The 72089-nt window shown below is 36.6% G+C and overlaps 4 protein-coding genes across 6 annotated transcripts; 1 reads left to right on the forward strand and 3 right to left on the reverse strand.

Annotated features, from left to right (window-relative positions):
* Positions 1–17098: 17098 nt before the first annotated feature.
* On the reverse strand, positions 17099–29594 carry LOC137744852 (sister chromatid cohesion 1 protein 4-like). Of its 2 annotated transcripts, none has more exons than XM_068484660.1 (14): positions 28869–29594; positions 25513–25774; positions 25313–25410; positions 25131–25180; positions 24310–24359; positions 23425–23536; positions 22046–23171; positions 21735–21879; positions 21139–21275; positions 20071–20993; positions 19454–19487; positions 18954–19059; positions 18419–18548; positions 17099–17616 (listed from the first exon to the last, which is right to left on the reverse strand). In XM_068484660.1, exons 1-14 carry the CDS (start codon positions 28990–28992, stop codon positions 17518–17520), a joined length of 3396 nt encoding a protein of 1131 aa, XP_068340761.1. In that variant the 5' UTR covers positions 28993–29594; the 3' UTR covers positions 17099–17517. The 2 variants fall into 2 exon arrangements, with proteins under 2 accessions (XP_068340761.1, XP_068340760.1); XM_068484659.1 differs by having other exon boundaries at positions 22046–23216.
* An 8219-nt stretch (positions 29595–37813) lies between these two features.
* LOC137744684 (2-alkenal reductase (NADP(+)-dependent)) lies at positions 37814–40690 on the reverse strand. The gene is made up of 5 exons (XM_068484455.1): positions 40154–40690; positions 39856–40036; positions 38936–39102; positions 38730–38812; positions 37814–38418 (listed from the first exon to the last, which is right to left on the reverse strand). The coding sequence occupies exons 1-5, from the start codon at positions 40385–40387 to the stop codon at positions 38040–38042; spliced, it is 1044 nt and encodes a 347-aa protein (XP_068340556.1). The 5' UTR covers positions 40388–40690; the 3' UTR covers positions 37814–38039.
* A 338-nt stretch (positions 40691–41028) lies between these two features.
* On the reverse strand, positions 41029–50314 carry LOC137744683 (type II inositol polyphosphate 5-phosphatase 15-like). Of its 2 annotated transcripts, XM_068484454.1 has the most exons (11): positions 49410–50313; positions 49071–49323; positions 47118–47910; positions 46227–46351; positions 45289–45373; positions 44202–44364; positions 44059–44099; positions 43687–43954; positions 43218–43341; positions 42547–42898; positions 41029–41712 (listed from the first exon to the last, which is right to left on the reverse strand). In XM_068484454.1, the coding sequence occupies exons 1-11, from the start codon at positions 50140–50142 to the stop codon at positions 41356–41358; spliced, it is 3294 nt and encodes a 1097-aa protein (XP_068340555.1). In that variant the 5' UTR covers positions 50143–50313; the 3' UTR covers positions 41029–41355. The 2 variants fall into 2 exon arrangements, with proteins under 2 accessions (XP_068340555.1, XP_068340554.1); XM_068484453.1 differs by having other exon boundaries at positions 44059–44364; positions 49410–50314.
* Positions 50315–64033: 13719 nt separating this feature from the next.
* Positions 64034–67362, forward strand: LOC137745354 (uncharacterized). The gene is made up of 2 exons (XM_068485297.1): positions 64034–64241; positions 66455–67362. The coding sequence occupies exons 1-2, from the start codon at positions 64034–64036 to the stop codon at positions 67360–67362; spliced, it is 1116 nt and encodes a 371-aa protein (XP_068341398.1).
* The last annotated feature ends 4727 nt before the right edge of the window (positions 67363–72089 follow it).

Below are 72089 nucleotides of genomic sequence, written 5' to 3' on the forward strand. Positions count from 1 at the left end.
CACAAAGCTTTCCAAAGTGTTGCCCTTTAACCGTTCAATTCTTTGGCCTAATTCAGCAAGTCTATTTGACATATACTACCTGAAACAAGATAAAACAAGTTTGAATAAAAATCAGAAATCTACTTAAAATGAAAAGAACAAGGTTTAATATCAAAACAAGCAATTATAAGGGACTGAAATCAGTCCCCGGCAACGGCGCCATTTTGATTATTGTCTTCCTTCCTAGTGCTAAAATAGGTTTAGTATAATGGCACAAGTAAGGGTGTCGAATCCACAGGGACTAATTGGACCTATATAATCACTTGTTTTGCAAGAACTCTTTACTAGAGAAATAAAACTAATCAATGTAGGCAGATTTGTTGTTGTAACTTGAAAGCATAAGGAAATGAAGTAAACATAAAATGAATGAATCAACAGCTAATAAAATGAGACAGTACCAATGGAGATGAAGCTAGGGATTCGATTTTACCATTGCTAACCCAAGGCCATGCTTGTTGAATCAGATTATACTCATCCATCTACCTATTTCTTGAGTTTGTTTCACTTAGATATGATCAACCATATGATGTGTGGATTTGATCAAATGTCTCTAATCATGAGCCTAATTGTGATGTGCAACTTTGGTTCCTAATCAAGAATATGTAGTGCACAAGAAACTTTCACAAAACCAAAGGGAACACTCGGCAGGATGTTTGCAAAACATTCCCTTCATTCATTCACATATCCACCAAGATTATGCATGATGTGTGCTTTAATCTTGGCTAAACAACCTGTGGTTAATTCAAATGATGATCAAGCATTAAAATCAACACACTAAGTCACAATTAAATCGGAGAATGAAACAAGAAATAGATAGATTAAATGAGAATTCTGAATTAACTACATGGCAATCTTGCAAGGCTACATCGAATCCCTAGAGAGAGATTAGTTACACTTCATGTTTACAAAAGGTTTGACATAAAAATATATAACATGAGTGAACATAGGATTAAGAAGAAAGAACCCTTGAAGCAAAACTGATGTCGAAATCCCTTAAGAGTTGCTTTCGGTGTTGATGCTCCAAGTGTGTTGTAAATGAAGGTGGAGCGGCTAAGGTTGAATGGTTTCTGCGAATGGGAGAGTGGATGGAATGAAGCCGAGAAGAAGTTGTGTAGAAATGGAAGGGGATTCACGGCAATGAGGGAAGATTGGATATGTTTGTGGTATCTTGTGTATGAAAATGAGATGTGTTTAGGTAATGGGAATGCAAGGGTATTTATAGGAGGAGTGGAGGTGTATATGGCTGTTTGTTTAAGGTGTTTGTGTGGAGGAATGATGGAAAAACAGCTAGGACAACATGTGAAAGCTGGAATTGCATGTGAAGATGCTGGAATTTCAATGTGAAGTGCACGGCATGGGTGTTTTGGTGCATGTGTTGGCTGTTTTGTTTGTTGGTTAAAGCTTGTGTTTGCATGTGAATGTTGTTTGTGTGAAGTGTGTGTGAATGCATGTGGATTAAAGAGTGAATGGTGGCTGAAATAATGATGGAAAACAGCTAGGAGAAGTATGGAATGCATGTGAAATGTAAAGGGAAAAGCTGGAAATGGCTAGGAAGGTCACGGCATAGACTTCTTTGGTGCAGAAATGGGTGTTGTTTGCATGTGAATTGAAGTTAGGGTGAATGATGATGAATGGATGTGGATTAAAGAATGAATGGTGGTGTAATGATGAAGTGTGATGGCTGAAAATGGCAAGGGAAATGCATGTGTTTGCACGGCAAAGAGGGAATGTTGGTGTTTTTGTGTTGGTTTGAATGGTTTAATTAATGGGAGTGCATGTTTGAATGATTAAAGTGCATGTGGGTGAATATGTGGCTGATTTATGAAAGGAATGCATATGTTGATGAAGTGGAATGACAACTAGGTTATGAGGGGAATGCATGTGATGCATGGCAAGGTTTTAGAATGGGCTTAAAATAGGGTTGTTTTTTATGGAATGGATGGTTCTTTGCATGGCTTTAAGGGAGAGAATAAAAGAGAATGGGCTAGGCCCTTTGTTGTATGTCCTAAATTGCATAAATGGCCTTCAATTTCGTCCATCCTTTTGGCTCCATGGATAAGCTATCCAATCCATGCCCAAAAATGCTCCAAATAGCCTCAAAATGCACTTTCTTGCTCCCTAAGCCCTTACAACCTGAAAACACACAAAAGAAGCATAAAGAACTAAAATAACTAAAGAAACATAACGTAAATGTACGAGAACAAGCCATTTAAGTCGCATGAATATGCTCCTATCAGAAGGCCCATAAGAACTTGAAAACGATGAGCGCCAGCGACACGCAAATCGAAGCAACCCTAAACCCTAAACCCTAAATCCTAACCCTAAACCCTAAAACCCTAAACCCTAAAACCCTAAACCCTCAACCCTCAACCCTAAACCCTAAACCCTCAACCCTCAACCCCGAAACCCCTAAACCCTTAACCCTTAACCCTTAAACCCTTAAACCCTTAAACCCTAAAACCCTTAAACCCTAAACCCTTAAACCCTCAACCCTAAAACCCTAAACCCTAGTCATCCAAAAGGGAGGAGCTCGAATGACTTGTTTGACATCTCATTCAAGAGAGAGTGAGTCATCCATCCAATTCCTATGTTCACATTGGGGCCCAAAAAAGAGAGTGAGTGAAAATGATGCACTACACAGACACCATTTGGACCCTATGAAAGCAAGCCCCGAGCTGGTCCGTACCAACCAAGAAGATTGGCTTCATTTGCAATGTTGAGGACTCAAAAAATGCTCATGTTGGAAAGCAAACATGTGCAAGAACCAATCAGGATACAAATCTGGGGTCTTCCTGGATGGATTGACCTGCGACTGATTTACTCAGGCCATTTCCCATTGACTTCTTCCTTCATTCGGAGAAGTTGATAGGATTGAAAGCACACTACAAAGTAGCACACAAATGTCTATTAATTTTCCTTATTAACAATAAGATTTGTCAATTGTAGCATATGAAAATAAGGGTCTTTCCCGCAGAAGATTGTTTTATCTAACTACTTAAAATGTCACAAAAACTGGGCTGTTGTCCCTACTGACCAGCCACAGAAAAATAATTATTAGACTGACTTATACGTATCTAAAGTCTACGAAATTTTATATGCAGATACTAGATACACAGAGCTACACTCACACAAATTTTTGGGATTTTTGGAGTTGATTTGCTATTTAAATTAAATCGAACAAAAACAGAACAGAAACAGATTTTTAAGTAGTTCACAAATTAAGAAAAACGAGTTAGGAGAATTGCTATCCACCACCAAATAATCATGCAAACATGTTATGTTTCATTCAAATTCCTTTCATTTTCGGATGAAGATGCTCAAGTTGGCTCAATGTTAGAACTTAACCTATTACTCTTTCTTATGTAGTATGTTAAGAGAATGGCGTTTTCAACTTAACTTAGTCCCTAACATGCGATCTAGAACGGTGTGTTCATAGATTTAACAAGTAGAAATCATTAAGAACGAAAAGAGTTTGAGTCATCACAAGGCATCGTAAGTACTAGCATTGTCTTACTTACCCTAGAAATTGATTCACATGTTAATCGCAATTAACAAGTACTACTCTAGAACATATGTAGGTCCTCATTCGACAAGGGCAGGCACACACATATTCATAGCATTAGAATCCTAGATATGCTTACTAAGTATGCATCCGTAGAAAACACATAAAGAATTCATCAATGAGACAAGTAGTGAACCAATTTTCATCCATTCATAAAAGTAATTCAAACGAAATGTCATAACAAAATTGCAAGCATATTCGGGGCTTCAAAACAGCCCCTAACTACTAAAAATTAGTTACACATAATTCTCAAACTAAACCAAAAGAAAGACATGAGTTTGAGAAGATAAAACCGAAAGAAGAGAATGCCAAGATTTCCTCCTTCCTTTCCTTCCTTCCCCAACGCAGCAGCCTTCTTTTTTCCTTGCTTTTCTTCTTTTTTTTCTATCTTTTTTTCACACTTTTTTTTTCTTTGCTGCTGCAACCTGTAGCCCTTTTCTTCTTTTCTGCTGCCACAGTTTTTTCTTCATAACTCACCCAACTAACAGCCATTTAGTGATGACAATAAGTGAGAGGAAATGCTAAAACAATTGTAACTGTTTGGGCAGCCTTTATGCCCATTACTCCCACTTAATTTTCCATTTCCTCTAATATTTGAATAGGTGTTAGCTGGCTTGTTCTTGGCTGCATCAGTTTTGGCTTTTAGTTTTATTGGATTTATTGCTTTCAATGCTTTCTAGTCAGTTACGAACTGCTCAGCCTCTTGGAAACCTTTCAGTGTTAAAACAGCCATAACTTCTTCTAGAAAAATGATATTAACAATCCGCAAAATGATCCAGAAAATAGACATCTGTAGCTTTCCAAGAATATAAGGCTCATTCTCTAATTCATTCTGAGCTGTCCGAAACTTGCTTCCAAAGTCAGCTGACCTGCAGAGGCAGTTTTGACGAATTTGTTACTTAAAATTCCACTTGTGTTATTTTTCTTTTCTTTACTTGACAAATCCTACAAAACACAAAAACCAAGTAAATAGCTCAAAAATATAAGGAACTAACTAAGAAAAGACAAGTGAATTTGATGTAAAATATATATAGATATGAGCTTATCAAAAGTCATCAGAAATGGAACCAGTGGAAAATCGTATGCAGAAGAGAAGTGCAAAATGGGCAAAGACAAAGACTTTGGAAGCAAAAAACGCACCGATTGAAGCTCTAGCCTAGCTGCTGTTTATTGAGCTCAAAGTGGATGAGACAGAGGCTTTTCTATGCTATGGTCTTCTCAATTGCCTAGTCTCGGTTCAAAGACAGTGGAATGATCCATCCATCAGCCTTTCTATCTCCACAACGCTGACCTGCACTTTCCCACCTAGTTCACCGACCTCACGAGTATGATTTGGCCTCTATTGTCCACCAAGGAAACTCCAAACAATTCTACTGCAACTGAGCGATCTCATCGATCTGACCTTCCTACTCGGTATGGAAAGGACTTTTGACTAACTCTAAGACTAAGTCTTATGACTTGGATTGGCATACTGGGATCAATTCCATCATATCCTCTTGAAGCACCCTACTTCCTTACTCTTTAAAGTAAGCAACTAAACTACCCTTACGTATGGCTAAGGTTTTTATTCCTAACTCATCAAATCAAGTAGACAGACTTCTAGGTGATGTGGCTTTTTTTGACATCATCACACCCCGAATCCACTTAAAAAACAAAAAGGAAATAGAAGCTGCCTTACTCTCATCTTTTTGTCGAAATCTTTATGAGCTGAATGATGTCACTCTAGTGTTGAGCTCTCAAAGGCTTTTAAAAGACCATCCAAGGCTTTCCATTTTGCAAGGTAGTTTACTTGCTCGACCATAAGGAGAGGTAGCTTGCTTACTTAGTGTGAAACGCTAAGGAATAATTAGCGCTTCAAAGAGGTGGGACTATCCTTCCTCAATGGGGTGGTGAACTAAGGGGGAAGGAACATTCCATGCATGGATTGATAGAATAGAACGACCGACGGCTACTTGGGTTAGGCGACTCAATGAGACAGGGAAGGGCGAACGAAGTGGTAGTCAACTTCTATGTGCTTAGAGCAGGCATGGAACACAAGATTGGCCACCGAGTGTGTAGCGCTAGCTTTATCACAGTGCAGGAGAAATTTATAGCGAAATGGCACCGCTAGATTGCGTAGCAAGTAAGAAAGCCATAACAGTTCAAAAGTAGTAAGGGCGAGTGCCTTGTACTCTGCATCAACACTGGACCTGGAAAGAGTCGGTTGCTTTTTGGAAACCCAAGTTAGTAGGTTTTTTCAAGAAATACGCAGAAGCCAATAGTGGACCGTTTGTTATCGGGGCAGCCAGCCCAATCGACATCGAAGAATGCAAATAAGGTGGTTAACGATCCCGAAGTGATGGTTACACCAAGGCCAAAAATACCATTCTGATACCGTAAGATGCGTTTTACAGCCTAAGGATGAACAGTGGTGAAAACGTGCATAAACTAACAAACTTGATTGACAACATAGCAAATGTCAGGTCTGGTGAGAGTGAGGTACTGAAAGGCAGAAACATACGATATTCTATTGCATCAGAGAGAGGAGCACCGTCGTATGCAGAGAGCTTTGAGCCAAACACAAGGGGTGTGGGACACGGCTTAGAGTCTTGTAGTGCGAGTAAGCGGATCTAAGGTGTATTTAGTCTGAGTCAAGACTAGAACAATCGATGTACGTTTGGCTTCAATTCCCAAGAAGAAATAAAGATCACCAAGATCTTTCATGGCAAAGCACACACCCAGTCGCTGAATGAAAGAAAAGAGACGAAAGGAGACTAAGGCAGGACAGTAGTCCTGAGAAAGATCCTTCTGCAAGCTGCTCTGTGGCTGGACAGGAAAGAGGTCAGCATCGGCAAGGATAGGAGACTGGCCCATATACGTGCGAGTTTGGAACCCAACAAGCGAGAAACTTGACTTAGTTTAAGAACTCGTCCATCCACGGGGCACCTTTCATAGTGAGGGAACTCCTCTATTTTTAGCTTGATGAGTGACTTACTTTAGTTTCCGAAAAACGCATAAACCTCGGGATTTTCGTAAAAAAAGGGACGTGAGTGACTCGCCCTAATCAAAAAGCAAAAGAGGGGCGAAGAAATCGATTGGTTACTAGAGACAAGCAAGAGCCAAGGACGTACTCAACGAGCAGACGAGGGACAAGTGGTAAGAGACGACAAATAGTAGTGTCGGTTAAGTGAAGTCAAGTCTTTACATCTATAAGGGCTCCCCGACGATCCCTAACCTTCAAAAAGTGAGGGGTATGTGTTGTTTCTTGGCACTCTCTTTCTTTGTTATGCCAACCTAAAAAGAGATAAGGATACGGGACTTGACTTGAAAACAAACAAATGGCGCTCCCCCCCCCCCCCCGGCGGATAAAGCACTTTTTGCCCTTAAGTCCAGGATACGCAAAAAATTCCTCCATAACGATTGAGAGTGGATTTCTGGTTCAAGAATGTCGAGAAAGTGGAGGGCCACCGGTGACCGTGCTTTTGTAAAAGCACCATTAGGTGGTGGTTCCTCTTTTTTCTCATGAACCCTGAACAAAAAGAAAGATCTCGCCATCAGCTCGACTAAGAGTTCCGAATCTGAAAAGTAAACTAAACTTGACTTAAGACGAAGGAATCAAGTGCCAAAAAAAAAAAAACCAGTTTCTTAAGGCTTCAAACTACTAGTCATTAAGACTACTATGAAAGAAAAACAAGGAAGTCCTTTTCTTGACTTGGCATGCGTGCATTACACCTACACCATTTTAAAAGAACTTTATTTCAATTTCAACAAAGCAAAGAAACAAAAGCATAACTCTTTGCTTGTTGTCCTCTTACTCTTTTAGCATGCCTTGTGAGGGTCCCCCGGGTGTCTACTGCATATCTGATCGGTTTCGTGATGAAGAGAAATCTTTTCCAATCTTCCACTAAGAAATAAGAAAGGTATCGTCACGACAACTAAATTTGCTAGGTAAACTACTCCGAGCCTCCCCGTGGTTTAGTAAAACGGATGGGAGATTTTATCTGAGTCATTTCATTCATTATGAACTTAAAAGTGTAAGGCCGATTAGTGAGGTCTTAAAAACTTCATACAATGAATTATCGGCAGTTCTATTTGTGCTTTCAGCAAGTAGGCAACGCGAATCTATGGTTTTTATCAATCGGATACCATACCAATTGTTTGGATGCGTTTGAAAGCCTCAAGGTTCGAAGACCAATCCCTATGAATGTCAGGAATGGCAGTGAAGACACTATCGGTCAGATGTGCTCTCACGACTCTGACGAAGCGAGTACGATTAAAGATGGCAGATGAGGCAGCAAGTATCATGAGAATGTTAGGACCACTTATGTCACCCTCCCAATTCCCTACAGCTTGGAGTTTGTAACGGTCGTAGTCCTTGTCTTTGTTAGGCAGATTACTAATCCAGGTCTGATTTCAACATCTGGCATGACAACTCTAATAAAAGTATCTCAGACTTGCAGAAATACTTTTTAGAAGATTCAAAGCCCGGAACTCAGGAAGGCCCAACCCGGCTTCATATATCCTATTCAAACGCTCGAAATCATACATGACCCTATAGTCAGTAGAGGTAAGATTGATTGGGACAAGCTGATAATGGGCCAATACCTCTTTGATGAAGCCAGACTTGGGGAATTGAATACCCAGACTTAAATACCACGGGCCAGGTCACCTTCTTGCCTTCGGGTGGGTTAGTGAACACGTTCACCCTATGGGCCTCCAGTCTTAAGCGACAACCCCCCAACACATCACGGTGCAACTCTACAAACACCTTAAGATCACCCTCGTTGTTTATGGACGAGGGCATACGACGGTTGCACAATGACTTGCTCGAGATAGGTTAATTAGATCTGAGACCTCCCTTGATAAGCATCAAGGACCCGAAGTCTACAACGTACATGGCAGAATGAATAAATGCGAAATAACAAGGGAAGAGATTTAAAAGGAATAAAAGAAGGAAATGATGCAAGGAAAATAAGGATAATGAAATAAGGGTTTTCATCTCTTAAAAGCAAAGTCTTAAATCTCTAAGGAGATGGAAAGAAAAAGAAAACAGATGAATTAAGGGGTATAAATACCCGGAGACGTAGGCCATTCAAAAAGACATACAGCCTCAGGCGAAAAGTCGTATCTCGATACGTGGCATTTCGAAAAGGCGATGGACAATTGTTGAAAACCCATGCAATCTTCACACCTCGCCATCCACATGCGACGACATATCAATGATGGCCATCAAGGAACGAGGTGTCGCTCAACATCTCTCACACGCCAAAATTATCAAAAAGCAAACCTTGAGCGTCGTGCACAGAAAGGCATGACCCTTTGCATTAATTGTTAAGATCATGCATTTTCATCTTTCTTCAACGGTCACTTCGCCAGTTACTCGCAGAGAAAGGCAACATGAACAACAAAAGGCCAGGGGTAAGGCGAAGAACCTACTCCAAGAAAACATCCAAACGCCATTCGCACCACTCTAAAGATAAACAAGCACACACCCTTAGCTCGAGGCAACGCCTTGGCGGAAAGCTCGGCAAAAAGGTTCAAATATCAAATATTACTCCAGAAACAAGTACCTCGAATGGATGTAACTATGCCTCCAATAAACTTGGGAATGATAGTTAAAGGCAATTGTAAGACCCCAAATTATCACTTTTCCAGAGTAGACATAACATAAGCTTCCACTGTTGGGTGCGACCTGGAATAAATTAAAGGCTAAGCCTACCCCCGAAAGGGACCGATCTAACCAGGTGGTTCCAGGTATGACTGAATGCGACTGACTTACCCTTGGAGTGAGCCAAGCCAATCCGAAGTAAAGCCGCTGCTAGCTGTCCAACTACTACGTTGCAGAGGCTAGCTTGTACAGTACCTTCTGGACCACATAATTAGGCCTGGCAATTTCTGACACGACACGAAATTAACAGGTGTTTGGGTCGACACGATAACGAATCGAGTCGTTATCGGGTAACCCGATAAGCACCTGTTAAGATAACGGGTTGGTTCGGGTATACACGTGGGTAACACGATACACGATAAGCAGAATATTATTTTTATAATTTTATAACCCTAAAAAAATACTGTAATAATTATATACATTAATTTTACAATTTTATACCCCTAAAAATTATAATAAATATATATATATATATATATATATTAAATTAACTATAAAATTTATAATAATTATAATAATTATACCCCCAAAATATTAAGTCTATCTATAATAATTATATATATATATATATTAAATTTTATAAAAACTATAATAATTATTAATTAATAATTTAATATGCATGATCATGCATTGCATGATTTTGCATCCATTGAAATTTGATGTGATTTGTTTCCATTCAAATTTCAATAATCAATTTCTTGCCATTGCCAACTTGCCGCCCTTTTTGAAAGAAAAAGAATGGAGGGAAACTGAAAATGTTAAGAAAAGTTGAAAATAAAACAAAAAAGTGAGGGAATTAGGGAAAGATGTTGGAGGGAAAAGTGAAAATGATAAGAAAAAGTTGAAAAGGAAACAAAAAAGAGAGGGAAAAATGAAAATTAATAGAAGTGGTGAGAAATTTTTTTTTTTTTTTAAGTTATTAACTTTTTATCACACACATGACTGTCATGACATATCTCACTATTTTTATAATGACACACGTGACACGTGATGTATGTACTATTCCATGTACCAGTCAATTATAATTTATACGTACAAAATAAATAGATTTAAATCTACTTAATAAATATACACACACACACACACACACACACACACACACACACACACGGAACTTGATTGATGGCATACGAATTCTCCAAAACTAATTTAAACGATCCCAACCATCAAACTTGTTTGTATATGCTTTGAGATCACATCAACAAAAAATCATAAAAAATAAACATTCAGAGATCAAGTAACGGGACAAAACTTTTCAACGGTTATAAACGAAAAATCACGATTTAACGGTTATTTTAACTCCGATTTTGATGATTTTTTATAACTACACTCCTTGACCCTATATGAATACAATGAATGAATTCGATCTTCAATTTAAAATATTTACACAAGTGGATACCACAAAATCTTATGTTATACTTAATGAAAGTATAAATAAACTCTAAGTGTTAGTTAATCTATCGTTTTACGAATTCTCCAAAACTAATTTCAACGATCCAAACCGTCAAAATTGTTTGTATATGCTTGGAGATCACATCAGCAAAAAATCACAAAAAAAAAACATTCAAAGATCAAGTAACGGGACAAAGCTTTTCAACGGTTATAAACGAAAAATCACGATTTAACGGTTATTTTAACTCCGATTTTGATGATTTTTTATAACTACACTCCTTGACCCTATATGAATACAATGAATGAATTCGATCTTCAATTTAAAATATTTACACAAGTGGTTACCACAAAATCTTATGTTATACTTAATAAAAGTATAAATAAACTCTAAGTGTTAGTTAATCTATCGTTTTACGAATTCTCCAAAACTATTTTCAACGATCCAAACCGTCAAAATTGTTTGTATATGCTTGGAGATCACATCAGCAAAAAATCACAAAAAAAAAACATTCAAAGATCAAGTAACGGGACAAAGCTTTTCAACGGTTATAAACGAAAAATCACGATTTAACGGTTATTTTAACTCCGATTTTGATGATTTTTTATAACTACACTCCTTGACCCTATATGAATACAATGAATGAATTCGATCTTCAATTTAAAATATTTACACAAGTGGATACCACAAAATCTTATGTTATACTTAATGAAAGTATAAATAAACTCTAAGTGTTAGTCAATCTGTCGTTTTACGAATTCTTCAAAACTAATTTCAACGATCCAAACCGTCAAAATTGTTTGTATATGCTTGGAGATCACATCAGCAAAAAATCACAAAAAAAAAAAACATTCAGAGATCAAGTAACGGGACAAAGCTTTTCGACGGTTATAAACAAAAAATCAAGATTTAACGGTTATTTTAACTCTGATTTTGATGAATTTTTACAGCTACACTCCTTGACCCTATATGAATACAAAGAATGAATTTGATCTTCAATTTAAAATATTTACACTAGTAGATGTGGATATCACAAAATCTTATGTTATAATTTATATACTTAATAAAAGTATGAATCAACTATAATATTAATAATTATATACATTAATTTAATAATTTTATATCCCTAAATAGTAAAAACTATAATAATTATATATATTAAATTAAATTTAAAAATTGATGACCATTGGATCGGCTGAGATTAAATCTCAGCCGTCCATTTCATAATTATATATATATTTTATTAAATTCAGCCGTCCATTGTGTAGGTAATCAACATTCTCATTAACTCAGCTCAATCAAACACTCAGTCTCTGTCTGTCTCTCTCTCTCGAAAGACTCGAATCCTCGATCGACTTCGTCTTCGACTCTCCGAGACCTCACGCCGTCATGCAGACGCGGCGCCTCACGGGCCCTCTCACCTCACCTCAGTCTCAAATCAGTGACCTCACTCTCCTCGTCGTCCTCGAGTCTCGACCTCACCCAGGTCCCAGACTGTCACCCTCCTCCTCACTCAGTCACTCTGTCCCTCACTCCTCACCGGTTCACCCACTCTGTCACCCTCCTCACTCACTCCTCAGTCTGCCCTCCTCCTCACTGCACAACAAGGTAAGAAATTCCTACAATAAACTCAAGGGTTTCTGAATTAGGGCTTGTCGAATTAGGAATTTCTTAAATTAGGGTTTCTAAATTGGGGCTTTTGGAATTAGGAATTTCTGAAATTGAAGTTTCTGAATTAGGGATTTTGAATAGGGACTCTGAATTTGGGCTTTTGGAATTCGAAATTTCTTAAATTAGGGTTTCTAAATTGGGGCTTTTGGAATTAGGAATTTCTTAAATTAAAGTTTATGAATTAGGGATTTTGAATAGGGACTCTGAATTTGGGCTTTTGGAATTCGAAATTTCTGAAATTCATGTTTCTGAATTAGGGATTATGAATAGGGACTCTGAATTAGGGCTTTTGGAATTCGAAATTTCTGAAATTCATGTTTCTGAATTAGGGATTTTGAAATTCATGTTTCTGAATTAGGGATTTTGAAATTCATGTTTCTGAATTAGGACTTACCCTTTTCGGAGTGGGAAATAAGGGAAGTCAGAAGTGCTTACATATGCAGAGGAGCATAATCATGCCAAAGCTGTCCGTTGTATTGTATTGTACATGTTTAAGACTGCTCGAGTTGTTCAGAACTTCAGACAGCGTTTTCCAATTAATTATTTTTTTAGACGAGATTCCAATTAATTCTAGTATCCTATCATTGCATAATTGCATTGCATTGCTTGTAATAAAGTAAGACAACTCACCTAGTTGCATTGATGAATTTTTATGTTTGTTTGTGTGATTGGTTTAATCTTGTGTTTTAACTTTGCGTTTATATTATTTCGCCCTCGTTCGTTAGAGGGAACTTAGGACTCAATTTCCTTAAGTATTCAAAATCTAATGCTTCTTGTAGTTGTACTAGTATTTTCTGAGTACTAGTATTATTTCGCCCTCTGTTTGCTTACTGTTTGAGTGCAGACTGTGCAGTTATAACTTATATATGTGAAATTGAAATAGTTATATACTTATATATGTGAAATTGAAATGGATATGTGAATTTGAAATGGATATGATATGAAATTGAAATGTGCAGTTATAACTTATATATGTGCACAGTGCAGTTATAACTTATATATGTGCTCCCATATGGCTTGTCTGAGAAGCCTGCCGTTTTGAAGGTGCTTTCTTTTTGTTTGTTTTGTTAAATTATGGTCTCTTTTTTTGTTCTTGGAATCGAATTGTGGGAAATGGGATTTGGGTTAAATTTTGTATAAATTGTTATATTATTATTTATTTGATTACACCATAAAAGGGTTATGAAAAGCTTTGACTAAATATCCACTTTTAGTTAATTGTTTTCTAATGTGAACGGGGATCTCCCTGCTAATTGCTGTCTGGGTTTTATAGAATATCCATTGATTACTCTGTTTCTGTGGAGTTTGTTCTCTGAATATGTGAAGTAAGTTTTTTTTTCCTTGGGCAAAAGTGCAGTAATTTTTCTTAGGGTGGGGAGAATGTGAATATATGTGCTTTTAAAAGGGTGAATTCTTTGCTTTGAAAAGCAAAATGCGTACGAGTTGCCTGCAAAATCGTTCTTCAGAGTAACGCGTGCGAATTGATTGATGCTGAGATTGTGCAGTTATAACTTATATATGTGCAGTTATAACTTATATATGTGCAGTTATAACTTATATATGTGAAATTGAAATGGATATGTGAATTTGAAATGGATATGATATGAAATTGGTATGAGCAAGATTTTAAAATTTTGTTTTTCTTTCTTGAAGCAATGGATGCTGTAGAGCAAGATTTTACGAATCTTAGTGATGGAGGGTCAGTGGAAGTGACAATGGGAATGCAACCTGATCATGGAAGTGAAAATACAGAAGATACAAATACAAGTCCGGCAAAGAAAAAGGCTAGAGTGATCAAATTAGGTAAGCGAACACTCAGGTCTCCTATTTGGAAAACTTTCAACAAATTGACTACTGTTTTTGAAGATGGTAAAAGTCGAGCTCAATGCAAAGATTGTAAGAAACTGGTAATAGATGATAGTCATCATGGGACGGGTAATATGAATAGACATTTGAAAACATGCCCTGGACAGACTAGTGGAGTATTGTCGGTGTCTGAGTTTTGTTCCCAAAACTTTGATCCTGTGGTATTCCGTGGGTTATTGGTAGAGGCCATAATCAAGCATAATCTTCCCTTTAGTTTTTCTGAGTACGAGGGAATTAGGGCTTTGTTTGCATATATATCTCCTGATATTAAATTACCATGTAGAAATACAATTAAAGCTTGTGCGTTGAGGATGTTCAAAAATGAAAAACAAAGGCTTCATAATTTGTTAGCCTCAGTTGAAGGTAGAATTTGTTTGACATCAGACTTATGGACCTCGCAATGCACTGATGGGTATCTTGCTCTTACTGCTCACTTTGTAGACAAAGATTGGAAATTGCATAAGAGAATTTTAAGTTTTTGTCACATGCCTCCTCCTCATACTGGTGTTGCATTATCTGAGAAAATTAATGCATTGGTGACTGAGTGGGGGATTGAGAAGAAGTTATTTTCTATTACTTTGGATAATGCTTCTTCAAATATTTCTTTTGTTAGCATTTTGAAGAATCAATTGAAGAAGTCTTCTCGTGATGAATGGTGACTTCTTTCATGTGCGTTGTTGTGCTCATGTCTTGAATTTGATAGTTCAAGATGGACTTAAAGAAATTGATTCTTCAGTGATAAAAATTCGTGAATGCATCAAGTATATAAAGGGCTCTGAGGCTAGGAAACTAAAGTTTTGTGAATGTGTTAGACAAGTAGGGATATTGGATAGTAGAAGAGGGTTGAGACAAGATGTCCCTACTAGATGGAACTCAACCTATATTATGCTAGATAGTGCAATTTTCTATCGATATGCTTTGATTCATTTAGGGTTGAGTGATTCCAATTTTACTAGTTGTCCATCTTCTGAAGAGTGGGATAAAATAATGAAGATTTCCAAGTTTTTGGGGTACTTTTATGAGGTTACTTGCTTATTCTCTGGGACAAAGTACCCCACATCAAATTTGTTCTTCCCTAAGGTCTTTGTAATCCAACTTCAAATTAAGGCAGCCATGAATGACTCTGAAAGCTTCATGAAGAAGATGGGGACTTACATGTACATGAAGTTTGAGAAGTATTGGTCTGAGTATAGTTTGATTTTGGCAATTGCAATCATCTTAGACCCTCGTTATAAATTGCATTTTGTGGATTGGGCTTACACAAAGCTTCATGGTGTGAATTCGGTTGAATTTACAAAGGTTGATGACAAATTGAATGATCTCTTTGGTGTGTACTTGGAAAAACTTTCACATCTTGATAATTCAAATACTGCAGTGAATTCAGTGCCTATTCATCAAACAGAATCTGTGGATGTTATCTTTGAGGTAACCTAAGTTTGTTTTTATTTACTTTATATATTTGTAGATTGTAGTATTAGTACTATATTAAGTGTTGAAATTATATTTGAAATTGACATGATGCATGCTTTTTTATGATGTAGGATTTTGATAATAATTATGATGGTTCAAGTTCGATTGAAAAAAATGAATTGCAGAAGTATTTGGAGGATAAAAGAATAGATAGAAAAGTAGACATAGATGTTCTTTCTTGGTGGCAAATGGAGCGTTTTCATTATCCGATACTTTCTCAGTTAGCACGAGATGTGTTAACGATTCCCATTTCAACTGTTGCATCAGAATCTGCATTTAGTATTGGGGGTAGAGTACTAGATCAGTATCGTTGTTCATTATTACCAAAAACAGTTCAAGCTTTGTTGTGCACACAAGATTGGCTATTTGGAAAAGGAGGTAATATATTTTTATATGGTATAGTATTATTATTTTATTTCTTTTCATAATTATTTTGTTTAACTTTTCATAATTGAATGATTTTTAATGTTTGCTTTTTCTATACTTAGTTTATGCGGAAGAGAGTTCTGACGTGGAAAATCTTACTGAAAACATCTTCAACATAACTCTTGAAGGCAATAGATCAAGCCAAAGTTCCAATACAATTTCATGATGATCGATGTAAATTGAAGATTTTGTAAATGGAGGTGTAAACTTTTAAGAAAGACTTACAATCTTAAAAACAAAAACTCTTTATCCTTGCACATTTAATATTTGTAATAGATTAGTAGTGTATGTATTATTTTTTTTATTAGGCTTTTATTTTCGAGTGTAGATATAGTACTTGAACGAGAAATGTTTTAATGTTTTGAAGTAATATTTATGTGGCAATGTGTGGTATGTGCAAATTTTAAAAAAAATATTTTTTTTTCTTAACAGGTCATAACGGGTCGGGTCACTTTACCCGTTGGGTAAAGTGACACGACCTGTTTTAAGGACCCGTTAAGATAACAGGTGTGACACGACACGACCCGTTAAGATAACAGGTGTTACACGAAAATAACACGAACACGATAAACACGACCCGTTTGCCAGGCCTACACGTGATGTGTCAAGCGACTCCCACCCACGATGAAAAAGAAACAATGTGTCCTCCGACGTGGCATCTGTATGTCAGAACGATCTCCTCGTCGAACCCTTTATTCCCGACCACGAAGGAGAATGTCGGGTGACGCGAACTGACTCTGTAGAGTGCCTATAAATATACCTCATGGTGAAGTCATGGCCTTCACCATAGTTAAGCCCAGAACACCCTAGACTTAGGCATCAAAGCCTCCACGTCGGGAACCACCAACACACACCACCCCCCACCCCCCCACCCGGCGGCCCCCAACCCCCGCACGCGCGTGCCACGCGCCTGGACTCACGGTGTTTCCTTATCTTTGGTCTATGCAGGTTTCACTCCACGACAAGTCAAAATCTGCTCCAACAACTACTAATTGTTTAGATAAATACGTATAAAATAAATGGAAAAAGCATAAAATTGTATGGCCGTATAGGACATTTAGGCCTTCATCCTCTTAGGCCTTGCATGAAATTTTTGGGCCCTAACAAACAAGGAAATACTATCACCTTCGATTACAAATGATACTATACTACAAATATATATACATCATACTGATATGATCCACATTACAACTTTGTCGCTACAATAAACAAGAAGCGTCCCTCCTCAATCAACCCCCCACCCCACGACGATAAACTACCAACTGCACAACCTAACGCGAGCTTAAATCCTAGCCTAAGGGAAGGAACCAATATTTTAAGAACAAAAAAGATTCTTGTGAGAAAATACCTACTGAAGGAAAAGAATATTCCCAATTTTCAATCGAGCATCAGACAAACTAAATTGTAAAGCCTTTTCAACAATATCTGCCTTTCCTATGTAAGATATTAGAACTCTGATTTCATGAGTTTTACTTGAGGTCCTATGTAGACGTTGTCAAAAGGCTTTGCCTGTTCCACATGGATGTAATCCCTTGTCTTAAGCACCTGCAAAAGAGTGAGTAGAACCACGAGTGAAAGATTATTAAGCATTTCAAACTACACACCCACAATTTGGACAAGTAGGCTAAAGTATACCAAAACAGAGTATTAAACTTAATGGCTACTAAAACCCTATTTTAGTAGTATTTACATGGGATAAATGAGATGATGAGGCGCCGAGGAAGAATGGTGAGAGGGTTGTGGAACAAATGCATAGGGTATGGTACACAGTTCTAAGTTATTCTCCCTAAAAACCTATAAACTGAACACGGATCTAAGTTGTTTTCCCTTTCAAGTTTTTGTTTCATACATTATCCTTCATTTCTCCCTCCTCCCACCTATCACCCTTTGTCCCTCTTTTCCCCCATATGCTCTCTCTCTCTATTTCTAGCACAAAAATAAACTAAAAACAAAGTTTTATCAAATGGGCCTAAACTAGTTAGACAGGAAATTATTTCCCAAATACTTTTCTAGAATACATATAATAAAAGATCAAAATTAAAAGCTTAAAGCCTTCCATTGGTAGTTAATATCTTCCTTCTCTTGTAAAATTAATGATGTTACATAAGAGGTTGCCTCATGAATTGCTGCTGCTGTAACCTATCTTCAAAGTTTTTGCTTTAACTCTTTCAGGACATGCTTTTGGAGTTCCCAACATTGTACTACATTCTATATATGCATATATATATATATATAGAGAGAGAGAGAGAGAGAGAACACACTACATCCTCATTAAGTCTTCTGACTAATTTAGCAGATCACCCAGATATAAGAAAACCTCAGCATAACATTCAATTATAACACTTACCAATGTTTCAAAAAACATCCTTGATGCTTCCTTTCGAGTTTTACCATTTAATAAACTGTCCATCCCAAGAACCTTTTTCCCATGCACAGGTTCCTTATAAAGTAAAGTCTGGAGATACTTGGCAACAGCCCTATAAGAAAATCAAGAGTCGGGTCTTAAAAATAATAGAAAACTGATATCAGAATGATAACAAATAATTGACAATCATCATCACAAAAGAACAATCAGCAATTTTAACTTAGGAACTGTGACTAAAGGAATTGTATAGCATAGGAATTATGAAAAACACCTATTTACAAGTACACAACCATTTTCTCAAAGTGGAGAGAGAGAGGGTTTCTGGGTTTTCCATTTAAAAATTCTTAAATCAAAACATAGCAAATTATTTCATATTGTAAGGCTTCAAAACATAAACTCGTCAGTATCACCTTCAATGAGGTCATGCAAACCAGAAAAAGTAATTCCACTGACTTACAATAAAATGAAATTAGCAGCATGAATTAAACATGGAACTGACCATATTAAGCACACATACCTGGTGCGGGAAGACCATCCACTATTCTCAAGAAGACGAGTATCTCCAGCGCATGGCATGTCATCGACATCTTCAGCTATTTCATCATCATCTACATTCAAAAATTCTGAGAACAACAATAAAATATGTTATTCAAAGGAACTCCAGCACATAAGTGCAGGGGCAAAAGAGTATTTTACTTAAAATAGACGTGTAGACACCAGAATAAGAAAGCACATAGTCATCAATTATGCATGCACAGACAAATCTTCATTTATCCTTTAGGTGTTTCACAGCATTTAGTTGTAGCTAAAGTCCAACAAAGTTGAGAAAGGAGTTTGGAAGGGCCTAAAACGTACGAAGAGTACATTCATAAATGCATAAATAGTTGTGTGTAATGTGGATAGTCCGTGTACACCAAATCTTCATACCAATAGGTTCTAAGAAGGATACATAAGAAAAAAGACAGGCCAAGAGATATAAATAAGAAGTCAAGAAGGCAGGAAGAAGAAAAGGTCAACCTGTATCATCTCCAAAAGCTACATCTTCATAATCCTGCACAATATAGCCAAAGTGTGAAGTTAAAAACACATATTGAACTTTACAGAGAGACAATGCCTATAAAACAAAATGACATGATGCAGAAAAGAGCCCTGTTTCCAGAAGATAATGCCTATCCGCGAGGCAAAAACATAAATAGTTTAGGAACAGCATTACAATGTCACTTCATCTTTTTCTAGTCATTATTAGGGAACTTAAATCAAACAATTCTCAAAGAATCCGGGGTAAAATATGGCAATCATAAAATGAAAAGGATGGCCGGGAAAGTAGTTTTGACAGGCAAGGGAATGGAGTAAATACTTGTTTGAAGAATAAAGGTTTTATTTAGTTCTAACGGAAATAGGGCATCAACAGCATGAGGGTGTACCATCGTAAACAAAGCCAAATATATACGTACATGTGTACAAAATGTTTTTGTCCCCAAGAGAAAAAAAAAAAAAAAAAAAAAAAAAAAAAACACATGCATTGGGTTTCCTTTTTCCTTTTTAAAGGCTTACATTCAAAATAACTCTTTTTTTATATAAGAGAAGTTCCAAATTATTTTCAGAACCAACAAGAAAGAATGTTAACAACTTACACCACGATCTTCTGGAGGGGGGTCTGCAGTGACTTCTGCATCAATACCGCTACGTGGACCAACCTCCCGGCAACCTAGATTTTCCTTACCATTCCAGGAAGCATTCTCGTTGTCTTCACCATGAATACAATAAGAGTTTGGGTTGTCATCACAATGCAAGTTTGCCTCCAGGACCTCAGTTTCATTCACAGTATGTTGCTCGCTGTTTTCAATTTCTCCCACAGATTGATCAGTTGAAAAACTGAGGTTTTTGCATTCCCCAGTTGCAAGCGTAACATCTACACTGTCAATAAGTTCAGATGCACCTATCTGAACATCCGCTCTGATTTCGACACTGTGGTCAACAACTTGAATGGCATCAACTTCTTTCTGGATACTTGACTCCACTATCAATGCGTCCACCTCCATGGGTTGGGCGTCCAACTTATTGTCTAGTGACCCGCATAATGCATCAATCTGCAGTGATGCATTTTCCTCCTCAGTTTTATCCACAAGCCTTGACTGGACGTTAACATCAGCTGACACCTTGTAAATATCTTCTAAAACAGGATCAGCAACTTCAAAATTTTCTTTGTCAATTTCCATTTCAGCTATCTCTCCCAAGTGTTCATGTTTGGAAGTATTAAGTTCTTCCAAGTCACTGATCCTTTGTTCTTCAGCATCAGTATGGTGAGACTTTAGGTTATGATCTTCCTTCTGGTTTTCGTTCTCAATGTCAGCAGGCTGTGCTGCTGTGTCATCTCTCGCTATTAAAGGTTCAGTGCTTCGAAGGGGTTCAATTTCTTTAGTAGCATTTGGCTCCAGAGAGGATGCTACATCCTTCAATGGCTCCATAGAAGCATTGTTTTGATCATTTTCAGAAACCCGGATTGTGCTCAGATCAAATGTTTCAGTGTGCAGATATATCAGTTCCGCCGACATGCCTGACAAACATCAAACGAATTCAGGTGGCTTGTAAAGATTTTGCGAAGTATATTAATCATTCACATGGCTACCAGTATTCCTAAATAAACCAATAAATGATAGGCAGTAATTGTATCCATGCACATCTAATTATATTTAACTTACCAGTAAATATGGGTTCAGTGAAAATTGCATCTTCCAAAAATTGTCGCTGAATCATTGAAATTTCTGGGCAAGTACAAGGAGCCTTTTTTCGCACACGACGTATGTCTTCAGTATTTGTCAACTGCTGGCGTATTTGACTTCAGAAAACCAGCAGGCAAGTAGTTAGCATTAAGAGAGAGAGAGAGAGAGAGAGAGAGAATAATGTAGTATGCAACAACTCATACAATCAGATAGGCCTAGCATGCTTAGTATGTTTATTTTCATTTCAAAAATTTACAGAGTATCTAAAGTATATCTAAAGTAAATTACCAGTCAGTCAGGTCCCACTCTGCTACAACTACCGAACAATATACTTTTAAGGAACAAAATGCCAAATTCTCATGGAAAAACAGGCCCACACCACACCCCCCCCCCCCCCCCCAACAAAAAAAAAAAACCAAAAAAAACAAATTAGCTTCTATATGCAGCTAAAATGTCAATTATACAAATTTAGTAGTATAGGCTTTTTATAGTCTTAAAACAAGAAAACATTATTTTCAAAAGGAAGCACTTTTCTTATGCTTGATCAAAATTAGTTGGTGTCCGTTATCACATACTCGCCATGCAAAACCATTGTATCATCCATTAGCACTTTCCTCTTTGAAGAGGTACCACGGACAGCAGTTCTTGAGCGTTTTGTGCACATTATTTCAAGTGCAGGCGGAGTGGGTTTCATTTTTAGAACTGAAGACCTTCTTCCAACTGAAGCAACAAAAAAAATTTAGTTCAGTCTTCATCATATAAGCCTTATAACTCTATCAAACAAAGATTTAGGGACAAAAAAAAAAGATAAATGCCAGAATGATCTATCAACACAAAATGACATGTAGAAATTTCTGATGGCATGAAGAAAGAACCCATTTGATACCTAAAATAGAAGACAATAAATCATCATCATCAGGGATAGATTCTGCAGTTCTCTCTTCTCGGGCCACCCCAAATGATTCAACTGAATTTAAACTCTGCACTGTCATTGTACTTTCTGTGGAACTACGTTTTTTCCCTGATATGAATTTAATCCCATCACCATCACCGGCATCCCCAACTATGACTTCTTTTTCAGGCGTAGTTTCTACTATAAAATCACTTGGTTTAGAAGTGAACCCCTCTGGTACAGAGAGCAACTTTTCAGGTGCAGGCAAGTTAGAAGTGGCAGATCTATCCAAGTTCTCCAATTGAGTCTCCAAAGATGTTGCATTCTCCAATGAAGTTGGCCCTACAACCTCAGATGGTAAGTTGCAAGGGACTTCCGAAATTTTATCGGTAGGAGATGGTATATCATGATGACTTGGGAGGGAGCCACATGCCCGGAGCACAGGCACTTCAGCAGCTGCTGTGTCTTCATACGTAACAGGCTTCAAAGGATCTGTAATGATATGTGTGCACGATTCTCCCATATTATTAGCAATTTCAACATCATTCTGTATTTCAGGCTTTAAATATGTCTGTTGATCCTCCAAATAATCCTCTGATACTCTCGGAAAGTTACTACTTGAACAAATCTTACGAGAAGGGTCGTCCAACTCAGATGTGACCTGGGAGCAGCTAGGAGATGCATCAGTTTCATCCAACCTAACTCCAGCAGGTTCTACATGTTGGTCATCCTTTTGATCTAGGCAGGGCATAAGTGGTTCATTGTTTATCACAATACCATTATGTATATCTTCCACCCTGTTTCGGCCATCCAATGCACCAACTGTCCCCTTTGAACATTCCAATACTGGAGAAAAAGGTTTAATTTGGTCATGCTCCTGTGGCCTTGCTTGTTTGATCTCTATATCGCCCAAATGATAGCCATTCTCCTTGGTACTATCATCCCCACAACGCGGACCTGACATACTACCAGCATTTTCTGAGTTGCCCACGGATGCTAAGTTTGATAAATTATGGTTTGATAAATTATGGTCTTCAAAATCCAACTGATCATTGCAGGCCATAGGTTCCTGAACAGCAAACAGATTTGGCTCTTCAAATAGTCCAGGAGTTGATGGAGCCTGAGCATATGTGACAAAATCAGTATTTGCAGCCAGGACTTCATTCTGTTCAAAAGGGATAATAAAAAAAATATTCGTCACTGAGGCAAGAATTGTATTATACATAATATTGCATGAATCGCACCTCCGTCCACCCCTCAATAACAACGAAAAAAGAAACAGAATAGAACCTTGCTTACACATCGCAAATGACGAATAATTAGGACAAGACTTAAAACAGAAGAAAATAAGCTTTTGGGTGGTATTAATAAACCTGGCTTTCAATCCCATTCATTTGCATGGTTTCTGAGGTTCCAGGTATCCCCTCATACATATCATGCTTTTCCAAAGGTGTTACTGATTGGCCCAATGTCTGAGGATCACCACTGAAATAGTAGAGAATGAATAGGGTACATCAGAAATGTTGTAGTGTCCTAAGTGATTCCATGGATCAAAGAAATAAAGAAACCACACAACCATACACAACACCGCCTAACAGGGACCAACCTCATCAACATGAAAAAAAATCCAAAGAAACAAATAAATGCGTTGAGGGCAAAAAAAACCCAACTTTATTATTAAGTAGATAACCGCATACCACTCACATTTTTCTTCTGCAGTTTAATGACGGGGAAAAAAAATATACTTTGCTTAAAAATTAAAATAATAAATCACCACCACCACCACCACCATTCATACTTACAGATTATTGAATTCCAGACGGATAAATTATAAATTTCAGCGTTCAACTTTACCATGAAAATTGGAGCTAAAACATGAGAATCTACAAATCCTAACACTTCAAATTTGTAGTCTCAAATCCTGTGATTTAAAATTTATTGGATACTTCAAGTTTACCTTATCCAAACCCACGATTATTACTTTTTCCATATATAATTAATCTTAAGGATATGGTGGTCAAAAAGAAGATGGGTGAAAGCAGAAGCTTTGTTTACTTGAAAAGAGGTAGAAACATAGGTCTAAACAATCCAGCAAAGAAGTTTTTTTTTTTTTTTTTTTTTTTTTTCTTTTCAGATTCCAGCAAAGAAGTTGAGATGCTCTAATTCTAACTTATAGAATCCTCTTTTTGCAATCAAACAATGTGTGAAAGAATTAAAATTGAAACCCATGCTTGACACTTTTGAGATATAGAGTTTACTCTGAAATTCCATCATTCCCTTGAGCTGAAACCTTGCCAAAAAACAGGTCCTGTTTTCCATCATTCAAAAAACAATAGCATCTATAAGTGACATACATACATACGTGATATAATAGTTTTGTATTGTAGGAAACATAAAGATTATATTAGTGAGGTACGGAAAACAAGCCGCCATAAACAAGGTAAATGACAAATATATCACAGTTAAGCCACTATATTCTTGCATAAGCAACACATAACACCAAAGAGCACCCAAAAAAACAATGAAAGTTACACATAGCCCAAAGGATTTGAAGACATTAAAAATTGGTGAAACCCTACAATTGAAAATCAGCCCAAGCTGGCTTTGTGATTATACAAGAGATTTAAACAAAGACATTAGAGAGACAGGCACGTATGGTTTCTTGAAGTGGTTATAAACTATATACAACAGTCAGTAAAAACCCACTAGCCCGCTTTTTACTTTGTCCAAGCCCATATGAGAATATGAGAGCTTGCACATGTGAACTTTAGCCACTCCAACCAACTTGAAGCATTCTAAGAAGGCTTTTGTTTTAGTCGGTGAGTGACACAGGTAATGCCAAACCCTATAACAATCAATTAGCGAAACTGTAGTAACAAATCAATAAAAGCAGTGGCAAGCCATAATTTCACTGCAACAACACAAAGTTTAAGTAAACCATGCATAAAGAGGAAAAAAGACAAAATTTCCATGTATGCAAAGGAAGAAGTCTTGTAATTTCATACTATTCAACTATCCAGTCCATTACCAAATTCTTCCACTTAAAAGTTAATACTACAAAGCAGGAACAAAATATTACCTCATCAAATTCCAAACCAATTTGAGAAGTATCGCCATCACCAAACCGCTCTGAAAATAAACCAGGAAATATTGGACATTTAAGTTAGCTCGTACATAAACATCGTTAAGTTTTATCCTAACCATAAAATTTAATTCAATGTACAATCATTCACTCATGACAGTGAATTGATGAGTACTAACCATCCAATCCAAATTGAGATGTTGAGTAAACCACACCCTCCATTGTATCTTGGAGAGTTATTTGCTCCCTTGTACTGACATGATGGTCAACATAGTTACTGCAAAACAACTAAATGTTAAAACCAACACAAACACAAATCTTCGTATCCAGCATCTCTACAGCGAACGCTTTAGTCCTAAACATAATTGAACATACTAACCCCTGAAAAATTTCATTATCTGGTAGCTCAAAATCATCAAGATCAAAAGTCTCAGGCAAGGTTATGGAATGATACGGAGCAGTAGATTCTTCTGGAGGTAAATCGACTGCAGTGGAGCGAAAAGCTTGCTTTATCTTAAGCAAAGCCTCGCTACAATCATCAAACAGGTAATTCACCTTTCTAGAATAAATCCTCACCACACCAAGCAGAAGATGGCTGGACAACCGGAGAGCAATCGGAACTTCAGGAAAAAGAATAGAATCTGTAACCAAAGATAGATCATCAAAGTTACATGAGTGGATAGATGAATTGGACATTAAGAGAGAGAGAGAGAGAGAGAGAGAGAGAGAGAGAGAGAGAGAGAGAGAGACTACAAATTGAAAAACAACTGAGCTTACTGAGTGCAACTACATGCCCCATGAAATTTAATGCAAGAATAAGATCTAAAAGAATTTAAATGCATGAATTAACTAAAAGTGCTCTGCACTTAAAAGAAATTTTCTTTTTCTTGAATTTTTTTTTGGCAGAGAAGAATGAAACATTTAATTAGAAACAGTAAAAGATTGAAAGCAATAACCACTGATACAATTACACCACAACCATACATTATGACATGCATGATGCACCATAAGTCAAGTCTGTCTGATGAATTACAAAGCCTTAATTTATAGAACAAAAACCAAATAAGAAGCCCTGTGTAACTAAATTACTAAGACATCTAGCCTTGAAAACCCTGAGATAATTATACCACGAGCATAAGCAAGGTTAACGCATAAGTAAAAATATTTGAGAACTAGAAAACCCTAAATTAAAATAATCCTGGTCTATTCTGCATCAGGTACACTTCTGGGCATCATTAAGGCTTTCAGTTTCTTTAGAACTCCTGGATAAGTAGCTTTGCCACATCTGTTGATGCATTCGGTGAGTGTATTCAGTTTTTAGGTTTCTTAGCCCAGTGGATATCTTATCCACTGCACTGTCCACCACCTGCTCTTTTAAAGAAGATCTGTTTTCTAGTGAATTAATAATAAAAATAACTGGGGAAGGAAATTCAGAAAAGAAGAAGAAAACGCAACTCTTCTTGGAAATGTTTGTGGAGATTCCCTTTCAAATTTAACTCCTTTAGGTAAGATGTGATTACACGCAAATACGGATTATATGTCAATACTATGGGATAATAACATTGTGGTTAATGGCTCCCTGTAGAATAATATCAAGGATATTATTATTTAGTTTCCTATATCATCTATATTCCTATTTATTATGGAATTAAAATTATTTTCCTACTTCTTGTAGATTTACAATCTTTCCTGTTTGTTGTATGATTAGGTTATTATAAATAGGTGCTTTGTTCTACTTCTTGTAGATTTACAATTCTTTCCTGTTTGTTGTATGATTACGTTATTATAAATAGCTGCTTTGTAATTCAATATTGGTAGACTTGAATGATTGATTAAAAGGATTTTCTCCCTGTTTTATCTTCTTTTATCTAAATCTTTATTCTATCTTGATCTTCTTCTCCAGAATCTATTCTAATCCTCTGTCTGATTCTTCTAAATTCTCTTCGGCCTATCCCTTTTCTGTTATCTAGCTCCAAACCCTAATTTCTGGTTACTCGTTCTACATCACTCCCATTGTTGTCCTTGGAAAGTCATTTCAGACCGCATTAGTTCATATTTCCTAATATTGGGTTGTGCAAATCATTTCCTCGTCTTTATAGATTAAAATAGAGTATGGTCCTCTCGTAATGTATCCATGGCAGTGTAGGTTGGTTTTCTTTTCCATGGGTTGATATCATAAATTTCGTAGGGTCCCTTTGACAGAAAAATATATCCTTACAATCTGCTAGATTGAACAGAAGGTCTTGGAAACTTGGAGGTGAGACACTTGGTCTTGTGCAAGTGTTATTTCAGCAAGTTAAGTGATGAGCCACCTTCCAATGGTTAATCATCCTCCCGTGATTTGAAAGGTTAAAGTAGCTAAACATGGTCCTTTTTGTACTGAAAAGCTGTGCATCCCAAAAGGCCCTATGTTATCAAGGGGTTTGTGCTAGTTTTTCTTCTTCTGAGTATCAATCCTAGTGGTCATCCTCTACTAGATCGAAATCCAGAAAGAGTAAAAGAGTTCCGAAATGGGCAGGCATATTGTGATACCATGCAAAAACAATGCCTAATTTTGTATTATATCCTCCCTCCCCCCCCAAAAAAAAGGGGAAATGGTGTCTTGATTCATTGGGTAGCTTTTGCATGAAATTTTATTGCTGCTTTTTGCTAAAAATGAATGCAGATATGGCTTTTCAACCTTACGGTTTGATTTGGAAAATCTAAAGAGCCCCGTAAAGTGAAAGTCTTTACTTAGATAGGGGCTCATGGGAAGGTTAACACTTGCAACATGCTTCAAAAAAGAGGACCCAGTTCTTACATATGCTCTTAGTGGTGTATCCTTTGCAAGAATTGTCTATAATCTGCTGATTGCATCTTTTTACGCAGTCCAGAGGCTTTTAATCTATGTCTGCATTTGTTTAGGGAGTTCGCGATTAATTGGGTTGTATCCAGAGATTGTTCTTCTTTTATGTCAGCGAAGCAAAATTTACCTGCAGAGGTTTGGTTATGTTCTAGGTAATATGGATGGAAAGAAATAGGATAATATATGAGGATTTTGCAGGCAGTAGAGGAGAGAAGTTATGGGATGAAGTTCGCTTAAGGTTTTCGCTATGGGCTTAGGTTTCTACAAAATATAAAGATTTATCCTTCTGAGTTATTTGGCTTGATCGGAAAGGTGCAATAGTTAGCCTTATAGAGTTTTCGTAACTGTTTCAAATTCAGAGGGACTTTATTTGTTGTCTCGATTTTGCATTCTGTTTTTCGTTGTAGACATCTTGTCCACTTGTGTAAATTAAACTTCGTCTCTTTCTCAATTATGGCAGTTCATGGAATACAGTTTTGTGGCTATTGTTTGGTGGTTTGGATTAAAATTTGAAAGAAAACAATGATTTATCAAAAATAAAAAGTGTGGGAGGATGTGTAGTTCCTAGCGGATAAACACATTTGGAGCATTCTTGTAGGCTTTATTATTTCTAAATCTAGGGACAAACAAAATTTTCTTTATTCATGCAGATTATATTTTCTCCAGGTTAGCTGTTCTGTAATCATTGTATTGCTATCTGTACATTTGGTTTCCACTGTTGTAGTTGTATTATTTCTGTTTCTTTTGAAGGAAAATTTTTCCAGCGTTTAAAAAATTCAACCAATTCATAATTCAAGCTGAAAAATTGCTGCTATCATTTTCCTATATTTTCTCGAGAGAAGAAATCATAAAAACATGGAGCACAGAAGGTAAAAAAAATGAGAACTGACCTACGGAGACGCCAATATCGGTGTCGGCGACCTGATTCTTGCGAAGCTTGCGCTCCAAATGTGCCGCTATCCATATCGTTCCAAGAGGACCCTTCTTGGCCAATATAAACTGAGAATAAAACATTTCTCTCTGCTTTTTTTTTCCTTCTCACCAGCTTTCTATACAGGTACAGGCGAAGCGAACCCCCAATTTTTACGCCAGCCAACCCAGAGTTAAGAACATCAAAAGGAAAAATACTAAATATACATGACAAGACTTAACCTCCAAAACCTAAAAACTTGCAATCGTCTCCTCAACCTAACAGTGAGGATTTAGGAAAATCCCAAATTAACAAACAAAAAAACCCTAACAAGCCATAGCGCTCTTCTACCCTTTCAGAAAGCCCAACACTTATCATCCGCGACTATTTGGCCAAGAATTTGGAGCTTTCGGAGAAAGACATACAGGAACGTAGTTGGAGTTGACGGAGCGTAGCTAAATTGGAGTTGGAACTTTGAAACCCAGGCGTCGTAAAACGACGCTGTGTAGATACATAGACAAAATTATACAGCTTGGAGTTGGATTTGCAAAGGTGCCAAGGACTGAGTTTGACCCGGTGAGTCAGAGATCGGACCGAGTCGAAGCGTTTATGGAGAGAGACTATGTGGAACAGAAGAGAGGTAGCGCCTCTGGATTTTCGAACTTGGTTATGTTATGGTGTGGGTTGGTGCACCTTTGGTGATGGATTTTGGGGATCAAATCGCGTGGAGCACCAAAAACGAAAGTACGTGGAACAACATTTTCTCTCGTTCGAAATGACTTTACCGTCTTAAATTTACACCATATTAATTTAGAATTTAAGTAAATGTCAAAACTTATAAATTGCCATACAATAATCTTTCATTTGAATTCATAAACATTTTCTACATAGAAAAAAAAAACTTGAAATTTGATACTTTCAATTCTCAAGTTTAAATTCTATATAAATAAATGTCATTTCCTAATTTCTATGATTAAAATTTTAAAAATAACAAATTTTGCATTCAATTTCACTGTTCTTTTAGGTTAAACCAAACAACAAATTTCACAAATTCTAAAAAATAAAATCTCGTCATTTCAATTTTTTTTCATTTTAAAATTCCTCCAAACATAGTGTTTAAGGGCATATTCAATTGGAAATTTAAGAGATTTTAATGGATTTATAATTTTTTATAGAGTTTAATTGCTTTGTAGAAATTTATATAAAAATTATGATTCAATTCCCTCAAAATCTCATGGGAGATGTGAGATTTGTTAATACTTAAAATACACTAAGAAATCTCTCTAATTCCCTCTAATTCCTCAACTTTTTAAAATTCTTTAAAATCAATTTCTAACTGAATATACCTGAAATGTTATAAACTTCTTTAAAATTCTAATTAAATACACCCAATTTCTAAGGATTTTAATAAACTGCATTAAAATCCTAATTGAATACAAGTCGAATTTAAGATGATCCACTTAAAATCCTAATTGAATACCCCTAAATTTATTAAAAGAATTAAAATATCTCAAAATCCCAATTGAATACACCCCAAATCAAATGTTTTTGGTGTGGAGTTTGCTCATCAAGCCAATAATGGGTTGGAAGGGGTAGTTGGTACGAGCAAGTAGAGGTCAAGGGAGGCACGGTAAATTAATCAAATGTTTTTGTTGTGAAGTTTGCTCATGCGCTAGGTTAGAAAAATTTAGGTAAATAGATAAAAATGACCCCTTCTTTTAATCTTGTGACAAAAACAAGATTTTTCGAATATGCATAGGCCATGCACAACAACATGACAAAAGTACAATTTTTTTACACCTTAAAATGACTTAATTGCCCTCGTATATAAATGGGTTATTTCCTCCCATTTTCTGATTTCTCTATCTCTACTCTCTCTAAAATTGATAGTTATTGATTGTTCTTAGATTAATGAAAGATAATGAAAATCCTAGTTGGAATATTTGATTATATATGCTTTGGCTGGAAATGATAATTTTGCAATAGAAATTTGTTGAAACTTGTAAGAATGGAAATAAATAAATAAATAAGTCCCTTTAATGATTTATTTGGAGATTCTTTGTGTTTGCTAATTAGTCCTTTTGGAAAATGAACACATTTTTGTGCTTGCTGTAACATCCCACATCGCCCAGGGGAGTGATCCTTAAATGTATATTCACATCTCTACCTAGCACGAGGCCTTTTGGGAGCTCACTGGCTTCGGGTTCCGTAGGAACTCCGAAGTTAAGCGAGAAGGGGGCTAGAGCAATCCCATGATGGGTGACCCACTGGGAAGTTACTCGTGAGTTCCCAAAAACAAAACCGTGAAGGAATGGTAAGCCCAAAGCGGACAATATCGTGCTACGGTAGTGGAGTCGAGCCCGGGAAGTAGTCCCGCCCGGGCCGGGATGTGACACTTGCAGTTGCAGATTACAGATTGGGAATTTCTTCCTCAAATCATCTTCTCTCCAAATTCGAAATCCCATTCAAAACTCATCTGGGTCAAAACCAATCTACAGTCCAAAAAATTTTCAAATATCGAAGAAAATTCATTATGAAAAAGTAAAGACACCATTTTTTTCTACTACAATCTCTCTCTCTCTCCTCTGCCGATGAACGCCTTATCCTTATAAGTTCAAAGAAAATCCTAAATTTGGTATATTATCAATACGTGCATCATGCAATTAATAGTGTTGAGGGATATGTGGGGGCCTAGATTCTGGAAAATCCCTTTAAAATCTGTAGTTTACAAATGTTTGACCTGAACCTAAATTTTGGAAATCCCATTAAAAATCCTCTCTTTCCAGTGACATGCATAAGACATGCACATAATATGCTTACATATCTGAGCCAACCCAAAAACTCAGAGCTCATAGGTTTCTCTTTGAAATCAAAAATGACATCATCACATGTGGCGTCATCACCATATACACTATATGCACACCACATGCACATGATATGCATAGAATTGGAGATCGGGCAACGAGCTTCTTTTTGCATTAATAAGAAACTCTAACGGCAACCTATTGGTATAGTAGATACAAAAACATAATTGTTACGTATATAAGGTCAAAGTGGCAGTTTGAAAAATCTTGTTACGTATATCAACCACTACTTAACCGTGCACGTGGAAACATTATACTCATTGTCGTTATTTCATGGACACGCATGACCCTTAACGTCCTTTAATATTTTTCTTAATTTTGTTTTTTGCCAAGGCCAGCTAGGTTGTGGATATACTCGCTAAATTTCAAGGCACAACATACGTACATCATAATTAGTGAACATTCTCACTTCTCATATTAAGATGTAGCCATGCACACCATATGCACACAACATGCACATTAGGGGAAATTTTTCAAAAATTTCTGCAATTGGACATTTGAACCAGAACTTTTTCCATCCAGTTTTGAAGCAAGTCAAAACTTAAAATTTATTGCACAACTCATAGGCCCCAACATGAAACACAAACTCTAACTTAACTTCTAAGTATTAATTCATCTTACAAACAACCCATTTATTCCCTAAATCATTGATGAAGGAACTTGGAACCAAACACCCCACCTTACTATGTCTGCCAAAGCTTCAGTTGCCCGAAAAAAATGGAATTTACCAGCCAAAACATAAAATATGGTATAAACATCCTATCTTTAAGGATGGAACAAATTGTTGTGTTTAGTTATGGCAGAACAATACATATAACTCACAGATCTAATCTAAAACCCCGAAAATCCCGACCTCACTCTTCTCACCTCTCTTGACATTCTTGTATTCGAAATCAGAGATGTGAGGTCAACCCAAAACCCATCTTACTCTTCTCACCTCTCTTTGGACTTCTCTCTTTGAAATCCTAGCTCATAGATATGTGCTCAATGATGAGTTGATAATATACTATATATTTTACCCTAATCTTAGTGTTAATTTATTGGTTATTTTGTGAGAATTTTGACACTTTGAATTATATTTCCAATATAGGACATTCGATTTCCTCTTGAGCAAAAAGTTATCAAACGGACGAATTTTTGAGTGATTCCAATTGGAGGATATCCGTGAGTCTTTCAAGATGATTGTACCAAAGTTTAAGATTTTTCTACTAAGTCGTTTGACTGTGGCAATGAAATAAAGGCCCAGCACGCAACTTTCCATTTGGATATTTTGGGTATTTTGGAGGTCTAAATGACATATTTTGAGGAAGATTCCTTCTGAGGTTTTGTTAGGAATGACTTAAGCTTTCAAAAGAGACCTTTTGGAACCAAATCGAAGTTGATTTGGTTGGTCAAAAGTCTAATTTTCTGAGAATTCCAAATTTCAGTGCAAAGAGGAAACCTTTTATTTGATGTTTTATTATTTTATTCCAAGACCTTTTCTAAGTAGGGTTTTATTTTGTAGTATTATAAATAAGGCTTTTTAGCCATTAAGGTAAGAGGAGATGAGAGGGGGAAAAACGCATTAATACTGTGCTAGGCTTTGACAATTTGTATTTTTCTTTCAAGGTGTTTTCTATCCTTTTTCTATTTTCATTAATATTTTGTTTTATGATTGTTCGTAACTAATTTTTGTTTGCTAGGGCTAGGCCACGAGCCTTAGCAAAAATATGTAGTTTCTTTTCAATTTGCTTATAATATTATGCATGCATGTTTTGAATTATTAATCACCGTGTTTGAAACTGATTAGCCACCATTAGGATATTTAGAAAAGTTATTTGATGTAATTTTCACAGAGGGCTATCCCTGGAATTGGCCAAGGCTTCTTGTGATTAATATGTGTAACTTTTTAGAATGGACGACACGTCTTAAGGGTTATATGGTCCTTCAAAATGTTTTCACATAACTTAATGAGTCTTGCATGTTCACATTCGATCTAGACATCATGGATGGGTTGCATGTTAGATATACATTATATGTTGGAGGTTCCAAGTAGGATATACTTTAGGAAAACCTAACCTTCAAATATGCATGTATAAGGCATAAGTAATTGGAAAAATTACATAGGATTGTTAAGATGATGGCGGAATCCTAATGCTTAAATATATTTTCAAAACTATTTTCTTTTGTTTTCTTTACTTTCCCAATTTATTTAATTGTTTTAATTAAATTCGTTTTTAATGTTTTAGGTCATAAAATCACCATTTTTCAAACTTTGTTTTCAAATAATTAATTAAGATTTGGTTAACATAAATTATTCATTCAATCCTTGTGGAGAACGATCTTGTTAGAGCCGGCTATACTACAATTACTTTGTACTCTTGCAAGTATTTAAGTATTTTTATCCCTACTTTTGTAGGTGGTAAAAATCCTATCAAGAAATTGGCGCCGTTGCCAGGAATTGTTTTAAATAATTTGTGTTTATCATATTCTTAGTTAATTATTTTTGTATATAACTTTTTATTTATTTTATTTTTTAAGTTATAATTTGTGCAACGATGGAATTTGTTCCTTTTCCTAGATTCAATATATAATTAGAAGAACCGTCTTTATGGGTCAAATATGCAAAATGGGGTTTTTATGGATTTAAACCCATAATTTGAGCACTTTGCTATGTGAAGACCCATGATATTTTGCAGTGTTCGAAAGGGAATATTTTCCATGGGTTGTCTAAGAGCATATCAATGTGAGAAATGACTCAAAAAGAAATTGGAACAATCCATATTCAGAGTTCTACCCCCAAGTTTGCAAAAGCATCTTAAGCACTATTTTGAGCAGTCTAATGTGCCACGAGCTTTTGGTAGAGGACAAACTCTCGAAATTGTTGGAATCAACTGAGTTTACATAGAAATAATCAATCATGGATTTCATATTCAAGCATTAAACTGTGGGAAAAGTTTTGATGATCAAGAGGATATTAGTGCAGAAATTGAGGAGCAATTTGCCATTTATTCACGCCCAAGGGAGGAAACAACCCTTGATGATCTTGAGAGTTCTCCAGAACTTGCTTTAACTCAAGTCCATATGGCACACATGCCCAATCAAGAGGCGGCAAAGAAACCAACCAAGCTGATGGAATTCATCATAACAGACATGTTGCAAGGGGTTGTTCACACCAAGTTAGAATCTGCTAAATCACATGACAATGCACCAACAAAGCCATTCATAATTGCAGAAATTAAGTGCAAGTCCATCGAGCAGGCTACATTCTATAACGAGAAGAAGAAAAGGCTTAATGGCTGCTCAATTCTTTGTCAAGACATTCGGCCTATATAGAAATTATGGGTATTAAATACAAGATTGAAGTCAATTCAAGGGAAACACAAGCATCGATGGAGGGGACCCTATTTGATCACAAAGATTCATTCACATAAAAGGGCAATTATGAAGGATTCAACCACTGATAAACATTAACTCATTATGTACCTACTGTTGTCATATGATGCTATCAAGGAATGATTGACTCTAAGAGGACAAATGATGTGATCATAAACCTCATTCCAATATGTCTAGCTATAAACGTTAACTAAAGCACTAATCAGTATTTTATGTTGGGTTTTATTCTAATTAAAATTTTATTGTGTGGTTTTTGCATATTGCATTTGGAAGCACTTTGGCCCTAAATATCCAGTAAGCTCGCTTATTCGACTGAATCATGCATTCAGCAGCATTCATCTGTTCACATCGACACATACATCATCCCATTCATCAGAATATTTATGGCAGTCAAATTCAACACAAATTCAAGCAAAGAATACAGAACGAGCACACGCAGAGGTCCAGGGATATACTCACAGTGGGGTTGCTGATGAAGCCCTCTGCTTCGCTTGGAACCTTCTCTCAATCAATATCTCCCTCACATTTTATTAAAAATTCCATTACATTCATGTTTGGGAGGAACCAAGCAACACAAAGGAAGACCATTGATTAACTTCAGCACTCATATCTGGATTCATGCAAGTATTTTTCCCATGCATCCATCAATAAAGACATGCACACATACAGACAAATATACATGAGCATTGATGAAATTTTAGATCCATGGATGCATGAATGACAGCACAAAAATCTAAGCACTGTATTCCAAACAATTCACAGAACAGTACCAAGAGAAGAGTGGATGAGGAAGAGATCCTCTCCGGATCTCTCCCACCAAATCCTATTAACTTCAGCACTGAGATCCGGATTCATGCAATTATTTTTCCCATGCATCCATTAATAAAGACATGCACACATACAGACAAATATACATGAGCATTGATGAAATTTTAGATACATGGATGCATAAATGACAGCACAAAAATCTAAGCACTATATTCCAAACAATTCACGGAACAGTACCAAGAGAAGAGTGGATGAGGAAGAAATCCCCTACGGATCCGGCGATTCGGATTCTTAAAATTTAATTCAACAACTACAATTATTATAACTTTTAAAGGGACCCTTATAGCCGTGAGATTAAATTTCAAGAGCTTGAATCTCTGGATCTCTAGAATTTGGTGGGAGAGATTCGGAAAGAAGGGGATGATAGTTACCTTTGTGAGGAATCTTGAATCAACACTCTGGACCATGGAATTGCAGACACCTCCTTGACAAAAGTGATATTTTGGAGGTCACTCAACCCACAAATCTAGAGCTCACATAACTCTCTCAACATCCTTTCTCTTCCAAATGAGAAAAGTAATACAATAAGTTGGGGGCTTTGAGTACTTATATGGGTATTTTAGTAATTTTGGTATTGTGTATGGCTTGTGCATGGTTGGTTTGTTCTATTTCTATCCCAAGATTAAGAAAATTGATCATTTTTGTCTATTTCCCAAAAATTTATGGTTTGAAAATGACATTTTTAGTGTGGTATCTTGTTTTTCTTTTAGCTCATTTTTTTCTTCTTTTTGGCAGCTACGAATTTGTTGGAAGAATTGTTCTTCCCAGTTGCAACACATAGGTTTTCATTGCATATATTTTTTGAGAAGGGAATGCGGTTGCCGATAAATTAGTCAATTTAGGGATGCTCTCGTCTTTACTTGTTTGGCATGCGGCTCCACCCTTAGCAACTCTTCCTTTTTTACATTCGGATTTTTTAGGCATTCCTACCTACATGTTTGTCTCCCCTTTTTTATGTGTGTTTTTAATTTCCCAATCATTTTGGCTCTTTGTTTTGCAGCTTGTTTTGCAAGTTATAACCTTCTAGGTTTAGTTTTAAGGGGTTTAGCCTTATGTTCCCTCTCTTCTTTTGTATTTTATTATTTAAGAGGGGTTAGGTTTTATGTTCCTTCCTCTTTTATTGTAATTTGTGTTTTTAATTTCTGAGGGGTAAGGTTTATATTCTTCTGGACTATATATAATTTCTTATTTCATATCAATAAAATTTCCTCGTACCGTCGATGTTTTAAAAAAATAAAAAAAATCACCCATTATTAGCTGTTGAATTTTATTACAAAAATGCTAGGTGATCTTAGGGGTTGAAATCATATTTATAAGTTGTGTGGTACTTTGTAATATGCCTGATGCGAGACTCTATTTTCCAACACGTCTCCTCACGAGTGAACCCACATAGAGTCACAAGGGAAATCAATTCCTACATCGAGAACTGGTCAAATCAGTCAGTATCCACTCTTTGGAGCCAACACCAATCTTTTCAAATGTGCAGTCATTCAGTAGGATGTTCAAGCCCGTAACTTGGGCCCATTCTGTCTAGGAAGAAAATTCGAGTGTAGACTGTTCAATTAATCAAGCCCAAGACAGGTTGAAATAATAACATGCTATGATATCATAATAAACTTTTCAAGCCTATACAAGTCCACCACCTGTATTATCGATATTGCCCCCCAACTTAACCACATATTATTAAGTCCTGAGTTTTATCACAAAATGGCTTAGTGATATTAGGGTGGAATATCTCCTATATAAATTGTACTATTTTTTGTCATATGCTCGATATGGCATGTAGGACTCTATTCTTCCACAATGTGCAACTTAAAAATCGTTACAGTGAAAGCACAATTTAAGGTTACATCACATCGAAAATCAAGGAGGACATTAGATTAAAACTCCGCAGTTTGTCATACATAAAGTTCAATATGCCACAGCATGAGCAAGGTGACTTCACAAAATTTACAAACCACATTCAGAAACTCAAATTATTTATAACTATCCAATTATTCAAGGCTGTACGTAAATTGCCTCAACTTGGCCATCTCTCTCTCTTATAACAGTGCAAGCAGCAGAGAGAGAGAAAGGCGAATCATTCATTCGTGGGCTACACGAATAACTTGCTTACCAACATTTGTTCCCGCAAATAAGCCTACAAAAGCAGATGGAGCACTTTCCAAGCCTTCATTCATGTCTTCAATGTAAATAATCTTCCCTTGCTTGTAGTAACTAATGACATGTTCCAAGAAGCGTGGGTACAAGTGTATGTAATCACTTTGCAGGAATCCCTGCATCCTGATACGCTTTGATATCAGATTGAATACATTGCGGATCCCTCGGGGATCAGAGAGGTTTTTCTCAGACACCATTCCACAAACAGCAATCCGACCGTGAATTCTCATGTTCACAATTGCTGCATCAAGCATGTCCCCTCCCACATTATCAAAGTAAATGTCAATGCCTTGTGGAAAGTACCTGTAACAACATAACATACTGAGTGTAAACATCTTCATTTGACAATGGCCCAAAGTCTCAAATATCGTCATGTTCACAAGTGTAAACATCTTCAACATAACACGCCCCCTCACCCTAGCTCAAGTGCAACTAGGCTTGAACAAAAATGTGGATCAGTTATATCGAGGGCTCATACGTGGATTGGCTATTTTATGCCAAGTTAAAAGTAAAGCATCCAACCCAAAACCTTATATCATTGTATCATTGTATCGGAAGGTTTTACATTCGCAACATGGGTTATACTCTCAATACAACATAACTCAATCACTAACCTTTTCAAAGCTGCATCCAGGTCTGCCTCTTCTTTGTAGTTAAAAGCTTCATCAAACCCAAGCTTATTCCTCAGAAGATCAACCTAGCAAATAACATGTCCCAATTAAGTTCTATTTCTTGTCAGCGCTATTTTATGAAATATGATTCAAATATATTGTCTCAAACTATCAACATAACTAACAGAGAAACACAAATGAGACCTTACCTTTTGGCTTGAGCCACAACTTCCAACAACATAACAGCCATGCAATTTAGCAAGTTGGCCAACAAGCTGACCAACAGCTCCGGAAGCAGCAGAAACTAAAACACATTCCCCCTTCTTAGGGGAGCAGACCTCGTAGAATCCTGCATATGCAGTAAAACCTGGCATACCTGTAACAAGAAATTCTTGTTTGGTTACTGATTTAAGAGCTAAACAAAAGAATTTTATTTAAACTAATTTTTTTTAATCTAACGAAAACAGTAATAGTGTAATACACTAGTCTAGAAGCAGGGTTGATTTGAGTCCCTCGCATCCTCCCTCATTGCTGTCTAAGGGGGAAAGGAACAATTGGACACAGTTATACAACATTCTAAGCTAAAGCATACATTGAATAGAAAAATGGAAGCGTCTTAAATCTCCAGGAAAACAAGCGGGACTCTGAATGACTAGAATACTGAAATTGCGGCTGGTTGTTAGAAGTGATCAAATGACTCAGAATCCTTCAAGAAACTATCATTAGTTAAATGTTAATGCTTGATTATCTAGTGCAGAGTAATAAATAAATAAAAAATGAATGGTTCGTACTTTAAAAAAAAATTCTCTTGCTTAGTCGGTCAGCATTACATAATCAGTGATTGACCGGACAAGTACATGCGCAATCCAATCTTCATAAGTTCATAACCATAACTAAGGTCTTCAACTATTTACAATGACACTTTAGATATAACGAAGCACTTTACGTTTGTAAGTTATCTAAACAATATCGTCAAAGGTGTTTCTAGGTCAATATTCAGATGATTTACTAGTGTTTAATATTCTGATGATATTATTCTTCTCCAGCGGAGATATACATATATGCTGATTTACAAAACAAACAAGTGTAGGCATAAGAATCGAAAGATGAGATAGAAGAATAACATTACCAAGAAGACCCACATGGAATGATAGAGGGATGTCGCCGTCTGGCGTAACTTTTCTCAACTGCTCAGTTCTAGAAATCAAACTGTATTCTTCCCATCCAGTGAACCCAGAGATCAAGTCGCCAGGCTTGAAAGTCGGATTATCAGAACCCACAACTTTGGACACACCAAATCCTTCGATTGGCTGACTCATTTATGGGTGTGTATATAAGAGGAAGGAAGAAAAACACAAATTAAGAATGATTGAAAAAATGAGTGAAATGAAATGACAATTGTTAGGTAGGTAAGGTAGGTACCGTACCTGGCCAGGAACGAATGGAGGAATATAGGAATCACGAAAATCGCGCATACGGCCTCTCATGTAAGGGTCGCAAGAGAGGTAGAGATTCTTGACCAGAAAAGCTCCGGAGCCTTTAGGAGGCTTGAGCTCAGTCGTGGCGCTGACCACCACTTGCAAGTCCGTCTCCTTTGGAGTTCCCTCTACGAACCCCTTGAATATCACTTGCTTGTTCTCTACTAGTACTTTTTCAGCCATTCAGTTCAATAACACTAGACACTCACAGATGCCTCTGGTTTCAACGCTTCTTCCCTATCAAAACAATGTGACTGACTGACTGACTTTCGTGACGAGGGTGGGAGGGATTAGGGACACTGAGTAACTACTCCCTCTGCCTGCCTCTGGGACTGGGTCCGCCCGTACCCATCATTCCAATCACCGTGTTCGTTACCACTTACCTACCACCACCGTCCAACTTATACCTTTTGCACGTGCCATTGTTTCTATCTGCACATCCTGCCTACCTAAGACGGTAAGACCAAAACGGCGCTCTCATTTTTTTTACTATTGGATTAAATAAACTGGAAAATATTAATGAACAAAAATTAAAAAGAATGTGTGAGATGTAAAAAAATATGTAAATAACACTACCCTACAATAATGCCATAGAAAGAGAGATCATCTGCAAAACCTAAAATCCACCATTTGAGGAAGAAAACGAGGAATCCATGTTGTCGATGCCGCCAAGGCATCAAATATACAAGGGAAATGATCTCATACACCACTTTTCTCTTTGTTACAAACTCCTGTTCATTTCTCAGGAATAATGAGAGGTGCAAATCACTTCCCAATATAAGTACAACGATTGGCCTGCGAGTGCAATTTCCACGGTACGAATTTAACAGCAACCACCACCAGCATTCAATTATTAACATCCCAAAAAAGGGCTCAAAGTAAAATTCGGCTTTGAATTCACTATACCTGTACACTTCGGAATTGAAATGAATTCCATATATTATCAGTTGGACTGATAATAGGCGTAAACAGGAAAACAATGACTCTCATCGCTTGAACTGAAACACAGCTCCATGGACACAAATCAAATTTTGTAAAACCTTAGAAATTCAACAAAGTTTCTCGGTTATTTACAACAAAATCCTTGAAGAATTGGTTAATAAAAAAAAAACTCGTTCTGCCCATCAAAGAGCCAGTTTTAGTGTGCTGCTTTAAGGACTACGCGAACTCCAGAGATGGTCAACCACATCATAGGAACTGCTCAGGTGTTGAAAATCAGACCGGCGAAGAACCGTCCCTTGTGCTTGTCTGGTGCTGTCTCCAGTGGGTTCGTTTTGGTTTGTCTTGGCTGAACAGCTTTGGCGCACACATACACGGTGATGTCTTGTGTCAGTAGTGTAACTGCCACGCACCTTAACCACCAATATGACTTCCTTGTCTCCGGTGTCTTCACACCACCAAGTTTGTGGAACAACATCAAGAAACTCTTCTGGGGTTTGGTGCTCCTCGTGATGAACTGTCACCTCAGCTATATGATCTGGTCTGATAATGCCAGCTGAAGGAGTAACCTGGTTCAGAATCAAGACTAATTATCTTTGGCCAAAAAATTAACAAATTATTTTCAACTAAATGTTGGAGAGAACAAGGTTTGACCAAGGTACCACGTTACATCCTGATCCAAATGGAAACAATTTAATTATGCAACAGACGAATCAAATGATCAATAATAACACGACTTCTACTGCTACAACATTAGCACGCTATCCAGAATGTAGTCTGGTGTACAAAATTAAAAAACAGAAGAATTTCCATGTTAACAACAATAACTTTGGTAAACTTTGTTCCTAACTTACGGATAACAATGAAACATGGTTATGCCCAGAAGGATGAATGCACGAGTTTCCAACATTGGTGCAAGTCTGATTTTAAAATCCATATCTTAGTCTTAAATTCTCAATATAGAACAATCCTAACTTTCCTTACAGAAAAAGGAAAATGGCAAATTCATAAGCACTTTCTGTGGTCTAATTCACCTTTCTAATGGCAGAAAATCACTTTCTTTTCTTCCTCACCACCCCCCCCCCCACCCCGCGCGGGGGCAAACAAAAAAAAAAAAAAAAAAAAAAACCCAAAAATGATATTGCAAGGATAGAAACTGGCATAGTATCTTCCAACTCATTTCTAACAGCTCCAATCGTTGAAACTCCAATGCCTACGCGCATTCCTTGTCCTAATGGGTTATTGTAGCTAAAAAACGTATACAAACAACTTTTCACTGCAAAATTACCATGTTGACTAACACCCTCCACAACCAAAACACTCAATTATTGTAATGAAAATTGGGCCAAAAACAATAACTGGAATGAAAAGCACATGTACTGTTCCGAAGCTTGGGAAGTTACCTCAAGCCATCGTGGAAAGCCAAAGGAACAATAGTCTGATGTGGGTCCATCCTCCTTAATGATTGACTGTCCTTCGCAAATAATATCAAAAAAAGCATCTTTATCGCCACATTTATTTGTAATACGCAAAATGGAGGTGTCCTGGTTTTGAAGGATTATGTTGTTTGTACTGACAATAGTTTCTGGAATCTTGCATTGTTCTTCAATAATACATTTGATTTTCTCATTTGATTTAAGGACTTCTCCAAACTCTTGTCTCCTTAGAGACTCATCAACTCGAGCAATATCAACAGTAAAAATGCAACGGACAGGCTTGTGATCACTGTCTGTCACATCCATGCAGGCCTCGTACCTATAAAAGAAGATGTCAGACTTGAAACACATGTTACTCGTGCATTCATCATTCCATCAAAGATTTCACTGCCACCCAATCTCATGAACTTTGCATATTTCATAAAACAAATTTATTTCCAATAAAGTTTGCCTCTAACAACTAAAAATAAAGTCAATGTGAATGCTCGTGAGCATGAAATGCATAGGAGATGAGATCCTCTGGCCTCAATAACTATTTTCTTTCCAATCCATAAGTTACACAAGGCATAACATATAACAATAGGCCTGTAGGAATTACTTAACCCTATTCCTTTGAAATTTGAAATGGGAAAACTTACTGTGAGATTGAAGACACTACAGGGCATTCTAAGCTGCACTCTGATACTGACGCTGAGCGGCTGTCACGGTACAAAATTCTATCGCACCAAGCTGGAGTGCGCTTCTTCTCACCAGAATCATATCCTTTAGGAATGCAATTAATACGAGTTTAGAGTTCAGAAGAAAAGCAACGCAAATGCCTTACATTGAAAAATGTCTTATCTTTTTCTTGCAGAAGCATAAATGTCCAAACAGCACAATACAACATAAAAGTGAAACGATCTAGTAATTCAAAAAACAGAAACATTGTCACTGAGTCTTGACAGACCACCTAACACACAAGTTATAACTAAATACTGCTAAATGACCTAAATAGATTACTCAGCACTCAGTAAAGAATCTTCAACCAATCCCTTTTTTTTCTTTCACTTTTTAGTGCCCATCTAAAGCAATGAATTTAGGAATCACATGTGCAACAGTAAACTGTACCTGCTAAACCAGCTTGATGCCTTTCAAACTTATACGTGGGAGGAAACTTAATATCTGCCTCACGCATTCCTTGGAAGACATTTCCAGCTTCCATTTCCACTCGGAGCTGATCCCTTTCTCTAAGCCAATCAAAACATCTTTGAGAAACAAAATCTCTAGCTTCATCGTAAGATATACCATCAAGTCGATAGTTAAAATCGCCAAGAAATATGACCATGTCTGCCTCAGATAACTCAGGCATCCCTTCTGCAGAATTGTTACCAATAGCCTGAAAAGACACCAACAATGGTTTATAAGATGGCTGGAAGAAAATTGATCCTGTAACAAGTAACTTAAAAACCAAAAAGGTGCTTCTACCAATTTTACACATACATGTGTGCCACGAAGCATTTGAACTGCAGATGAAGCACTAGCTGCAATAGAATGGATCAATGGCAAGCCAGATCTATAAACAAACCAAAATAAATATATTGAGAAGGCAAGGGAACAATAGAAGAAAAGTTGAAGTGTTGTACCAGCTGCACAATTGAGAAAGTTAGGTCGGCAGAAGGTCATTGTTCGATATACATGATCGAAGTCTGCATTGCGGCGATTAACGGCTTCTAAGTGTGCAGCAAAGTGACAATTAACAAAGCACATTACCCGGCCATATATTCTAATCCTCAAACCAACAGCTCCCTGTTTGAACGACCTTTAGCCAATTAATATTGGTCATAACCAAATGAAAATGGCAACACAACAGTACAATGAACAAAAGCACAGGTGTACCAGTGTGTATGCAATATGCATGCTTATGAAAACACAATGGGAGACAGAAACCCCCTAAAAAAAATTTTTTTTATAGAAAACAGAGTACACATATTAGTAAAAATGTAATACAGCAGAATGAAGGTGAACAAGCAGTCCAGGGCAAGTCAAGATAAATCAAGATGCACAATATGGGAAAAAATAAAGCAATCTCGTAAGTAACCACAGCCTTCCAATCCAAGAAGATAGGTTTTCTAAAAAACTCAAAACCTGATCCCACAGATGCCCAAAACAAAATTTATCCTACTAAAAATTCACCTCCTCACATTTGTTCTCAAAAAAAATTTCTTTTCATCTCCATCCAGAAATTGAGACCATCTAAATGACTACTAAAAAATATATGAAATTAATTGACCACCTCCTGATCTATATTCATCAACTTATGAGCAGAAACGTAGATTAGAACCAGAATACTGATGTTTCTACCCTCTATGAGTAGATTAATAAATAAAGTTCACCAAATTGAATAATATCACTAGTACAGGGGAGAACTCATAGGATAAGCAGGAAAACTATCAAATCTCATTTGTGACGTATAACCAGTATTAACACTAATTTTTCCATGAGATTATTCGTGGGTGGAATTGTGAACCTTGACCTCAAAACAGATACTGGAGGCACAGAGCTATTAAAATTCACTCACATGCAAAGCACTAAAGTTGATCCTTACTTTAATATATTTCATCTTTCCTTTTCCGTTTTCCCTTTATATCTTTGGCAATCATTTTGTTAATTATCGCAACACAAACACAATTTTTATCACACTACAAATCAGCATAACAGAGGTAGCCCTACCTTGTTACCAATGGCACGCCCAAAACCACATGGAACTGCTGCAGCATCAACATCCCCAACATGAGTCCTAAGATTGTTTCTCACCCTCAAAGACAAAAAAACTGAAAAGTTATGATGACAGACTTGCAAGGGTAAAATCTCTATAAAAGGGTACGAAAATCAATTCTAGGGCCCGTTTGGATTTAAGGGTGAATTTGGACTTGGATTTGAATTTGGGTCTCTAAATCCAAATCTAGTCATTTGGGCTGCATTAATGAGAACCAGTCATTTGACAAATCCTTCAACCTCTTCAACGTCCTCGATGACAAAATTGCAATCGAACCGTCTCAGAACTCATGCCCCCATCTAAACCTTCACCACCCTCGATTAGAGGTATGTTCCTCATGATCTCTCTCTCCCCTCCGGCCATCTCTCTCATCCTTCTCTGTCATCTCTCAGTATTTCTCCCTTTCTTTCCTTTCTCCACTTGCGGATCAGATTCCAATTTTTATTTGCAATCGATGCAAAATCATGGATCAAATCTCCATCTCTCTCTACAAAGTGACCTCAAGAAGAGGGAGAGACATATGAGGGACATAGGTTGATTTGTGGGAAATCAACAATCAAATCCCACAAATCTCCATCTTCAGTGTTTGGTTGTTGAGAAATTGAGGGAAACGAAGGAAAATTCTGAATTGGTGAGACTGTGAATCACTGTTCTTTTACTAAATTTCAGTCTATATATTTAACATTTTAATTAACTGATTATATTTTTTATATTTTTCTAAACCTTTAGATGAAATCTAGGAGCCAAGAATTTTATTCAAACAAAAAAAAAAAATCAAATAAATGGATTTGAAAACCAAATTCAAATCCAAATTTTAAACCCAAACAGACCCTTAATGATGAAGAAATAATCAATCAACGAATTAGGGAGCTTCCTGTCAAAAGATACTCACCACACAGCAATGAGCAATCCTGCCAATTGCCTGGACCCAACGCGCTCAAATGTCGAACCTTCATCCAATGTTTTTCCAATCATATCCAGCCACCACTGCCCAACAGAGCTGCCCTCAAGCCCTACCTACAGATGAAGGAGAGTCATGACGAGAGGTGATTTAGTCAACCATACAAGTGACAATACTAACATGTGAGAAAATATCAAGTTACAGCCATTCCATTGCTTTCATTGGAAAGAGAATTGTGGTTAACGGGTTAAGTAAAGAAATACTCAAGCATCGCCTTATTAAAAATAAAAACATTACTATTTGTGTTTGGTTGCATCATAGAAGATACAGAATGCTGCTCCAGAGGTCCACTTCACCAGTGGTACATGTGCTCTAAACAATGCATGGCATTTGGGTGATGGAAATAGATTCTTAGAGTTTGAGCCCAATATTAATAATTTAAAATGATTTTTATATAAATGGCTATAACCTTAACATCCTCATCGTCTTAATTCTAGACCTAGGCTTCCTGAACTAAATGATTGATGATCACACACAATAACATACATCAGTATTTTTCTTCATCGAAGGCAGTTTGACAAGCATTTCAAAGATAAACTCAACACATGCATATTGCCATCATTATTATAATAACAATAATCTTCGTCTAGGCTTGTTGTATCAATTGAAACTTGCTCATATGCAAAAGAATGCATAAGCATTGTCCTTGATGGAAGGCATTTTGATGAGCATTCAAAGATACCTTTGGATACGATTAACCTTAAGGCATTCTATGTGGCTCAAAATTTCTTGCATCGAACCTTTTTCATCAGGCACCAAGCAGCAATTTATCAACTCTCTAGGCAAGAAAATTCATTAATAAAAAATAAAATAAAAACTTACAGTTTCTTTGGCTGCAGACATGGCAAGAAAACCAGCACCCATTTCAATTTCTTGCAACCCGACAACAACAATTCCAACAGTAGCAGCAACAGAGCCCAGCCAGGATATAAGTGAGTCCTGAGATGCTCTTCCCTGTCCAACATTCCATGTACCAGTCAATATTTTCAAATTTTCTATCCTTGTATATGTAAATTCTTTGCCGGCTAACTCTGAGCACAATATATTGTCAAGAGGTCCAGGGGACATGATATTCCATCCACATATACCACCTTGATTAGCCAAGGTAAATATAAAACCCGCTCCTGCAGCCATTTTTATGACAGGACTGCTGTGAGCCACCCATCCTCCAAGCAGATTACCCTCAAGGTCCAATACGTGGACAGTACCACTTGCATAACCAACCCATATACGTAGCCCAAATGTACAAAAGCATTGGACAGCAGAAGAATGATAGTGGTATTCTTGTATACGATTGCCATTTCTATCCCATTGTACAAGTAGGCCATTTGTACACCCAGTCCAAATCATTCCATCCATTGCTATCACCAGTGCTTCAGTTCTTCGATTATCATCTCCAAAGGCACCCTTCACTGCAACTCGACGAACAGCATCTGCTGCTCCCATTATGGCATTACGTGACCGCTGAAAGAAACCAAAAGAACTTTGTGTTTTGTCTTTCTTTGATCCAGCAATGGGTTCAGCGGAGAAGTCCTGTGCTGACGAAATGTCCACTCGATTCTCAATCTGACCATCTGTACTGAACAGCTTCAATAACTCCCTTGTACGAGCATCCCTGTATATGAAAACTACTAGCATAACTTAAATACATGACTTTATTTAGCCTGCCCTTACAACTGTAGGTGCCCACAGCTTACTCTATAAAAATGTGAAGCGGGCGGGCGGGCGGGCGGGCGGGGGTCAAACTTCAAACTTTGAGTAAAATATTCAACAACAAAAAAGTTCAACATTCTGCAGTAGAAACGCTTGCCAATTTGAAAAAACAAAGAGAGGAAGAAAGTCCTCCATACACGTAATCATTCGGACAATAAAACCTCTATATAGTCATAATGCTGGGACCAAACCAATTTATTACTACAGGGAGGTTATTACTTAATAGAGTTGCCGTTACAAAACTTGTTCTTTCACTTAGTTATCTAATGAAAGCTGTATAGATACAATAATCTACATTACTATAGAAACATGTCAATTCCCAAGATGTAGACATTGGAAAAAAAGAGAAACCTAGTCTCTAAAATATCTAATGCATGTATGTATGTAGTGATATCTTTAATGCCTAAAGTTTCATGCCAAGAAGCTCTAAACATGCTTGAGAAGCTAGAAACATATTGGCTTCAAGAACAAGTTGTCCATGTTGACGAGTTATTACATACACGGAAGCTCAGAGACGTAGCAACAATTCTAAAGAATAACTCATTATCTCAAACAACTTTAGAGAAAATATTTCATTTCATCTTAAATTTTTATTTGTGAATTGCATATTTTTGGACTTACTGACAATTATTACCATGTGGAAGCAAGTTTTTTTAAGATAGAACCTAGAAAAATTATAACTAATTAAAATGTGGAGTTTATTCCTATTATAACTGGCCCAAGTTGGAACTGAAACTTTTCGTGACTAGATAAAGGTTGTTCCAATAGAGTATCGCTATGGAGAGGTCTGAAGTCACAAAAGGTTAGTAGTTTCTGCAGTTCTCATTCACTAATAATTCTAAAACATTTCATAGTGCATAAGATAATTCAAAGGGGCACTGAAAAAAACTTTAAACCCATATGCCAAAACAATACTCCCTAACATTTTACACACACAAAAATAATGAGTTCGCACCAGAAAAACCAAAATAAGAATGGTTGAATTCAAATTTATTACTTTTATCAGGAATGGTAGGCATTATTCTCAAAAAAAAAAAATGAATATTGAGAGTGGTGACATACCACAATGCGAATGAGAGATAACCAGCAGTCCAGAGCTTGGCTCCAGAACGATCAGATAATAAGTAGCGAACATCTGAAGTTAATATGTTATTGAAACCATTGACGGCAACTTGGGTCCAAGGTTCAATGTAAGATCTCTCGACCAACAAAGAAGACATGTGCCTTTCTTCGGCTGTTAGGGAGAGAGCCTTTTCAAGAGCTTCCCGTGGCCATATCTTGATGGAACCACCCTCTGAGCCTGACCATAGATCCCCTAGATGGATCAAAGTAGTAGTAGTAGCAGCATTAGCAGCAGCACCAGTAGAATAAATAAATAAATAAACAAACAAATAAATTTACCATAGCAGGAGATGACAATTGAAAGAACGGGGCCTCTGTGAGCCTGCCAAGATAAGCCCTCCTTAAACGGATTCGTCGGAGTAGGAGCCGAATCCATCTTCCAACACCTGATCCTTCCATCCCTATGCCCGCTCCACACCACCTTATTCCCCTCATCCCCAACCAAGCATATCACAGCCGATGTGCATACCGACTCCCTATACGGCACCGCCTCCTCATCCCCTGATTCGCCTTGTCCTGCCGCCGAGTACAGATCGCTCAAGTTCCAAACCCTAACGGCGCACTCCGTCCCAACCCACAATTGGGACGCGGTGCTCACCATTGTCCGCAAGAAGCACCCTATCTGAGTCTCCCTCAGCGGGTGGGGCCTCACTTCCAGCCTCGGCGGCCGGTTCGGATGGACTGCCGCCCGAATCGGGACTTTGAAGATCCCAGTCCCTCCCCCACTAGCCACGAACTCCGGAAGCGAAGACAAGCAGTTCCCCTCGGAGGCGTTGCTCCTATTATTATGATTGTTGTAGTTACTGCTGCTGTTGTTGTTCTTGTTGTAGTCGTCGTCGTTGATGACGGACAGCTTGCGGTCAAGGAATTGGAGCATGTAATCGAGGCGTTTGGAGGTGGAGTGGAGGGAGACGACGTTGTCCTCATCTTCCGATGAGGAAGAGGAAGAGTCCGGGAATAGCTTTGGAGCGGAGAAGCTCGGGGACGAAAACAGGTCCTCGTTTTCATCCATCTGTGGCCGAATCACAAATTCTGATTCAGAGATTTTGGACTGTTAAATGTTGAAGGCGGAAGCAGGAAGTAGGAAGCAGAGCCAACCCCCGATATTGGAGCTTTCCAGAGGATCTATGTCCACCTACACCGAACAAGAAGTATCATTTTACCGAAAGAAAAAAAAAAAAAAAAACAAGAAGTATCATTAACTAACAAAGTGTCCGTGACCGTTTAATTTATTCCCAAGTGGCGAAATAGCTGCAAATGTAAATCCTCCGTCACTTTGACCGTCAGCTCAAACGTTCGTATTTTCTTTTTCTTTTTCTATTTGGTCAACTCAGCAAAAATGCCCACACGTCGCTAGTTCCTACCGTCGATATTTGTAATCAAATTAAGAGATTCATGTGTACGCACGTGTTGTTTTTTTTTTTTTTTTTTTTTTTTTTTTTGAAGTGAGAAGTATTTGAGTAACAAGAACAAAAATATAAAAGGTATCACTATGGTTTAGTTATTTTTTTTTTTCACTTATAAGTAAGAGATTTTACATTCAATTATCGTCAAGATGAGTTTAAATCATATTATTGCTAGCATATTGTGAGACTAAGCACATCTCCTCTCTCTTAATGTAGATAATATCATTTGTTCAAAAAAATATATATAAAATGTATTCCATAAGTACACATTTTTCAATGACATTTTTTTATTGGAGATATTTTGCACAAAATAAAAATGATTCTAAACCTATGCATGCTACACTAATCTACACTAAAGGTACTCAAAGGAGGTAGGGAGAGTTAGATATGGATACCATCCTGATCCAAATTGTGGGGATCCTAGGGATCCTCACATCCTAACCACTTATCATACATCATACGGTCAAAAATCATAGTACCTAACAAAAACTGGCTGCACAATGTACTGAACTTTTAGGATGTGAGGATCCTCACAAAGAGGATATAGAGAAGATCCTCATATGGGAGAGTTTAAGCTCAGGACGCAGTGAGTTAAAGAATAATACCTAACAAACAAGGTAATCCACTTATTATAGAGAGATTGAAAATTGTTAGGCCAAGTTTAATGGTTAAATATGAGTAGCACGCGGCTTCGGGTAGACCTTGCAATTTTTTGCACGACTCAACGATTGGACCCAAAATGGCACTAAAATAATGGATTTTGAGTCAACATGTTAACTAATAAGATCATTATCGTGTCGCTTGTTAAGAAAAAAAATTAATTTGATAATTTTAAACTACTAAAGAAAAACCTTACTAGTTACTACAATCGCCATAGTAGTACATAATCTCCCATAAAAATTCCAAATCACATTAAAAAATCACAATAATTAATTTACAAATGCAATATGTGAAGAAATATATATATATATATATATATATATATATATACAAATGCTCGTGATTGCATCATCTACAGTTTGACGATGAGTACATCGTCGTTTGAGTTTCTAAAACCCTACAAACCCTCGTAAACAGTGGTTTTAAAGATAATTCAAATAAATAAAAATTCATAATTACAAACCTCTGTGTTACATCCCACATCGCCTAGGGGAGTGGATCATGTAAGCCTTATATGTATATTCTCATCTATACCTAGCACGACGCCTTTTGGGAGCTCACTGGGTTCGGGTTCCATTGGAACTCCAAAGTTAAGCGAGTTCGCGCGAGAGCATTCCCAGGATGGGTGACCTACTGGGAAGTTCTTGTGTGAGTTCCCATAGACAAAATCATGAGGGCATGGTCGGGGCCAAAGCAGACAATATCGTGCTACAATGGAGTCGCGGCCAGAATGTGGTGGGGGCTCGAGCGGGGATGTGACAATTTGGTATCAGAGCTAATCTCTGGTCGGAAGGGTGTCAACGAGGACAACGAGCCCCTAAGGGGGGTGGATTGTTACATCTCACGTCACCTAGGGGAGTGGATCCTGTAAGCTTTATATGTATATTCCCATCTCTACCTAGCACGAGGCCTTTTAGGAGCTCACTGGCTTCAGGTTCCATTGGAACTCCAAAGTTAAGCGAGTTCACACGAAAACATTCCCAGGATGGGTGACCCACTAGGAAGTTCTAGTGTGAGTTCCAATAAACAAAACAGTGAAGGCGTGGTCGGGGCCAAAAACGAACAATATAGTGCTACAATGGAGTCGAGCCTGGGATGTGGTCGGGGCCTGGGCAGGGATGTGACATCTGTCAGGTCTAAAGTTTTATTACAAAATGTCTCGATATTAGTTGAAGTGGGGCAATTACATTTAAGGGACACTTTGGATACGGTCCCTAATTGTCAATAATCTTTGACTGAAACCTTATAGGTTTTCAATTTTTGATCGAAGTTCCTGAAATTAATGTGATAATGTATTTTTATGTAGGTTACTATAATTTTTAAATTAAAAATTGAAATTTATATTTGTTTGTATTAATGAGATTTTAAATATAAAAAACCCATAATTTGTGGATTAAAATTATTAAAATATAAATTATACTCTCCATTATATTGTGTGTGTGTGTGTGTGTGTAAATATGGGTACATTCATCAAAATTACCAAAAAAAATATTGTACCAAAATATGGGTACATTCTTCAAAACCACACAAAAAATAATAGATACTAGGCTAAGTAAACATTAGTAAATTTCCTTGATTAAATTTGACATGGATACATTCTCAAATTAAGAAAAAGAATGTACTCATATAAGTTTAAAAATGGATTAGAAAAAAAATTGAATAGATTTTATATAACAAATAATAATAAATAAATAAATAACATTTTACTACAATAAATTGGTATATTTAAGAATGGGTACATTTTAAGATTAAAAATTTGAAAAATTACATGAATGGGTACATATAAGATTAAAAAAATGGAAACCTTTTTATAAAAAATTAAGGGGTACAAACTTATTCAAATTTTTTATTTTTTATTTTGGAAATGTTTTGAATTGAAAATTAGTTAGGAGTTTAATGTTAGGGACCTTGATCAAATTTTGAAAACCAATAAGGTTTCAATCAAAGAACATTAGTAACTAAAGACCGGATACTAATTTTTCCTATATAAAGTGAGAAGCCCAAATAGGTGAAGCTTTCAATATTCCAATCATGTCCTTACTTTGATACAGAAAATAATTAACATGACACACCCCGACCGAGATCAGGGCCTGCTGGCCGTCACGTGGAAGTGACGTAACCATGTGCACAGTGCAGAAGCGAATAAAATAATAGTGGAAATAGTAATATGAATGAATAAAAACTGGTTTTACATAAAGAAATAACAAGTGCGACGCTAAGTTCAGAGCATAACGCCTAAAGCAGTCCAAAAGAAAATGATGCGACAATAGTACACCCGAAGGTGGCCCTACGCTGGTGATCGTCTGTCAAAAATGCCGGGAAAGTCCTCTGGGAAACCACCAAACCTGCTAGTCAACTAGAACCTGGAGGGGCGCAAAACAAAAGCGTGAGTGGGCAAAAACAAAGCTTTTCGAAAACCATTTAATAAATACGTACTAACCCCTCGCCGTAAAACCTGTATACTTCCCAGAAAAATAGATATACGTATGTATATATATATATATACCAATCATGCTCAAGAATATGCCATGCCAAAATCTCAAAATAAAATGCAAGTGCTCAGGTATAATCATATCACTGTCATAAAATCTGGCAGCCGAAGTCACCTAACGTGACCTGTATGGCTGAATCTAGAGCTCAAATCTCAATCTCACTAACTGGACCTGCACACGAGTCGGAACCACCTAAGGTGGTCTGTATGACAGGCCTGAGTGCAATATATATACGCTCAAGTGCTACGATCACGTGAAGGCTGGGCGAATAATCGCGGGTCACCTACGAGTCGGAACCATCTAAAGTGGTCTATACGACAGAACTGTGCACCTAACTTGGATCCAAGCTGAGCGTGTGGTGCGGGAGGTGAACATCATGTGAAGAACTGTGCCCAACTCTGGGCAGGAGCACTAACACCGGGGGTGCAGGTTATGAGTTCTCTATGCATCTCAAATCACTACTGAATGTAAACATGAATAACACTTACCTGGCACTTACTTGTGCGTCCGCAGCACCGAATATGTATATATATATATATATAAACAACTAATAATGCAACTAACGATGCATAAACAACGGTAATGAAATGCATGGCATATAAACGAATAAACATTTCAATCAATTTCTGGGAAAATATATGTATATAGGTATATACGGAAAACCAAAAGCCCACTCACTGGTATGTGGAAGGGTCGTAGCCCCCTACCTCGAATGACCACGCTCGTCCTCGGGATAGGTATCACCTATATGCGAAACAACTACAAAAATGTTAATTTTAAAGCACATAACCAACCTTTAGAAATAACTTATCATACAATGCTCAAATGGGGTGTATGAATACATCAACGTGATCTACTCAACCTCAGGAACATTCCCATATTTTTAAAATAATTTTTCACCGCCGCACGCGCCGGCCACGCGCAGGCACGTGCCTGGCACGCTAACGGCGTCAGTTGACGCCGTCAGGAATATTTCGTTATCCCTAACAGATTCTGTCAACGGCGTCAGGAATATTCCGTCAGATTTGACGGAATATTCCATCGTCTTCTCCGGCGCCGTCGCCAGCGCCGGAAAATCGGGAAATTTTCAAATCGTCCTATCTTCTTCGTTTTTCAACCAAATTTCAAAAAATTGGTACCAAAAGGAAGCTTACAACGAGAGGAACACAACCATACCACTTTCAAGTGCTAAAATCCACGAAATCTCACTTGGAAAATCACCCCAACTCCGGCCAACCTCGAAACTCGTGATCCCGACGTCCAAAACCTTCAAACGAACCACCCCGAGCCTCCTAGGGACCTCACCAAGCTTCCTACAAGCTTGAAATTCCCTAAAACGTGAGAAATCACGTATGCATGAATAGTACCCAAAATCGGGCATCGTGAGTTCGACGTGAAAACGAAGGTATTCTTACTTGAAATGGGTATGTTTGGACTTCTACGAGCCTCACGAGCCTGAATATGTGCTTGGTTTCTTCGATCTGTGAAGGTTGGGTAGGTTTGTGGGTGTGTCCGTACGTTGTATGGAAAATGGGAAGGGAAAGGGAACTCAGGATAGGGGGTACAGGGCAAGGGAAAGGGTGTGGGTGCAGGTTAGGGTGTGTGGCCCAAAACATGCCAACAAGGAACCCAAAAACAACCACAAAACGTAAAGAAAACACACTAGGGGCAAAACTGTCTTTTCACGCGTACGTTTTTAAAATTCTCGGGACGGGCTGTCACATAACAACTACCCAACAAAATAGGGATAAAATAGTAAATATCGTACCATTTAGAAATCAAACGTGGAAAAGACAAATTCCACCACATTTGCAAATCAGTTTTTCTCAAACTATTAGATATCCTTGCCTAGGAGGATGGGCGGAGACCATTCTATCAGTTTATCTCAAACTGCAGATATTCCAGCAAAGGCTATTGGTAAAGGCTACGGTACTGAAGAAGCAGAAAAAAAAGACGTATGTATAGCGCAAAAAGTCATAGCAGTTTCATTATATATAAAGATTGGAGGGTACGGGCACTAAGTACCAATTGTGTAGGCTACAGTTTCAATCTTTGTCCAAAGTGTGCAATTTGGGATGATGGATGATGAATTCTAGATGGTTGCAACTTATTATTTAAAGCTACTCCTTGCTTCCTCTTTAGTTTTCTTATTTGCACATGTTTCTGTTTGCATTTTGATATATACGTTCTCTACAATTGTTGTTTGTAGTTTGACTGTTTATTTTTACTCTTCAATGTTCGATATATGTATTTCATCAACGGTGATTAATGCATTCGTTACTGTTTTCCACAAAGAGTTTGCACTTTCTCATCCAAACGATAGTGACATTGGTGATTAATTTTAGCAACAAAAATACATTGAAGCCACCACCATGGATCTGGGGATTGGTGGTGATCGGAGATTGAAAACCCTAGAAACTGGATGTTGACGTGTAGGGTTGAGTTGGGGAAAAGTAACACGAAACCTGAATGGGCAAACGAAAACATTTGGTACTTCAAGTATAGGTGGGTTTTCTTCTCTCTCTCTTTTTTTTTTTTTAGCTGTTCTTCTTCCTTTTCCGGCAAATTTTCTTATAACTATAGGCCACGATTGCTTATAAAGTATTAAAATCATAAGGTTTTGCACAAAAAGATAGGAGAGACTGACATTTGATGGGTTTCTCTTATTAATTTTTCATTCATTTTTCCTTTTTTCTTTGTTTATTAATTTTATTGACACAAGTTTTTTCATTAGGGATAGAAATTTGGACAATAATATGTTACTGTGATGTATCTTGCAAGGCTAAAGACGCTTCTATGCATGTTTGCAGGAACAATCTGAGTTTGTCAAACACTAGCGGGGTCATACAGGTTCGATTTTTCCCATTTGTAATTTTAATTATTCAAGTTCTTCATTGTCTTGGTTAATTGCTGCCTTTTTATCTTATCGCCTTATTGTGTTCACTTCTAATATCATACTTGGAATCTCAAAGCAGTATTCCAAATTGAGGAAGAGTAAACATATAGAATATTTGCATTTAGCTTCTTCTATATTTACAAAAGTGGGTTGAAAAACATAAGTAAAATCATGTGTCATAGTTCCCTTCTAAGAGTGTCAATGCTAGCATGGATGTTGGCAATGTCCATAGCTCAAGTCGTGGCTTGAACGAAGAGGTGAAGAAAATGAGGGAGGAGTGGATGAATAAAGAAGAAAAACACAGTAAGGCTGTGGAGTTGGTTTAGTAAGATTATGCTACCAAGCTTGATGATTTGGAAGCTCAAGTTAGGTCAGTTTTAATATCAAATTAGCGTTCAAAAAAAAAAAAAAAAAAGGAAGAAGAAGAAGAAATACTGAATATATGTTGCTAGGTTTATTTTACAGTTTCCATTTTTTTTCCTATCAAGATTGATTTGGGACATTATGTTTAGCTTCACTCTGTTTATGTGTTTTTCTCTTCCAGGTACGGAGGTTTAAACAATATTAGTTCAAGACTAATAATATTGACCCCTCCATTATCCCATGGAAATAAATTTTGGGAGGATCAAGAAATGAATAGAGATTGAATTGTTAGGTCATTTTGTCTTATTTATTTGTTAATTGTATACTCATAACAACATTTGAACGAGTTTAAGTTTTTTAATCAAGGTAGAAATTGTTATTTTTTTTGTAGCTAACTATGATCTCCATGCTTATTGTTCTATGTGGGTTGTTACAAAACACTCCAGAAAGTGAGCCAATTTTATTTGACCTTGGATTGGTTAAAAGAAGAAAAGCATGTGTTTTTTGCAATAATCAATTTTCATTGAACTTGGAGAAATACTATTTGACCAACTAGGATTTTAGTTTGTTTGTAACTTAAGTTAAAACTATAGCGACACTATTAATGTCTATGCCCAATGAACAATTATGGTAAATGGCTAACACAATACATCTTTAGGGGCGCTTAGCGTCTGTGATTAGAAAAAAGGTCTCTTGCATGCGCGTGAACGCGTGCGGAGAGGTTAGTCTCTATTAGAGCATCTCCAAAGGAGATGTCAAATTTTGAACATAAAATTTAAATTTAACAGCTTATGTGGTATTTTGAGATCTTTTAAAATTTTTATTATCCATCCAATATGTCAAATTAAATTATTATTTTATTATATTATAAAATAAATGATTAAATTAATAAAAACTTAATTGCAACATTAATTGCAAAAGGGAACCGTTTCCCTTATACAGTGTTAAAAAGAAAAGACGGGTCAACAACAACATTAATTGCAATGATAAAAAATTAATAAAAAACATTAATAATTAATTTTGAAGCTGCTGTCAAATTTGACAACAACTACCTTGCTGCCAATCCATGTTATCGCCACATAGAATTTGACATTTCAGTTGGAGAATGTTAGTGTGGTCTTTTTTTACTGTTATAACTTATGTAGATATTTGGACATCTCCTTTAGAGATGCTCTTAAAAAGCTAAAAGTGAGTTTTGATGTCTCATAGCTTCACCAAAAATTATTGGACTAACAGATCCCTCAAACAAAAAAAAAAAGCTAAAACTGGGCGAAAATAATGAAAACAAATTCGCAAGGATAATTTTGTCATAAAAATATGAAAACCTGGAAATTAAAAAGTAAATTGATTTTTTTTTTTTTTTGGTCAAATAAAAGGTAAATTGTTGGAAAAGTTTATAAAAAGGGAGAAGGGATGAAGACGTGATGAACCTCCACTGCACTACAATATCACTTTGCAAAACAAACCGTTTTTTCTCCTGAAAAAAAAAAAAAAAAAAAAGAAGGAAAGAAAGAAAAAGAAAAAGAACCGTTTTCCTCCTGAAAAAAGGAAAATCATGAATCCAAAGTTTGGAATTGGATTGGTTTTCGCTCTCTCCTCTCTCTGGTTTTATGCATTAATTTTACTATTGGATACATTAGGTTCAATTTTATGCAAAATCTTCAGGGAATAGGGTGCGTTGAAAAATAGATGTTCGCATTTCAACAAATTCCACAATCTACAGACCAAGAAAAATGGGTATGATGTACGTTCTTTGGCTTCATTTGGTGGTTTAACTCATTTACTGTGGAACAAAAAAATGGGTGTGATGTTTATCAGTGAAGGGTTTTTTTCGATCAATGAAGGAACACAAGTCTTATCATTTTTCTCTTTATGTTAACGGAGGATATTTATCTGTTTGTTAGTGATAATTGAGATGAAATTATGGTTTTTGTTGCCGAAAAAGGACGAATGATGTGCAGCATGCTCTAGATGAGACTGACCCTTTCCCGATTCAGTCCACACAGAAAAGGAAGGGCCCGCTGTCTAGACTGCATTTCTGGAGTTTGATCACAATCCCATTTCAACCAGAAATACAACCCTGTTAAAGGTCCTAACCTTCCTTCCTTATGAGGGGAAATCCAATTCCATTTTGTCCCTATTGCAGTTTCTTCCCATGATGCCAGCGGAGGCTAAACCAATGAGGGTGGATATATTTGTCAGTTAGCACGAGGTATCACAATTCACAGGTATAATTTGATTTCCACAAATGTCAAAAACATTTTTAAATAGAAGGGGATGATTAGTGTTTCTCTTTTCTTTAGGTGGGAAGATGATGGACGTCTTCTTCCTCAAAAAACAATATATATTACTCATAGTAAAGATATGTGACCAAATATGTTTGATGATACTGTCATTCGTCGGTTACCAAGAACGGGTTTTGATTTACAAGAACAAGGTGTGGTTTATTTATGAAGAATATTTTCATGATTGGTTACGGTAGTTTTGTAATTGTTTGTCTATGTCTTTCTAGATTGGTTGTGGTGGGTCTCTCAATTGTTTTATTCTTTGATATTATATGTCTCAATAAATTTTTGCTATTATTTTCTCAATTTTCTATTTTTCTATTAAATATCTTCTCTTTCACTTGCAATGTGTGTAAAGTTTTGGACGGATTTTATTGTGTCTATTGGTGGTGTTTGATTACTCATTGTGTAGGACATTAAAAGTGATGCATCTACAGTGTTAATGCCTCTTAATTTTTGGATTCCATTCTTCGTTTACATTGTTTTGGAGAAAATCATGTATGGTATGTGCAGTTTTTCAAAGTATGGCTTATTTCCACTAAAGTATATTGGTGTGTCTCCGCTGTATTTTCAATAACAAAAGAAGCCCATGGAGCGTTGGTCAACTCATTCGTTGGGCCATGTTGGCAATGAAGACAATCAAAGCCGAATTTATATCAGTAGGTGGATTAGTTAAGAGTGTAGGGAAAAGAGGATTATGTAAAATTGGACTACCATAGTACCACATATTCGAGTACTTCATAGGTTTTTTCTGAACTACAACATATAAGTTATTACATATTGATTGCATATCGTACTATACATTATGTTTTGTATTAAAGTTGTACAGTTCACATTACTCAATGCCGTTTGTTAGTAAATCCTGCTTAGAAGAAGTCCCTTCATTTGAACTAACTTGCATTTTTTTCCTAACATTTATTTTATCTTATTTTTATTTTTCTTGCTACCATACTTTTAAGGAAAACTAATGAAAAATGCTTAAAAACTATAGGGAGATTCACACACCCCAAATGACTTTTTTCACATCTTTTTAATTTTTTAATATTTTTTAATCAAATGTTAGTGGTGTGTAGAAAATATTAAAAAATTAAAAGGGTGTGAGAAAAGTAAATTGGGATGTGTGAATGTAATCTTTCTTAAAAATAAGGACAAAATAAATAGTAAAATGAATAGTAACAAAATTGATTTTTTTTGTATAAAAATGTGGTTTTTCGTTAAAATCAACAATACCGAGAGCTTTTCGTTAAAGTTCTTTTTTTTTTTTAATGAAACTTACTGTGACATCCCACATCGCCCAGGGGAGTGATCCTTAAATGTATATTCCTATCCTTACCTAGCACGAGACCTTTTGGGAGCTCATTGGCTTCGGGTTCCATCGGAACTCCGAAGTTAAGCAAGTGTCGCGCGAGAGCAATCCCATGATGGGTGATCCACTGGGAAGTTGCTCGTGAGTTCCCAAAAAACAAAACCGTGAGGGAATGGTAAGTCCAAAGTGGACAATATCGTGCTACGATGGTGGAGTGAGCCCGGGAAGTGGTCTCCCCCGGGCCGGGATGTGACAATTTGGTATCAGAGCCTAACCCTGGCCCCGTGTGTGCCGACGAGGACGTCGGGCCCCTAAAGGGGTGGATTGTGACATCTCACATCGCCCAGGGGAGTGATCCTTAAATGTATATTCCTATCCCTACCTAGCACGAGGCTTTTTGGGAGCTCACTGGCTTCGGGTTCCATCGGAACTCCGAAGTTAAGCGAGTGTCGCGCGAGAGCAATCCCATGATGGGTGACCCACTGGGAAGTTGCTTGTGAGTTCCCAAAAACAAAACCGTGAGGGAATGGTAAGCTCAAAGCGGACAATATCATGCTACGGTGGTGGAGTGAGCCCGGGAACTGATCCCCCCGGGCCGGGATGTGACACTTACAGTTTAATGAATTGATTGTAGAATGTTAATTATATTGTTTTCTTAATTTCTATAGTTGTAGAATTTGATAATCTATTGCATATGGGTTTTGAAAATTCAAAAAAAAAATAAAAATAAATAAATAAATAAAACCAATGATGAACTATATGAGGCCATCGATGACAAGGACTGTAGTTTTGAAGCAGCACTATAGCTTTGTTTGTTTTTATTTGAATTTATAAGGTGTTGCTAGGTGTTATCATGATACTTTTAGAATATTGGTTTTAGTTTTTTTTTTTTTTCCTTCTAATGATTCCATTTACTTGGCTTTAAATTAATTGTTTTGGATTTCTACTTTAATTGTATTACTGAAAGTTTGATTACTAAATTACTTTGTTGACAGAGAATTCACAAAAGCCAAGAAGATACTAAGGAACTAAGACTTACAACATACATAGTGACTCAAAATAGTCTTGCTATTTTTACTCTTTTGTTTCTCTCCATGTTTTATTGTATGTATTCAACCATTCTTTTGTGTTAGTAATTTGTCTACATGCATGTACATGGTTGGTATTAAGAGATTGTCTACAATTAGTGTTTTTGTATATGTATGTACTACTATTTTTAAACCTTTTCACAATGCAACACAATCGGTTCATACTTCATGTAATAAAAATTGATCCCTTAATTCAAAAATACGCTTGCCAAACACACATAAAAATATAACAAATGTTTGTAAGAAATAATGAAACATAAAAGTATTCAATATCGAATGACATAGTTTGGACATATATAAAAGATCTTTAGGGGTGCATAAAAGTATTCAATACTAAATAACATGGTTTGGACATGCATAAAAGATCTTTAGGGGCGCGTAGCACCCGTGATAATAAAAAAAGCCTCTCACATGCCGTTAGTGCGTGCAGAGAGACTAGTATAGTATAAAGGGAAAAAAAATTCCAAATATTTTAGGGTCTATTTGGTATTTGACTTGGATCTAATTTTTTTAACTCAAAAACAAGTTTTGAGTCACAATTTTAAAGTTCTTGTTTGGTATTTGATTTGGATCTAATTCTCAAAACCACAACTCAAATTTTTTTCAAAACAAGGCCTTCTTGTTGAAACACAAAAAGTGTGTTTTTAGACTCTTTGGATCTTCTTTCACGTCTCTCTCCCAATCCCCTCTCTTCCCTCTTGCCTCTTAGATCCTTTTTCTGACCCGTCGTCTCAATTGGATCCCTCATACCAACCACCAGTGGCGCAGCCACGTCGAACGTCAAAACCTGCATGGAGAATCTCCGCCATTGATTTCGACTACCAAGTCCTGGAATCCAACCCAAAGCCATCCTTTATTTGCAGGACCAATATCGTCTGTTGGGCGAGAATGTTGCCAAGATTAGAACCAAATCTCATGAAGGAGCATCTTACCACTTTCCGAACCCACTTGGAAGCTATCGCTCGAAAGCAACAGGTCCCTTTTTTCTTCTCAGTCAATCAATTTCAGTACGAAATAACCCAGCTTTCAGATCAAAATTTCATATATGCACGAAGGTTGGAGTGAGAGAGATGATAACAATGAGTTCATCAACGTTGGGCCTGGGTATTCAAATTTGTTTCTTTTTTGAAAGAGCACGGTAGAAATTTTGATTAGTTTGAGATGTAGAACTTGCATACCAAACAAAGTTTTGGATTTAAAAATTTTAAATTAAAGGATGAGTTTTTAATAAAAATAAAATTTTGAGATCAGTTCTCAAGTAAAATACCAAATGGGCTCTTGGGTTTTGTGCCTTTTTGTATTCATGTGTAAGCATGGGGTTTTATGTTCTTTTTAATCAATGCCCATTTTTTTGTTCGTGTGTGTTTTGAAGAGTAAGAGAAGGAATAGGGCATTAATTTGGTAATTTTTAGTGGCTGGGCAAAACAACTGAAGAATTAAGAAATTCATCCGAGCAATACAAATCTAAATTACCTATTAAAATATCATTTTTGTTAACTAAAAGATGGTGAAAACACTATTTACTTTTTTATCATAGAAAAAATGATGGACAATAATACAATTCACAAAATCAAATTTTACAGTTTTTTATTAAAGCCTCATTTACATATGATTTTAGCATATTTCTAATCTCTATTCTCAGTGCTGCTCCTATATCTTCATTTCTCTGTATGCGTCTTAACCTCTCTCTCTCTCTCTCCCCTTCTTTTTTCTCTCTCTCTAATCCCTCTGTTTGCATCTCACGCTCTCTTCCTCTCTTACCACACACGACCAAATGGACAATATTTTCTACACTGAAAGAATGAAATGTGTTTTGCCTCATAATGAGCTAGCAATAATGTGGTTCAAACTCGCCTTGGGCAAGAATTGAACCTCAAATCTTTCACTTACAAGTGAAGAGGAATATCACTAGATCATAGTACTGAGTGACAATCAATCCTAAGTTTTATGTTTTAATTTATTACCAAACAAATTATTAGTTCCTAATTATAAAATTGCCTAGTTGTTGACCAATAGTAGCTTATGTGTAATATATAATTTGCTCATAAAGAATGTAGATCAATCAAGATTAATAACACCGCCTGCAACTCCCCTACATTTGATAAAATTAAGCAAACTTCGTCGCTTTGTGTTTGTGTAGTTTGGACTCTGAAATTGCCGGCTAAGATTCCATGTGGCAACCTCTGTTTATGCCGATGCTATGGGGGTTAGCGTATAACTCGATTCATCCATGTTTGATCGATGTTTATAAATTATAAGTTATACCTCCTCCTCTATGGGATCGATCGATGTCCTATATAGATGTTGTATCTAATTGCAAGGAGCATTTTGCAGCTGTAGTTAATCAAAACGAAATGAGCTAGAGGGACCTAAAAACCCTCAACGTTAGATATATAGAAATAGTACCATGAATTCGAATTCGAAACCGAATGGAGCAAGCTTAAGGGGTGGTACCAGGAGGAGAGTTCCCGGGATGCCCTTGATCAACGGAGGACGGAAGGACGACAGAGATCATGATCAAGATCTTATTCTGTTCCAGGAGTTGCAAAAGCGCGAAAAAGAATGCAATATCGTCAGCCTCCTCCAACCCGTTTCTGACGAGTTTGAGCTAAATGGTACGTACGGCACTGTTGCATATTAATAGCACGTGTATATATGCAAATATTAACTGTATAATAATTATTACTATATATATTAAGTTTTAGAGGCAAATTAAAATCATATTTTTAGAACTATATGTGAATATTTCATATATCCTTCATCGGTTTCTTAATTTGATTCATTTACTATAGCTAGCCGTAACTAGCTGTTTGTTAAATAGTAAAATGAATAGTATCATGATTAATTTTTTAATGTAAAAATATTATTTTTTATTAAAATAAACAATACCGAAATTTTTTTGTTAAAGTTTCTTTTAATTTACCTTAGAAAACCAAAAAACTGCGCGCAGGAAACTACCAGCTCTACAGAATTGCGTCTGCCAAGAAGGGATCTGAAATTTATGCCGAAAACGACAAGAACGACTATGATTGGTAGGCCTTCTTTATTTATCCCTTTTTTTTATCCATTAATTTGATTGCAACCTAAATTTAATTTTATTTCTAGTTTTGTTTCTAGCTTTTTATTAAAGAGAAATACGACATAAAATAAATAAATCAAAGCAAGAAAAGGAGTGACTAATTTTAAGTTTTGACGCAAGCGATCATTTACTACAATGGTGAAAAACTCTGTTGATGACTAATCTAACATATAATTTAACAAAATCTATCGTTTTGCAAAAATAAATAAATAAATAAAATCCTAAATGTTTAAGTTTTAATTTACCAAAAAAATTATGAGGTCCTAATTATAAAATTGCCTAGTTGTTGACCAATAGTAGCTAATATATATGTTGCTCTTATCTTATGTAAATCAATCAAGGTTAAAAACACCGCCTGCAACTCCTCTTTTCCCGTCTCTAGAAATGGACACAAATGGCCCTAAATTGGTCGTTCAAAGGGAATTACCAATCTTCCAACCTCTTTCGCGGGTATGTAAATGTTTTCTTTTAATACATACGATATTATCTATACAGAAGTGTGGATGAGTGGGCTAACTTTCATGTTAGGCTAGTCATAATAATTTGATTCGAATTCTCCTTTGGCTAGAGAATCGAAACCTAAGACCTCTCGCTTATAAGTAAATAAAAACACCACTAGACCGTAGTGTTGAGTCAAATTTGAACCACATGCCATGCATGTAAGCATAATGATCCACTTAGTACTGCGCTCTAGTGGTATTCCTCTTCACTTGTAAGTTGTAAGTGAAAGATCTTATGTTTGATTAACGCCAAAAGTAAATTTGAACTACATTATTGCAAACCTATTGTGAGGCTTAGCCCACTCCCTCAAGTTTAGTATAAATAATATTGTTTGTTAAAAAGAAAATTCCTAATGTCATGCACATAAGCATAATAACAGAAAATGTACCAAAGTTTGGATGAAATGACTAATTCTCTCCATTTTGTCAAATTCAAATACCATAATTAACACAAAATCAATTCAGAAACGAAATCTAAACTATGATGAAAATTTAAGGACAAATTATATGGTTTACTCTTTTTATCAATATTCATAAAATTCATATATCGAAATGATTGTGTTTTTCAACCAAAAGAAAATTAATGACTTTTTAGTAAGCTATTAAGAATTTAAATTTTTTTGTAATTTCTTAGTCCGTAAAAAAGTGAGACCTAATTTCATTAGACGATTGAAATAACGATTTTTGAACTATGGTCGAATTGAAGTTCTAGTTTTTGAATTAAAAATCCGTAACATTCGATATAATAATTTGATATATGTAGAGAATGGGTTCTTTTAACTGATTTTGTTAGCATTTTTATCTAATTATTCACGTGGTTATTTTTTAGTCAACACAACCTTACTTTAAAAGTTGATCACGTGCTTCTACGTTTGCAATTTAAGACCAAAACATGAAGGTAATTGGCTAAAAGAATTAATGCTCCACGTTAAGGAGAGATTTTTCGATGTGACCGTCACACGAGATGATATATCACGTGTTGTTATATAAATTGTGGGATATATATGTTAAAAAGTTAATAACTTAAAAAATAAAATTTGTCCCCACTTACATAAAAACACGTGGTGTACCACTCGTATTCCCATCACAACTAAAAATTTCTCGGCATTAAGGCAAAAATATCACGGATTTCTAATTCTATGGACAAAGCTCCGACTTGATCATAATTTAGAGGTCATTCACATGCCATATTAACTAATGAAAGGAATTACTAATAACAAACATGGATGAAACTGAAACCAGTTTGCAGGTAGCAATAGCAACACAGAGGCAGTTGAGCCAAGAAATGGGAGACCAAAATCTCCAAACCCAAAACCGAAAATCCCGGTGAGGAGAAGTGTCACCCCGAGTCAAAGACGAAGCATCTGCAGCAGCACAGGCACAATTGTGTCATCCAAGGCTCAAACAAAAAACAGAACGACACCAGTCGCAGTTTATCCTCGTCTGAACCAGAAACCAGCAAAGAATGTTAATATTATTAGGTCATCAGCATCCGTTGACACAAGAGCAAAAAGATCAGCAAATAATAACGTGGTCGGTGAAACATCAGCTCCAATAAATTTCTTATCCTCGTCGGGCATGGCCATGGGACTGGGAGGAGTACTGAAGATGGAATACTCAAAAACAAAGCCAACGACGTCAACAACTACTACTACATGTGTCTCTGCTGCCTCCCCTGATCATCTAATTGTAGCTGGATTTTCTAACGAGAAACCAGCTAGTGTGAGGACAGAACAACGCTCAACTTCTGCTACACGAGGAGGACGAGGTCGTACCAGTACGATGCCGACTCACCTGATCCCGACCAAAGCAGCTGCACCAGAAACTGCTTCAAAACCAATAAGGAGGCAGTCATGCTCACCAAGCGTCTGTAGGGGTCGGAAAGTACTGGAACGCACGATGCAGGTGCAGGAGATTACTACTACTACAATAGCAATTCACGGCAGTTTGAATAGTACTCCAAGTCTAAAAGGAAGAATTCAAACAGGAAACAACGGAACCCAAGTTCTGGGAAGCAGAATAGTGCAGAGAGTGATGAATGCTAGAAAAGCAGTTACTCATCATGAAGAAATAAATGATCATAAAAAACCCAGTGCGCGGTTTCTGATTAATGAAAGCTCTGGTCTTCGAAGAATGTACGGTACTCATGCTAGCTAAGACTACGTACAATGGGCAATGGACCTCCAATTCTCAAACATGCATGCATATGAGACGTACTTATATATGTTGGAAATTTTATTATTATCTTAAATTTATTAATTGAATGGAAGTTATAAGTGATGTCTTTTAGTGAAAAATATGTGTCTATCCTAATGAAGAGTTGCAACTTTTGACTCTTCATGAATAATTACATACTTCCAAAGATATCTCAATTTTTACAAATAGGGAAGCCCCCTAAAATTGTAAAACAACTTTTTATCATACATGTAATTATACATATAGTGTAGTAAATATTAGAGAGTCTCATTGAGTCCATATGAGAGAGTTTTCAACATAATCGTGGTTCATAAAGTTTTGTGATTTGGAGTGCTACTATTACAAGGACATGGTCGTTGTTGGGAGACACCATAGTGGAGCGTATGGAGTGCTACTATTACAAGGACATGGTCGTTGTTGGGAGACACCATAGTGGAGCGTAAACTTGTTTTACGATCAAAGTGTCCAACACTTATCTCAATCGTATTTTCCAGATTTTTCTAATCCATTATGTCATGTTCATTTAATATTGGTTACTTATGTGCATACATTATTTTCATATATAATTGTACAAATTATTTCTTGATTTTAGACCCTATTTTTTCAACAATATATGCTTCTTAACTTTTTCATGCTTTCCATTTCATATCTAGTAATTGTATCCTACAATTAGAATTGTTTATTTATCTCCCATTCAACCGCTAAATAATTTTACTGCAGCCAACCAAATAATGATGATGTAGTTGTTTAGATCCATAGTAGCTTGGTAGATTTTAAGTTGGGTAATGTTAAGGAGACCATCTTTTTTAAATAAAAAAATTCCAAACAATGGTTGTAAACATTGAAATTTCCGTGAAATAAATGTTCATCAACATATTAAAGTTTCAACATGTCAGAGTATATGCGGATTACACCATGCGTCTCACAAATCATACATGTGAATGTGACTCATCAAAATTGGATGAGTCATCAAGAATGATATATGTCAACACTTGGCGGAAATGAATTATTTGATTTTAATTAAGGGAATTGTTATTGGCACTCCAAAAATCCCATTTTGCACTCCAAACTTTATATAATTAGAAAGAAAAATACACTTGTGAGAAATGTATAATGAGATTTTTGGAGTTATAATAACAAATCCCTTAATTAAATTAAATCAAATGTTAATTGATGGAGTCAAATCACGAACCGGCCTATAAATCGAGTTATGGTTCTTTCGTCAATTAATCAAGCTCACAATCAAGGTCAAACCATATGTAGACAAGGCTTGAAAAGTCTATAAATACGAGGCTCCAAGACAAAGAATGGGTCTAGAAAATCATTCACGTAGGACAAGAGGCGGAACGACCTCTCGATCTATTTACTGTAGCCCAGGAATAAAACCATCATCTTGGCGCTCCCTGTTGCTTCCAGACGTTGAAGTTCTGAAACTCTGAAGCTCTCAAGCATCCAAATTCCCCAAACAGTCAAGAAGACTTGAAAAACTCTTTAATTTCTTCGTCAAACCCGTGAAGAATCATCAAGCACTATTACCCGTGGCAGTTTTTTATCCCCACAAGTCAAATCCTTATGGCAACCGTTCATCTAAGGTCAAGTCATCATGACCTTCGGATTAATCACACACATCTACACATTTCAGAGATCGAAATAAAGGATTCAAGTTGTAAAGAGATTGTATAAACTCATTAATACAATACAATTATTTTGTACACGTGTTCGTTCATTTGCTATAGGATTTTCGTTTTTATAAATTTGGCACGCCTGGTGAGACAATCTTTGCCTCTCATCTCTTTCTTCATTCAAGAAATCTAAACACACTTCGAAATCAATGTCTTCTAAGAAGAGTCAAGTTGTCATCGCCACCAAGGCAAAGAGTATCATGAGCGCCTCAACTGCAAGTGGAGAATCTGTTGGCGTCATAACTAGAAGTGAAGCAAAGGCAGTAACCACACTTCAACACGCCCCTTCCAAGTTAATGTCATCGAGAAATGGGCGGCTGATAGTGGTTTAAGCAATAATGAGTAGGGCTGGGCAAGGGCCGGGCCGGGTACAACAAATTTTAATAGAGGAATCAGACCTAACCCCGCCCGTTTGAAACGGGCCAATTCTGGTCGGGTCTATAGGTCCAATTCCTTTTTTTTTTTTTTTTTTTTTTGGAATTTTGGATTGGTGCATGAGCATTCAGCTGCAGTATCAGATTATTTTTGTTCATAAGAATGCTGCACATTCAGAGTCCTAGCTTATTCATACAAGTATTCAAGATTCAAATCCAAATAAGCCAAGAAGCAGTCACCAATTTAAGCCAAGCTCTTATATTTGGAGTAGAACCTCTACAAGCAGAAGTAGCATGGAAAATAAAAGTATTATGAGAAGACAAGTAATTTCTAGGCTAATATGTTTGGATGTTTAGAGCTAGCATTATGAAAACATGCCAACAAAAGTGGCAGAACTGCTAAACTAGTGTACAAATACATGTACTAATACTACTAATTTACAAATATATATATATATATATATATATATATATATATAGTCCAAATTCAAATTGAGAACACAGAAGAGCATACCATATTCCAGAACCCAGAACAGATTCATCTTCCCAAAAGCAATCTCGAATTGATTCTTAAAACACCATTATATCAACATAAGTATTCACACTAGAAAGCAATTTTCACAAATCCAAATTCAAAAACTTAAATCCCTAAGACCATCTCCAACCCTAAGCTTAAAACCTAAAATTTTTAGCCAATAAAATTTAGGTTTTAACCTAGAAAAAGATTTTCTACTCCAACCTTTCTGACCTAGAATTTTAGCCCCAGATTATTAAAGAATGAATTTAGACTATTTTTTTTCTTCTTAAAGTAACTTTTTTAAAATAAAAAATTATGTAAACTATCCTAATTTAATTTTACGAACAATTTAACCTAAAAATATTTAGATTTTGACAAATACTGAAAAATCACTAACCGACACCATGAAACTCGTTAAACACCACGAAAAAATATGAAACAAATGAAAGATTTTTTTTTTAATTACTTTAGCCGTTATATTTAAATTTGGACAGTTAAATTATTTTTTTTTACCATTGTGTCACATCCCGGCCCGGGACGGATCACTTTCCGAGCCTGCTCCACCACCGTAGCACGATATTGTTCGCTTTGGGCTTACCATTCCCTCACGATTTTGTTTTTGGGAACTCACAAGCAATTTCCCAGTGGGTCACCCATCATGGAATTGCTCTAGCCCCTTTCTCGCTTAACTTCGGAGTTCCTAAGGAACCCGAAGCCAGTGAGCTCCCAAAAAACATCGTGCTAGGTAGAGATGAGAATATACATTTAAGGATCACTCCCCTGGACGATGTGGGATGTCACAATTGGATTCAATGTATTTATAAATATAAAACTAAATAAAATATACATTTATGGTGGGTCTGCCCCACTAATCCTGGGCTAAATTTGGCTTCCATTTGAGTTTTAGGTTTTAAGCCACATTTTAGCGTTGGGTTGGGTTGAGTTTTTTTTGTTGGGGGGGGGGGTAGAAGTGGAAATTTGAGTTTTCGCTTAGGGTTAGAGAAGGTCTAAAATAAAAAACCCTATTTCAGAAATTAACTAATTTTTTGCAAGATGGTGGTGTGTTCTCGATGCGATGATGGGGAGGTGGTGGTGGCGACTCGCGATTGGGAGTCAAGAGAAGATGATGGTGAATCGGTGATGATGGCAGGCTGTGTGGTGTAAAGGAGGGGGAAACTGGCCTCGTTTAACAGCTCAGACTGTACTGACTATTTCAGTCGGATAGGATAAACAATCATCGGATAGTACTGACTAAATTAGTCGGGCGTTTGGTGAATGCCAGACTAATAACCGTATTATTTATTATGTATTTGGTACATTTTTTTTACAAATATATGTTTGGTACTTGTTAATAATATTTTTAAATTGATAATTCAAAAAAAAAAAATACAAATGTGTTTTTAAAAATAAAAGTTCACAATCCCCTAAAAAAAATGAAAAGCAAATAAAAAACCATCAATTATTTCGCCACCATTATCATCTTCCTTTTTTTTCATCCACCGACCAATCACATTTGCAAAAGCAAATCTCCAAATTATTGATCGTAGCTTGCTCACCTAGCAAGCAGAAAGTCCATGTCCATGCTTTACAAGGGAGTCAGTGCAGCCAAAAACCCAGGTGAAATATAAAAAAACCCAATTTTGAGTTTTTAATTCATTGAAACCAAACCCAGATGAAATCTTTTTCCAATTTTGAGCTTAATCACCGAACATCATGAAAATCAAATAAAAATTAAGCCAAAAACCCAAATAATGTTTCTCCACAACAGGAACGGCGTGACTTGGATTCGATTTGCCACCTCTGGTTTTCCGTTCAAAATATACTTGATGCTAATCGGAGGTGGGAATGGAGAAAGAGGGAGAGAAGGAATACCTTAGTCGAGAAGGATTTCCCGATGTGTAGAAGCAAATGGCGAAATGGTTGAAGCAGTTGTTTTTGCTTTAGCGTGAAGTTCGTGAACCCGACTAAATAATACCAAGGTATAGGACTGGATAAGCAAGCGGGCATAAGGGGTATGAAAAAAGGTTGGGCCAGATTAATAATCTGGTGCTTATTTAGTCCAAAACTCACCAAACACCTGTTTTGTATTATATAGTACTATTCGGTGTCTTATAC

This window comes from Pyrus communis, chromosome 9 (genome assembly GCF_963583255.1).
Source record: "Pyrus communis chromosome 9, drPyrComm1.1, whole genome shotgun sequence".
Taxonomy (NCBI): domain Eukaryota; kingdom Viridiplantae; phylum Streptophyta; class Magnoliopsida; order Rosales; family Rosaceae; genus Pyrus; species Pyrus communis.

What these genes read in the sequence shown, in the direction of transcription:
- LOC137744684 (XM_068484455.1), bottom strand. Translation starts at nt 40,387, where the DNA reads ATGGCTGAAAAAGTACTAGTAGAGAACAAGCAAGTGATATTCAAGGGG. An exon ending in CTCCATTCGTTCCTGGCCAG is followed by an intron (nt 40,037 to 40,153) that starts GTACGGTACCTA and finishes TAAATGAGTCAG; the next exon opens with CCAATCGAAGGATTTGGTGT. An exon ending in CTGGATGCAGCTTTGAAAAG is followed by an intron (nt 38,419 to 38,729) that starts GTTAGTGATTGA and finishes ATGTTGTTACAG; the next exon opens with GTACTTTCCACAAGGCATTG.
- LOC137744683 (XM_068484453.1), bottom strand. Translation starts at nt 50,142, where the DNA reads ATGGATGAAAACGAGGACCTGTTTTCGTCCCCGAGCTTCTCCGCTCCA. An exon ending in TGTCTGCAGCCAAAGAAACT is followed by an intron (nt 46,352 to 47,117) that starts GTAAGTTTTTAT and finishes CTTCATCTGTAG; the next exon opens with GTAGGGCTTGAGGGCAGCTC. An exon ending in GCTTTCCACGATGGCTTGAG is followed by an intron (nt 41,713 to 42,546) that starts GTAACTTCCCAA and finishes ATTCTGAACCAG; the next exon opens with GTTACTCCTTCAGCTGGCAT.
- LOC137745354 (XM_068485297.1), top strand. Translation starts at nt 64,034, where the DNA reads ATGAATTCGAATTCGAAACCGAATGGAGCAAGCTTAAGGGGTGGTACC. An exon ending in TGACGAGTTTGAGCTAAATG is followed by an intron (nt 64,242 to 66,454) that starts GTACGTACGGCA and finishes ACCAGTTTGCAG; the next exon opens with GTAGCAATAGCAACACAGAG.
- LOC137744852 (XM_068484659.1), bottom strand. Translation starts at nt 28,992, where the DNA reads ATGTTTTATTCTCAGTTTATATTGGCCAAGAAGGGTCCTCTTGGAACG. An exon ending in GATAATGAAATTTTTCAGGG is followed by an intron (nt 25,411 to 25,512) that starts GTTAGTATGTTC and finishes GTTGTTTTGCAG; the next exon opens with TAACTATGTTGACCATCATG. An exon ending in CACTGAACCCATATTTACTG is followed by an intron (nt 20,994 to 21,138) that starts GTAAGTTAAATA and finishes GATGTTTGTCAG; the next exon opens with GCATGTCGGCGGAACTGATA.